Source organism: Cherax quadricarinatus, chromosome 5 (assembly GCF_038502225.1).
Source record: "Cherax quadricarinatus isolate ZL_2023a chromosome 5, ASM3850222v1, whole genome shotgun sequence".
Taxonomy (NCBI): Eukaryota; Metazoa; Arthropoda; class Malacostraca; order Decapoda; family Parastacidae; genus Cherax; species Cherax quadricarinatus.
Window position 1 is genome coordinate 66,117,023 of NC_091296.1, and position 72,089 is coordinate 66,189,111.

Consider the following 72,089-nt stretch of genomic DNA (forward strand, 5'->3'; position numbering starts at 1 on the left):
ACAGTTGCAACAGCAGCGGTAGTAGAATTTGTTTTACTGCTTGCACAGTATAAGGGGCTCTGGATCCAAGAAAGTGGAGCTTCCCCCCCCTTCTCTCTCGGATCACACCTGATTACCTCCCACTGCCCCTACGGGCTTAGCGCTTCCTTGCGATTGCTTTGAACAAGAGAGAGATAGAAAGAGAGACAGGGAGAGAGAGACAGAGAGAGAGACAGAGAGAGAGAATGGCTTCTACTCCTCTTTCTTTCGTTCATTTAGCTTATGAAGTCCCACGAAGAAGACCGTGGAAAGTGTTGGACACAGACAGAAGGTGTGATAAACAAAGGTCTAACAGGCGGATACAACAGGCTGTTTGGTCGGACTTAGCGTGAACGTTGTTTAACACCTCTCACTTAGCGTGCCTTGAGAAAGTGTTAAAAACTCCCAGGCTAAACTGATCTATATATCAGAGCTAATGTGGCGATCAAATCTCCATTAAGGGGATTCTCTTTACACTTGCGTAAGTGACTAAGTGAAGTTAGCCCATTCTCTTTACACTTGTGTGACTTTAATTAATCTTTGCAGTAAGAGTATTGTGTTTACGTAAATGCTGAATTAAAGAAATTTTGGCGAGTGAGTGTAAATGGCCTTAAGTAGACTATGTATTTTAGGGGAGACTGAATAACATTGTGGAAATTTCTGAGTAAACTCTTTTTTGACGCTCTATGGTTTATATGAATTTGAAATTTATTCAGATTCATCTACTTGCATGTGGTCGTGTGATAATTAATAGATTAAATAGATTTTATGAACGGGTTTATTTAAACCAGTTAGCCGGACTTGAGTCCTGGAGGTGAAAAAGGTGTCGCTATGTCACAGCTCAGAGGGTCATCTGAACTGTGACAGCCATTGAGGGAGTGATGGTGAATGTGTTTTTTTTTAGTCACCTTGCCTGGGTGGGAGACAGTCAGAGATGAGAGTTAATAATTTATCTCTTACTTACACATAAATACTGACGAAAGCTGTGAGTGAACCCTAGGCCTAGCTAATTTGGAGTATGCAAGGTGAAGTCACAATACCGTAAGTGGAACAGTTCACAGCCAACACACAGTACCGTAACTGGAACAATTCACAGCCAACACACAATACCGGGACTGTAATAAATCACAGCCAACACACAATACCGGGACTGAGTAGCTTTAGGTAGATGTCGTTTTGATAAGGACCTGCCTCGTATGGGCCAGTAGGCCTTCTGCAGTGTTCCTACATTCTTATGTTCTTATGACTGTAACAATTCACAGTCAACACACAATACCGGGACTGTAACAATTCACAGTCAACACATGTTGCAACCCCTGAATGGGTTGCAATGTATATTATGTATATATATATTACATGTATATTACCTTTTCATATAATTTTATATTGCTTATATTTGCGATAATAGCTAAATCGTGAATATATTGCTTTATATTATTATTTGACTTAGTTAAATTTTGTTAGGTAGGATGTAACATATTATGTGCTCAGTTCAAGTCTTGATTGTCTAACTAATGTAATTATCACTCCTTGCTCGTTACTCTGCCGGTTTCTGTTTGTGCTACAGTTGTCCACGGAGCTATCACGTGATCGAGGGGGGGGGGTGTTCACACCTTGCCTGAAGTATTCAGTCTGGTCTAGACTCTCTTGGTGGTTGGACGTATTCCTGACAAGTGCCTAAATCTCCCTTATTGGCCCTTGTTGGAAGATCGTCTGTCTCATTATTGTTGTAGGTTCTGGAGACTCTGTTCACAGTGGGACTTGCACATCAGAGTCTGTCTCATTATTCTTGTTAGTTCTGTAGAACTCTGTTCACAGAACATTGGATAGACTTAGTGATTTTCGACGTTGTATTGAGGTTGTGTGTCTCAAAGACACTCTGAGTAACTCCGGACCTGAGCTGTAGCTTCTGACTTAACTTGTACTGGTATCTGTGTATTATCACAGTCGGGGATTTTCTTATGCTGAACTTAGATTCAGTAGTATGGGAGGTTGGTGACTTGTGGAGGATCTGCTGATGGTCCCTACTTAGTGTCGTTATATTATCTCCTTGTTCCTGATTCCGTGTCGCAGTTGCTTGTTATATTGCTATTGGGCTTAGCATTCTTTTTATTGTTCAAGCAGACTGTTCTGACTGCCAGTTGGTTAAGAAGTTAGTTTATTTGAGGACTTTGTCAGTCACTTGTTTAAGTCTAGTCGAGTCTTGAGACATAGCGAACTACTTAGAGCACTTACACACATACACAAACTTACTTGTACATATTTGTAATATCTTATTAAATGTTAATGTACCAGACGGTACTTAAGAATTATAAATGTGATATGTGCTTTCAGCACAATAATATTGTACTCGAGAGAAGTGATATTATTTTGATTACTGTGATTAATTTAATTTAATTTAATTTGATAATGTACCTCTAGACTTAATAAATTTATTAAATTTTAATTTCTTTAGTTAGTAGCCTACCAGTTGTAATCCTGAAGCACTATTGAATCATACTGAATTCTAATGGATAATTGGACAAGGATACTGACTACTTGTTACGAAAACCCGGTAACAGGCTGGATGCTAGAAGGGCAGTCCTTTCTAGTGTTCACTGGAGATCTCTAAGCTTTTAGAATCGCGTTTTTTGTAACAACACACAATACCGGGACTGTAACAATTCACAGCCAACATGCAATACCGGGACTGTAATTCACAGCCAACACACAATACCGGGACTGTAACAATTCACAGCCAACACACAATACCGGGTAACAATTGTACCGGGACTGTAACAATTCACAGCCAACACACAATACCGGGACTGTAACAATTCACAGCCAACACACAATACCGGGACTGTAACAATTCACAGCCAACACACAATACCGGGACTGTAACAATTCACAGCCAACACACAATACCGGGACTGTAACAATTCACAGCTTATAAATTGTAGATAAATTCTCAGGCTGATGTTTCGATCTCTCTAGAATTATTATCTAGTGAGGACTGAGAGAAGTGGAGTAAACGAAGTGTCTCGTCAGGGGAAGAGATGAGGAGACAACCCAAGTGTACACCGAAACCCCCTTCCCACCACAACCCCAGCACCATAACCCCCCACTACCACCACCATAACAACCCCCTCCACCACCACCATAACTACCACCACCACCATAACTACCATCATCACCCCCATCACAACGAACACAACCACCACCCCCACCACCACCATAGCCACCACCACCATAACTACCAATAACATAACCGTCCCCACCAACACCACCATAACCACCGCCATAACTACCACCACAGCCACCACCACCCCCACCCACCTCATCACCACCACCACCCCCACCACCCTAACCACCACCACCACCACAACCCCCATCCCCATCACCCTCCCCCACCACATCCACCACAAACACCACCATCCCCCACCACAACCACCACCCCCACCACCATCCCCCCACCACAACCAACACCCCCCACCACCATCACCACCACCACCACCACAACTACCTCCATCACCACCACCACCATAACTGCCACCAACATCATAACTACCACCTCCACCACCACCACCACCACCAGCATAACTACCACCACCACCACAACTACCTCCATCACCACCACCACCACCAGCATAACTACCACCACCACCACAACTACCTCCATCACCACCACCACCATAACTGCCACCAACAACAAAACTACCACCACCATCACCACCACCACCACCAGCAAGACTACCACCACCACCACAACTACCTCCATCACCACCACCACCACCAGCATAACTACCACCACCACCACAACTACCTCCATCACCACCACCACCATAACTGCCACCACCACCACCATAACTACCAACACCATTACCATAACCACCATCATACAGAAATGCGCAAGGAATCCCTTAGTTCGACACCGGGAATGTGTCGAATATAAGCATATCTCTCTATAAAAGGATTACAGACATAGGCATGAAACAAGGTGGTAGTATTTTGGGACGGGCGATATTAATTCACTCACAGTTTAAATCCCAATACCAATGATATTCTCTCTCTCTCTCTCTCTCTCTCTCTCTCTCTCTCTCTCTCTCTCTCTCTCTCTCTCTCTCTCTCTCTCTCTCTCTCTCTCTCTCTCTCTCTCTCTCTCTCTCTCTCTCTCCCACAACTCCAAACATCGTAAACAACCAAAAGACGGCATTTATACTCCAAGACGGGCAGCCGTAAGCAACTTCACCCTGGTTGCACAGTGCTCTTTTAGCAGCCTTGTAGTGTGGACACAATATTGTTGTCTCTTCCTCCTGCAAACGCAGGGACTGGAAGCATGTACCTCGTTAGTCAGGCACTTAGTGCAGATATGTTCCTGATGGATGGTTATATACAAACAGTCGATCCCAGAAGAGGTATATATACACAGCTGATCACAAAGGAATTGCAAGCCAAAGTAACTGATCCTGGAGGTATACACAAATAAATGACCATAGAGGTATACACAAGCAGTTGATCCCAAAGATATAGACATAATCAGCTGTTCCTGAATTTGCTAAACAAACAGCTGATCTTAGAAGAGGTAAACACCATCAGCTGATCCGAGAAAGCATTTAAAAAAATTGAACGAGGGATTTGGAGCATTATATTTTGCATCCAATTAGAGAGCTTTGCAACCTGCTTCCTTCCTACATGTCCCCAAAAAACTTTTTACTGCAATATTTGTTGCAAGCTTACGAGGACAATTTCAAGTTGCGCAGTCAATATTCAACACTGAGTGAGAGCAAGACAGTCGGTCCCTAGACACTGCAAGTAATTACGTTTCGTATCGTGTACATGAAAGCAGAATTGTTTATACTGCATTCCCTTGGGAGGCTGTGGATGTAATATTCAGGTGAAAAGAGACTCTGAATATCGGACTATCCTGTGTCGTACATGTACTGATCACTTATGTTAATGATATACAATAACGAGAAGTTGATGCGTAACACGCAATTTCAACGCCTGGGTTTCTTCAGTTGAGGAAGCTTCGCCAACCAGTGGCTTTTTAAGTTCAATATAGTGATATACGAAGGCAGTTATGAGGTAAGCAGTCCCTCAGCCATGCAGAACTATGTACTGAAGACAGCCTTGTGTATGAAGAAGAGGCTGTGGGACTGATAACCTAAATTTCTATTGTCTTCGAACATCATCTCTTTTTTTGAACTGAAAAAAAAGGTCACTGGTTGGCGAAACCTTTTCAAATAAAGTTAACCAGATGTTGCACATCTGGATAATTTCTCATCTTGTTGGTACTGTTTACCAGTATAGCAATGTTAACCGGGTATCTTGTCGAGATGTTTCACCAACCTGTTGTTGGCGAAACATCTTCATCGTAATAACACGATTGCAAACAAACCATAAAGTAGGTGGGGATAGAACCCGCGATCAGAGAGTCATAAACACTCCACAAAACTCCCAGTGGCTAACGCATCGGTCTGGAGTTTTATGATTGATCGCGGGTTCAATCCCCGCCCGTGGTATGGTTTATCTCTATAATAAACCTGGTGTTGCAAATGTGTGTCATTAATCATGAATTAATTTTATGTCAACCTGGAGAACATTGAAGCAAATAGATGTTCAAATTCCTGATGATTTTTTAAGAGAAGAGTAATTTATTGTGCATAAAATAGCGCATTGGCGACATACATGACGACGAAGAGACAAGCTGAAGGAAAAGGTTTCGTTGGGACAACGTTTCGCTCAGTGTAGATCTACAAAGAGCGAAAAAATTATCTCATTTAGAGCTTGTTGTGTCCCTTGCAGTGATATTCTTCTCACGACAGAGAAAGTATAACAGAGGTTAAAGGAGATTAAAGAGGTGAAGAGATTTTTAAAAGAGGTTAAAGAGGATAAATGATGTTAAAATGTTATCCCTGAAGGAGACGTCTTAATGACCTGAAGTCACGACGTCAGTGAATGACCACTTCCAAGAACTTGCGTCATCATTCCTCGTAGAATGACAATGAAGCCTCGAATGCTTCGGAGACGTATAAGCTTCCTTCATTGAAAAGAATAATGAAAAACGTTAGGAAGCAAAAATATAATTCATTTGGGAAATGAAAATAGGCACCAAAAAACATTATAAAAAAAACACAAACGAGAAATATTACAACTTAAATCAATGGAAAAGTTGATCAAATATGATAAGTAAATCATATAACTAAGACATAAGCAACAATACACAGCTTCCTCCAGCAAGAGGCACGACACGACCCTTGGTACTGTGTCTGGATTCAATTCATTGTGACCCGAAGTGACGTAGATAGAATATCCACTGAAGATAGAAGCAGAAGATTCTTACATCTCAAGAAGGAATATCTTGATACAAGATGCAGAAATAGAAATTAATAACTGTAACAAAGCGCGAGTGTCAAGACAAGATATAGCGTGTATAGTGTGTAGTACAGTGAACAGTTCATGACATAGTGAACTTAGTAGTTGTCTGGGCATTTTTGAGATACAAAGATGAACTGCTACATCCAGAACGGCAGTTTATCAGACAAGTAGAGTTAACTTCTAATCTTATTTACGATACAGCTGAGCAGCGTAAGTCAGTCTTTTCTGTCCAAGGCTGGGCAGCTCTTCCAAAAAAAAATCTCAAAGTTCTTCAAAGCCGCTCAAAAAATCTCGGGTTTTTATCTCATGTGGTTCATTCACTCGACAAACCGAAGGTCTTAAAGACAAGGGAGAGTGATAAAATATTAAGAAAACGCAGAATCAAGACAGGTAACAGCTGCGAGGGTAAAAACAGATAGATGCAATAAACACACCTAGGAATGAATTCTCAGGAATGTCAGAGAGAAGGATAGTCGAGTGACGCCTCGGATTTGTAGGAAAACGAATCAACTACTGACCCAGTATTTAGTGTGAAGTGAAGTTAATAGAGGGCTCTGGTGGCCTGGTGGCTAACGCTCTCACTTCACACGGCGAGGGCCTGGGTTCGATTCCCAGCCAGAGTAGAAACATTGGGAGTGTTTCTTTCCACCTGTTGTCTATATTCCCCATCATTAAAATGAGTACCTGGGTGTTAGTCGACTGGTGTGGGTCGCATCCCGGGACACTGACCTAATTTGCCCGACATGCGGAGCATAACAAGGGGCTTTCTATGTAGTAGTATGTCATTGTTGTCAGCTAGGACTGAATACCTTGTACATGTACTTGTAGTAAATAAATATATTATTATGGCGCTGGAGTCTGGAACAGGCGCTTCAATACACAGACGAAGCTCACCAGTCACATACAACATGTAAGTGAGCTTTACTCTTAAATCCTTTGTTCTTCACGCCTGTTTTGTTACCCTCTTCCCTCCCATACTGCGTTCTCACTTGCTTTCTTTCCTTGTGTCCACGTCTTTTCCTGTTCTCCACACCCTTCTGTTATCTCCTTGTTATCCACCCCCTCTCCCCTTGTTCTCACAGGCCCTGTTACCCAAACTCTCACCTCACTGTGCTCCACATCCTTCCGTTTATCTCCTTGTTTTGAAGCCCATATTTTATCATATATATGCTCAACCCCCTCTATACTCTCACTTTTCTTCACCACCCGTTCTTCGCTTGTTCTCCACGCCCCCTGCTCTCTCACACCTTTACTAAGGACTTTTATCTCGTTTCCCAAACTGAACGGCAGGTTTTAGCTTCAGAAAAGGCCTGAAAATTACTTAGTAAAAGAGCAGGACTGCGGAGAAAAAAAATGTTCTTTCTGGCGTAGTAATTTTAGACACTGTTAAGTTTCCAGGTTCTGGACACGTAAGTTAAGAGTCACTCCCAAACACGGTGCGTATGCATGTGTGTGTGTGTGTGTGTGTGTGTGTGTGTGTGTGTGTGTGTGTGTGTGTGTGTGTGTGTGTGTGTGTACTCTCCTAATTGCGGATCGCTACTGGTTTCTCTCTTTCTTCTGGTTGTGTGAGCCCTATCATATCTATTCTTATAATTATGCATTGATACTGCCTTTACCACTTCGCTGTCGAAGTCGTTTTCGCTCCTAACCACTCTAAGGCTAAAGAACGATTTCGTAACAACCCTGTGATTTACCTGTGTTTTTAACGTCCAGCTGTGACCTCGTGTATCTGAGACCCGCCACTCAGACTCTCCCTGCCCATCCTGTCAATTCCTCCCAGTATTTTGTACGCCGTAATCTGATCATCTGGTCCTTCTGCCCTCTAGTGTTATCAGTGTCGTCAGGTTTAGATCCTCTAGCCTCTCCTCATTGTTCATATCTATCAGTTCTGGAACTAGTTGCGTTCCAAACCTTTGCACTTTCTTTTCAGCCAGTTAACATGCTTTATCACCATTTGATAAAAATATGCAACTGGTGGTCTCTGTCGTATTCATTCCCACTTGGAGGACTTTGAAGGCGACATTCAAATGCTTAACACTCAGTACTTCTGCAGAGAAAGATCACTTATTTTTGTACGTCCGCAGGGTTGCTGTGGCATGTCAATAATAATAATAATAATAATAATAATAATAATAATAATAATAATAATAATAATAATAATGAAATTTTAATGAAAATAAGAAAAAATTTTGGAGTGAGTTAAACAAGTTAAGAAAGCCTAGGGAAAGTATGGATTTGTCCGTTAAAAACAGAGTAGGTGAGTTAGTAGATGGGGAGAGGGAGGTATTAGGTAGATGGCGAGAATATTTTGAGGAACTTTTAAATGTTAAGGAAGAAAGGGAGGCGGTAATTTCATGCACTGGCCAGGGAGGTATACCATCTTTTAGGAGTGAAGAAGAGCAGAATGTAAGTGTGGTGGAGGTACGTGAGGCATTACGTAGAATGAAAGGGGGTAAAGCAGCTGGAACTGATGGGATCATGACAGAAATGTTAAAAGCAGGGGGGGATATAGTGTTGGAGTGGTTGGTACTTTTGTTTAATAAATGTATGAAAGAGGGGAAGGTACCTAGGGATTGGCGGAGAGCATGTATAGTCCCTTTATATAAAGGGAAAGGGGACAAAAGAGATTGTAAAAATTATAGAGGAATAAGTTTACTGAGTATACCAGGAAAAGTGCATGGTAGGGTTATAATTGAAAGAATTAGAGGTAAGACAGAATGTAGAATTGCGGACGAGCAAGGAGGCTTCAGAGTGGGTAGGGGATGTGTAGATCAAGTGTTTACATTGAAGCATATATGTGAACAGTATTTAGATAAAGGTAGGGAAGTTTTTATTGCATTTATGGATTTAGAAAAGGCATATGATAGAGTGGATAGAGGAGCAATGTGGCAGATGTTGCAAGTATATGGAATAGGTGGTAAGTTACTAAATGCTGTAAAGAGCTTTTATGAGGATAGTGAGGCTCAGGTTAGGGTGTGTAGAAGAGAGGGAGAATACTTCCCGGTAAAAGTAGATCTTAGACAGGGATGTGTAATGTCACCATGGTTGTTTAATATATTTATAGATGGGGTTGTAAAAGAAGTAAATGCTAGGGTGTTCGGGAGAGGGGTGGAATTAAATTATGGGAATCAAATTCAAAATGAGAATTGACACAGTTACTTTTTGCTGATGATACTGTGCTTATGGGAGATTCTAAAGAAAAATTGCAAAGGTTAGTGGATGAGTTTGAGAATGTGTGTAAAGGTAGAAAGTTGAAAGTGAACATAGAAAAGAGTAAGGTGATGAGGGTATCAAGTGATTTAGATAAAGAAAAATTGGATATCAAATTGGGGAGGAGGAGTATGGAAGAAGTGAATGTTTTCAGATACTTGGGAGTTGACGTGTCGGCGGATGGATTTATGAAGGATGAGGTTAATCATAGAATTGATGAGGGAAAAAAGGTGAGTGGTGCGTTGAGGTATATGTGGAGTCAAAAAACGTTATCTATGGAGACAAAGAAGGGAATGTATGAAAGTATAGTAGTACCAACACTCTTATATGGATGTGAAGCTTGGGTGGTAAATGCAGCAGCGAGGAGACGGTTGGAGGCAGTGGAGATGTCCTGTCTAAGGGCAATGTGTGGTGTAAATATTATGCAGAAAATTCGGAGTGTGGAAATTAGGAGAAGGTGTGGAGTTAATAAAAGCATTAGTCAGAGGGCAGAAGAGGGGTTGTTGAGGTGGTTTGGTCATTTAGAGAGAATGGATCAAAGTAGAATGACATGGAAAGCATATAAATCTATAGGGGGAGGAAGGCGGGGTAGGGGTCGTCCTCGAAAGCGTTGGAGAGAGGGGGTAAAGGAGGTTCTGTGGGCGAGGGGCTTGGACTTTCAGCAAGCGTGCATGAGCGTGTTAGATAGGAGTGAATGGAGACGAATGATACTTGGGACCTGACGATCTGTTGGAGTGTGAGCAGGGTAATATTTAGTGAAGGGATTCAGGGAAACCGGTTATTTTCATATAGTCGGACTTGAGTCCTGGAAATGGGAAGTACAATGCCTGCACTTTAAAGGAGGGGTTTGGGATATTGGCAGTTTGGAGGGATATGTTGTGTATCTTTATACGTATATGCTTCTAAACTGTTATATTCTGAGCACCTCTGCAAAAACAGTGATAATGTGTGAGTGTGGTGAAAGTGTTGAATGATGATGAAAGTATTTTCTTTTTGGGGATTTTCTTTCTTTTTTGGGTCACCCTGCCTCGGTGGGAGACGACCGACTTGTTGAAAAAAAAAAAAAAAAAAATTTCAGATATTCTTGTAAACCAGTGTGAGTTGCTCAGAGAAACGTGGTGGAGGCTCAGTCCACTGTCTTCTAATAGAAATAAAATCCATTCTCTCCTCGAGGTTTTCCTTGTGTGTTGAAGCAATGAATGCATAATGGTATTGCAGCACCTCGGTGCACTGACCGGAAGAGTGATGCTCCCGGCTCTGGCACTAAGCTCACACCGTACCCACCTTCCACCTCGTGTCACTCATTATTTACTCGCCAACACCTTGTGCAGTCACCCTCCGTGCATTGTTTATCTCTGACCCTTAATCTTACGAAACCGCTGTTTGCGTGCGTGCGTGAGGGGGATGAGAGGGGGTGGGGGAGAACACGAAAACAACTTCACCCACAAAACTTGTAAGGGGACAAGTTTATCAGTATATTATTAAAAAAAAAGATGCAAATATTTTAACGCATATATTTACAAATTATTAAGAAAGCTACAAATGTACAAAATATATAATATGTCTAAACGAAAAAAAAAACAATATGATATAAGTAATTACAGCCTTTCCTTTAAAGAGGAATTCTACAGAAATGTTTACCCAGTGATGCGGATTGTTGATGGTCCCCCTAAAGGGAGCCTTTTAATGCCGACGACCCCCATGAAAGGTGATTAAACGTCCCAAACCACTCAAAATAGAACGTTGTGATTACTGAATCATTTTAAAAATGTGTGTGGCATTTTTTGTGTTTAAAAGTTTTTGGTACTTATGTTGTTTGGGACTGTATGTTGTGTGCTACTGTATGTTGTGTGCTACTGATTTTGCCACGTTTTTTGTCACTTTTGTTTGTGTACTGATGTTTTGCACTGATGTTTTTTAAAAATTTTTTGGATGATGTTGTGTGCTATGGGTTGTGTGCACGATGTTGTGTGCACTTTTCGGGCACTATTTTGTGTCTACTGTATGTTTTGGGGCCCTTTTGTTGTGTGCTACGTATTTTTGGGGCACTGTATTTTGTGCACTGTATGTTGTGGCACTGATATTTGGGGATTACAAATTTTTGGGGCTACTGAGCGTGTGTACGATTTGTGTCACTGAAGGGTTTTCACCAAATTTTCACGATGTTGTTGGGACTGTATGTTGTGTGCTACTGTATACTGTGTGTCATCATGTTATAAAGCATCAGGCACAGCCACTTTATGCCAAAGCATCATATGTTGCAGGCTACTGTATGTTGTGTGCTACTGTATGTTTGGTACATCAAAATGTTATGTGCTAATGCATGTTGTGCCATCAGATGGCTGTGTGCCATCACACAAAGCACTGCATGCTGCGTGCTACCAGGCTGCTGTGTGCCACTGCACAGCCACCGTACAAAGCACTGTATAAGCAGTGCCACCAGATGTTGCCAAAAATAATGTGTCAGCATACTGTATGTTGGTGTGCTACTGCATACAGTACACTGTATACACTGTATGTTGTAAAGCACTGTATGTTGTGTACATTGTGAAGGTTGTGTGCTACTGTATGTTGTAAAGCACTGTATGTTGTGTACACTTATGCCGCCACTGTAAGGCCAGCTACCTGTATGTCAGCATTGTATACTGCGTGCTACTGTGTATGTTAGGTAGCTGACTGGGATACAAACACTGTATGTTGTAAAGCACAAACAAAGCACGTGCTGTGAGCTACTGTATGTTGTAGCTACCGTATGTTGTGCTACTGTACAATAAAAGGCTACTGTATGTTGTGTGCTACTGTATGTTGTGTGCTACTGTATGTTGTGTGCTACTGCATGTCAGTGCCACTGCATGCCAGGTGCCACTGCATGCCAGCCACTGCATGTGTGCCACTGCATGTTGTGTGCCACTGTATGTCAGGTGCCACCAGCCGTGCCACTGCATGTCAGTGCCACTGCATGTCAGCCACTGTATACAGCAGGCCACTGGCATCGGTGCGCCACTGTATGTCAGTGCCACTGCACGCCAGCCACTCAAGGTTGCGCCACTGTATGTCAGGTAACACTGCACTGGGGCCACCACACAAACAACACAACAAAGCACAGCAGGCCATCACGCTAAAGCACTGCACACGTGGTGCTATCAGGGAGGCTAGGTTATCACGCTGCAAGGTGTCACTGCATGTCAGGTGCCACTGCATGCTGTCACAACGCGACATTGGTGGCTGATCACAGCGTCACCAAGGCCGTACACCGCATGTTAAACACCAGATGTTGGTAATAACAGGGGAGGTTATGGTACATCAGGCCGCTAACGAGATAGTTATGGTGGCACCAGGGCGCTGCAAAGCAGAATGCATGTTTGGCGCCATCAGGACAGTGCCATCAAAGGTTGTGTGCCATCAGGAGGCTGCAGCCATCATACGGTGGCGCTACCAGATGTTGCAGCGCCACTGAAGGTTGTGTGCTATCACGCCAGTATGCCACCACGTTGTGCCACCAGATGTTGCGCTACCACAGGCGCCATCAGATACGTTGTGTAAGCACGTACGCCAGTGCCACCAGTAGCTAGTGCTACCGCATGCCGCGTGGCTATCAGATACAGGTAAAAGGTCACGCCAGTACACGCAGGTTGTACTACCACGCGGAAGACACTGATGTCAGGTGTCATCGGTATACAGGCAAATAACGCCATGCTGCGCCATCATGTCAGTGTCATCAGAGGTCAGTGCCACCAGATGTCAGGTACACTGTATGCCAAAGCACACGCCGTGCCACTGGAATAACAGGTGTCATCATGCCAGGCCATCAGATGGCCAAAGCGACCGCAACAGCTATCACATGCCAAAGATCACGCCAAAGATCATATGTTAGGTGGCTACCAGCCGTGTGCCATCAGGCGCTATACATCAGAGGTTATGGCACATCGCACGGTTGTAAACATCATGTCACATCAATGCTGCGCTATCATATGTCAGGGTTAACCACAACAGGCGATCAGATACGGTGCCATCAGAATGGCTGCAAAGCAACGACATGCTGCGTACAACGTATGTTGTGTGGCTATCGTGGCACTGTAAAGCACCAATGCCAGGCTACTGCAGATGCTAGAAGCATCAGTATATGCCGTACACCATACTGTACACTGTATATAGTTAAATAACACGTTGTAAAGCACCGTACGTGGTGTCATCAAACAAAGCACCGTATGCTGTGTGCTACTACGCTGTGTGGCTACTGTACGCTGTGTGCTACCGCCAGTGCCACAGTGCTGCGCTACTGTATGGCCAGGTAAGCATCATGCTGTGGTTCACCATATACAAGAACACAGGCCACCGTGGCTGTGTGCCACCGTACGCCGTGTGCCACTGCATGTCAGGTGCCATCAGGCGCTGCAAAGCACCAGGCTGTGTGCCACTGCATGTGTGTGCCACTGTGGCTGTCAGGTGCCACCGCATGTCAGGTGCCACCGTATGTGCCGTGCCACTGCATGTCAGGTGTGCCACTGCACGCTGTGTGCCACTGCATGCTGTGCCACTGCATGCTGTGCCACTGAAGGCCAGGTGGCCACCAGATGCTGCAGCCACTGCATGCGTGCTACTGTATGTTGTAAAACTACTGCAATGCCAGGTGCTACCAATGCCAAACATCCATTAAAATACTACGCCAGCTGAACAGGCCGCCGCTACTGTTGTGGGCACACCACGCCCTCTGCAAAGCATCATGCCAGCGCCACCACGTCAGTGCCACCAGGGCACGTGTGCCACTGTACGCTGTGTGCCACCGTACGCCGTGTGCCACTACGCTGTGTGCTACCAGCGCCGTGTGCCACCGTATGCTGTGTGCCACTGCAGGTTGAGGCCACCGCACGCCGTGCGCTACTGCATGCCGTGCTACTGTATGCCAGGTGCTACCGCACGCCAGCCACCGCGCGTGCGCCACCGAAGGCCGCACGTGGGCGCTGTGTGCCACCGTAGCGCGCCAGTGTCATCGGCGCTGTGTGCCACTGTACGTTGTGTGCCACTGCATGCCAGGTGCCACCGTACGCCGTGTGCCACCGTACGCCGTGCGCCACCGGCATGCCGCCACCACACGTGTGCCACTGCATGCAGCAGGCTACCGCACGCTGTGCGCCACTGCATGCCGTGTGCCACCGTACGCTGTGTGCCACCGTACGTCAGGTGGCCACCGCGCCAGGTGGCCACCGTACGCCAACAATGGCGCTGCGCGCCACTTTCGCACGCCGGCGCGATCACGCCAGCCATCGCACGCCAAAGCACCGGTATGTCAGGTGCTTACCGCATGTTTGCAGGTGGCCATCGCATGCCAGTGCCATCACGTGCGCCACCGTACGTCAGCACCGCATGTCAGCACACCAGCGCTGTGCGCCATCAGACACGTGGTGCTACCACTGTCCATCAGTACGCCGCGCACCAGATGCGCCACTGAACAGGCTAACAGGCTGCAGGCATCATGTCATCACCGTACGTCGCGCCACCAGATCGCCATCGCACGTTGGTACACCGCATCGTCGTGCCATCAGACGCCAGGTGTGGCCACTGTATCGTGTGTCACCATGTCAAAGCATCACGCCGTGCCACTGGGCACGTCAGTAAGATCACGCCAAAGACCGCACGCCGCACACCGCACATTGGTGCATCGGTACGCCGTGGCGCCAACAATGGCTGCGCTACTGAACGCGCTAACGGGATAACGCCACATACGCCACCGACAAAGCACCGTATGTCAGTGCCACTGTACGCCAGTGCTACTGCGTTGTGTGCTACCGCACGTTGTGTGTCATCGGTACGCCAAAGCACGCACAAGCCAGTGCCACCGTATTGCCAAATAACATACGCAAATACCGTACGCTGTGCGCTACCGTACGCTGTGTGCCACTGTGGCTGTCAGTGTCACTGTACGCCGTAGTGCCACCGTGCATGTCAGGTGTCATCGCAATGTTAGTGCCACCAGACGCTGTGTGCCACTGTACGCTGTAAAAGGCACCACGCTGCGCCAACACAGCTGCGCGCCATCAACACAGGTGTGCCATCAGATCGCCATGTGCCACCGCACGCAGTACACCGTATGCCAAACATCGGGCGTTGCCACCGCACGTTGCCACCACTGGCCGCCACTGCATGCCAGGTGGCCACTTCGCCGTGCCACCACGCCAAAGTACCGATGGTTGAAAGCACCAACGCCAAACACTGCACGCCACCGTATACCAGGTGCCACCAGGTTGTGTGTCACCGCATGTTAGGTACAACAGCGTTGTGTGCTACCGCATGTCAGTGTCATCAGATGTCGCGCCACCACGCCAGGGGCCATCAGAATGCTGTGCCACCATAGTTGTGCCAATTAACAGTACAACATGCTGTGAAGCACCATGCCAGGTGCCACGTTGTGTGCTGCCAACACCATGCCAGGTGGCTTCGTCAGCGCCACTGTGATGCTGTGCACACGCTGCAGCCATCAGATGTTGTGCAACCACAGGCACGCCATCAGACAAAGACGGCACACGTAACACCATGCTGCGCCACTGTCAGGTGCCATCACAGAGCCACTATTGTGTGCCACTGTATACAGGTGGCCACCAGGTCAGGGCGCCATCAGGCCAGGTTATCACAGCCACCACGCTGGTGCCACTGCATGCCGGTCCATGCTGTTTTCCCACCTTTTGTTTTGGTCCACCCCGCCCCGCTGTGTGCCAAAAATGCCATTTCAAGCCGTGGCCACCAGCCGGGGCCACGATGCCGGGGGCTACCGCATTTTGGGGCCATTAGTGTGTGCCACTGGGATGCTGTGTGCACGGATGCCAGTCATTTTATTGTGGGCCCCGAAGGGTGTGTGTTTCTGGGGCAAATTGGGGGCCGGAGGTTTTGTGCTACCAAGGGTGGTCTTTGCAAAAAACCAGGGGTGCTACCGACGTCAGGTGCCACTGATGCCCGTGCCATTTTATGCTGGGCCCCCCGCTGTGTGCCACCCCGGCTACTGATTTCCGGGGGGCCACTGATGTTTTGTGCCCCCGCCCGGTTGTGCCACGTAGCCGGGGCCACTGCATTGTGTCTACTGTAGGGTGGACGCATGTCAGTGCCACGTGGGGTTTTGTACTGTATGTTGTCCATGGGGGAATTAAAGTTGTGTGCCACTGACGACACCGAAAGTGTGTGCCATTATGCTGTGTGCCCCGCATGTTTTGTGCCAATTGCCGGTGTCTACTGTAATGCCCACCGATGCCGCCAATGTATGCCGGGCCCCCGGTGGGTGGTGTGGGCCCCCGTTTCGTGAAAACCCCCAGGGGCCGTGTGCCACTGGGGTGTGTGCCCACCGGACGCCGGTGCCCACCCCTGTTTGTGTGGGCCAAAAAGCCCCTGCTGTGTGCCACTGTGAAGGTTTTGCCAAAGCAAACTGCTGTGGGGGACTGCATTTTTGCCACCTGCAAAAAATTGTGCCAAAACCAAAAGGGGTGTGCCCCTTTTATTTTTTCAAAAAGCACTCACGTTGTGTGGTTTACTGCCCTGGCCCCAAACACGGGATGCTGTGTGGGGACTAATGCTGTGTGCACTGCAAAAAGGGTGTGGGGGCCACTGTATTTGCCAATGCCATGCATCTGTGGCCAAAAAGACGCTGTGGGGCCACTGCCTGGGTGGGCCCCCCACGCCCGGTGGCCCACGGCCCCCCTTTTGGCCACCCATGTGGGGCTAAATGGGGGCTGTGTGCCACGATCCCGTGTGCACGTATGGTGGGCAGGGGCCCGGGCATATGTGTGTGCTCAACGGTGTCCACTGCTGTGTCCCCTGCATGCTGTGTGACTGTAGCGGTGCTACTGTTGTGTGCAACTGATGGGGGCCACGGGGCTGTGCTACACATCTGGGGCCCACTACCCCGTGTGCCCCCGGGCTGTGTCCCCACGAGCGGTCCCTTGATGCTGTGGAAATGATCCCCACTGCTGTTGGCACACACTTTCCCACTACGCTGGGGGCACTGATGGGGCCACTGAGTTGGTGCAACAGCGTGTGCATTGTGTGTGCACTCCCCTGTGTGTGCACTGTTGTGTCCCCTCAGCCAAACACAGCTGTGTGCCCTACATGCTGGGGCTACTACGCTGTGTGCCCTACATGCTGTGCCTCTCCCGGTGCCCCCTTGGCACTGAGCTGTGTCCCACTACGCGTGTGACTACATGGTGCCCCAACAGCTGTGGCCAACACGGGGCCACACGGTGACTACAGCGGTGACCAGCGTGGAACAGCTGTGGGGAAAATCCCGTGCCATACAGGGGGAAGCACCACAGCTGTGTGCCATAGTTGTGGTACTACCCAACGCGGTGCTACCACCCCGGGCCACAGCGGTGCACACAGCGGGGTTAAAACAGCTGTGTCCCAACAGCTTAAGGCGCTGGTCCCACCAGCGGGCCACTACAGCTGTGTGCACACATGCTGTGGCACTGATGCTGGGCCACTGATGCGGGTTCACTGCATGCTGTGTGCCCCCTTGCCGTTGTACTTTGATGCTTTTTAAAACTGTTCGGGGCCTTACTTTTGCCAAACACGCGTCCCAAGTGGCACACAGGGGCACCATGCTGTGTCACATGCGTGGCACTATACGCATGCTGCACCTTCTTCCTCATGAAGAAATACTAAGAACTTTAATAAAAAAACAGCTCAATACTGAGAGAAGTATCTTCTGAATAACAAAAAATAAAACACACACACACACACACACACACACACACACACACACACACACACACACACACACACACACACACACACACACACACACACAAATGGAGCATGGAGAGAGAGGGGTGAACTAGCAGCGACCAACAAAGAGGCGGGGATAGGAGCTGTGACTCGACCCCTGCAACCACAAATCAGCACACACTCAGGTTCCATGAAAGTTAGGCAGGAGAGGGATGAGTCGATTATATATTTTTGGACTGCAAGAAGACGTACTATACATTACCAAACAAGAGACTGTGACAAAAGCTACATGAATAGGCAGGAATGACTGCGAAAGCACCACAGTGGATCAAGGAAAACTTTACAGGAAGAAACCAGAGTTATTGTCTGGGAAGTGGTGTCGGGATGGGCGAATGTGAGGAGTAGGGATCCACAAGGGTCGGTACTTTGACAAGTAATGTTTCTTGAGTATGTAAATGACATGAGAGGAGGAATCAAGTTAGAGGTATCCCTCTTCGCAGAAGATTTAAAAGTAATGAGAATAAGTACAGGATCAGACCAGAAAAGACTGCAAGTGAATCTGGAAAAACTGCAAGATTGATCTGATAATTGGCAATTAGAATTTAACTACCATCACAAGAGTACATACATCACAACAAGAACACACTCACCACCACCACCGGAGCGCACCACCAGAGCACACTCACCACCACCACCACCGGAGCGCACCACCAGAGCACACTCACCATCACCAGAATACACTCATCACCACACGAACACACTCACCACCACACGAACACACCAGCACACGAACACACCACCACACGACCACATTCACCACCACATGAACACACTCAACACTACACGAACACACTCAACACTACACGAACACACTCATCACTACACGAACACACTCATCACCACACAAACGCATTCACCACCACACGAACACACTCACCACCACACGAACACACTCATCACTACACGAACACACTCATCAGCACACAAACGCACTCACCACCACACGAACACACTCACCACCACACGAACACATTCATCACTACAAGAACACACTCGCCACTACACGAACACACTCATCACCACACGAACACACAACCACACGAACACTCACCAACACACGAACACACTCACCACCACAAGAACACACCACCATACGAACACACTCACCACCACACAAAGACACTCACCACGAAACAAACAAACTCACCAACACACAAACATACTCACCACGAAACAAACACACTCACCAACACACGAACACACTCACCACGAAACAAACACACTCACCATCACACAAACACACTCACCACGAAACAAACACACTCACCAACACACGAACACACTCACCACGAAACAAACACACTCACCAACACACGAACACACTCACCACGAAACAAACACACTCACCATCACACAAACACACTCACCACGAAACAAACACACTCTCCACGAAACAAACACACTCACCACGAAACAAACACACTCACCACGAAGCAAACACACTCACCACCACACAAACACACTCACCACGAAACAAACAAACTCACCATCACACAAACACACTCACCACGAAACAAACACACTCACCAACACACGAACACACTCACCACGAAACAAACACACTCACCACCACACAAACACACTCACCACGAAACAAACACACTCACCACGAAACAGACACACTCACCAACACACGAACACACTCACCACGAAACAAACACTCACCACCACACGAACACACTCACCACGAAACAAACACACTCACCAACACACGAACACACTCACCACGAAACAAACACACTCACCACCACACGAACACACTCACCACGAAACAAACACACTCACCACGAAACAAACACACTCACCAACACACGAACACATTCACCACGAAACAAACACACTCACCACCACACAAACACACTCACCACCACACAAACACACTCACCACGAAACAAACACACTCACCACCACACGAACACACTCACCACGAAACAAACACACTCACCACGAAACAAACACACTCACCACCACACAAACACACTCACCACGAAACAAACACACTCACCACCACACAAACACACTCACCACGAAACAAACACACTCACCACGAAACAAACACACTCACCACGAAACAAACACACTCACCACCACACAAACACACTCACCACAACTGCTAAACGTCTCACTGAAGACATTGGGATTTAGACGCACTCCTGACTTACTGATGTTGTCTAAGATTTCGAGCTGGTGTTGTCTTAACCAGAGTACCAAGGTCCCCTAGCTCCCTCCCTCTCCCTCTCTCTCTCTCTCTCTCTCTCTCTCTCTCTCTCTCTCTCTCTCTCTCTCTCTCTCTCTCTCTCTCTCTCTCTCTCTCTCTCTCTCTCTCTCTCTCTCTCTCTTTCTCTCTTCCAATCAGCTGGCGCTTTCTCTCCCCTCCAAAAGACGTCTCCTCCCCAAGCAATGTTTTTTCTGCTCAGTGAAATATGTTTCCCCCCCCCCCCGAAGGAATTTTCCCCAGCACAAGTGTTTTAACCCCAGCATGATAAATTATCCCCTACACCCCATAGGGAGACTCCCCCACCTACTCCAGTGGGGGACGTTATCCCCCAACATAAGATTTTTACCCTCCTTCATGAGGTTCTTTCCCTCCTCCTCCCTCCTGTGTTATATATATATATATATATATATATATATATATATATATATATATATATATATATATATATATATATATATATATATATATATATGTATATATATATATATATATATATATACATATATATATATATATATATATATATATATAAAACAGGTTGACTACCTAACAACTTGACTGTTGATGCAACAATCTGTGACAGGAAGGTAAAATCAATCCATCATACCTCAAAGCTGTACCAATTTTCATCCAGTAAAGAACATAGCTGAGCCAATACTTCACAACTTCCCATTTTAGTTCCTCTTTTTATTCGCACATTTTTCTTTTTTTTTTATATCCCTTTTCTTTTGTTGCTTCATGTTTGGACGAGCTACGGGACGTGAGCCGAACATTCTCATCGCTTGAGCTTGAGTGGGCTCACTGAGCCCGACAACTCTTGCAACACGCATCGCGAAAGTCCGATTTTTTTTGGAGGGGATGAAAGATTCCCAAAACATCACCGGGTCGACGAGTGTCGGATTTGACGTATATCACCGATGCACTGGCAGAGTAAACATCTCTCGTGCGCAGGGAGACCTACGTATATCTCTTTCCTACACGGAGACACCTAAGAGTTTCTCTGCCAATCACAGGGGGACCTAAATGCATAGATCAAGTGGACAGGCGGACCTAAATATATCTCGTTCAAAGAGACCTCACACAGGAGCAATCATTATAAGGACGGAAGGGAGGGGAGAATGGTGAGTGCCTTGGTACTGAAGGGCTCTTAATCCAAGGAGTGGGAGTTATCTTTAACGGTTTACTGTTGATATTTAAAACTTAATAATAATACTAATAATAATTATTATTATTACTATTGTTATTATTATTAAACATTTCGAAAGCTGCGTTAATATGCGTGTGTACTCACCTAGTTGTGGTTCCAGGGGTCGGGTTACAGTGTGTCGAGTCACACTGTGTGTGTGTGTTGCTATGTAAGTCAAATTTACAAGTTTTACTTATTCGGCACGCACGATATATTACATTTATATATATATATATATATATATATATATATATATATATATATATATATATATATATATATATATATATATATATATATATATATATATATATATATATATATATATATATATATATATATACATAATATATATTCTTTCTTTCAACACACCGGCCGTATCCCACCGAGGCGGGGTGGCCCAAAAGGAAAAACGAAAGTTTCTCCTTTTACATTTAGTAATATATACAGGAGAAGAGGTTACTAGCCCCTTGCTCCCGGCATTTTAGTCGCCTCTTACAACACGCATGGCTTACGGAGGAAGAATTCTGTTCCACTTCCCCATGGAGATAAGAGGAAATAAACAAGAATAAGAACTAGAAAGAAAATAGAAGAAAACCCAGAGGGGTGTGTATATATGTGCTTGTACATGTATGTGTAGTGTGACCTAAGAGTAAGTAGAAGTAGCAAGACATACCTGAAATCTTGCATGTTCATGAGACAGAAAAAAGGACACCAGCAATCCTACCATCATGTAAACCAATTACAGGCTTTCGTTTTACACTCACTTGGCAGGACGGTATATATATACCTAGGAATAAATATATATAAAATATATATATATATATATATATATAATGTATATATATATATATATATATATATATATATATATATATATATATATATATATATGTGTGTGTGTGTTTGTGTGTGTGTGTTTGTGTGTGTGTGTTTGTGTGTGTGTGTGTGTGTGTGTGTCGTGCCGAATATGTAAAACTGGTCAATTAGCAAGAACTCATTTAAAATTAAGTTCTTTCTAAAATTTTCTCTTATACGTTTAAAGATATATTTTTTTTCCTTAATGTTGATGTAAAAATTTATAATTTTGAACCAAAAGGAACTTAGAAAACTTACCTAACCTTATTATAACAGGCGCAATTTGTTTTAGCCTAACCCAACTAAATATATTTTAGATTTGTTTACAATAATTTAATACTAAACAAACACAGTGAAATATATTGTTTTTAGTTAGGTTCAGAATGATTTTGGCGAAATTATTGCATACACAAATTTTCGCTTGTCCTATATGGCAAGATGAGTGTTGCTATTTAAGCCAAGATCGCAAGTTCTGCCTATTCGGCACGACATATATATATATATATATATATATATATATATATATATATATATATATATATATATATATATATATATATATATATATATATATATATATATATATATATATATATATATATATATATATATATATATATATATATATGTGTGTGTGTGTGTGTGTGTGTGTGTGTGTGTGTGTGTGTGTGTGTGTGTGTGTGTGTGTGTGTGTGTGTGTGTGTGTGTGTGTTATAATGAACTGATATGATATAAGTCCTAGAAGAGAGAGTAGGTATAGTAACGGAGGAGTGGTAACTGAGGTGTTATAGTAACGGCGGTGATGCAACGGAGTAACGGAAGTGTTGTAGCAACGGAGGAGGTATCACTCCACATACCCTTCTCCTACAAGCACAAGTCACCGCGTGGAGAGGAGAAAGTTTTAATGGAATGTCAGAGTTGCTCACCAGAAAGGTCGTCGACTTTCAACTTTCATCATTTCTTTTTCTTTCCCTTTATCGGCTTTCATAAAGTAATTTTTTTTTTCATCTTCGATTTCTGAGATGCTCAAAGTTTAGTTCCGGTCAGCTGACCAGTAGACCCACTGCCGCCACTTTGTCATGTGACCCCAACAGCCTGTATTCCGCCTGCCTTTCGACCGTCAAAGGTACGACATCGCTAGTACCATCCTGGATGTGTTAGGTAAGACACATATGCAACAGTTAGGTATCTTTATTTCGAAACGTTTCGCCTACACAGTAGGCTTCTTCAGTCGAGTACAGAAAAGTTGATAGAAGCAGAAGATACTTGAAGACAATGTAATCAGTCCATCACCCTTAAAGTTTTGAGGTGGTCAGTCCCTCAGTCTGGAGAAGAGCATTGTTCCATAGTCTGAAACAATATTGTTTCATACTATCAACTTTCATACTATCTGCTTCTATCAACTTTTCTGTACTCGACTGAAGAAGCCTACTGTGTAGGCGAAACGTTTCGAAATAAAGATACCTAACTGTTGCATATGTGTCTTACCTAACAACCTGTCGGTATTTTATACCATTTTAATGTTCAATCTGTCAGACACTGCAACACAAGGGTATCTTGGTACAGACCTGCAATCAACTTCGACGAGATAGATATTGAAAAGCCAGGGACCTTGGGTGATAAGGACAGTAATAGGTTTAGTAGAAAAATAGAAATGAGCAGGAAGGGTAAAGAGAAATGAGAGTCTTTCAATGTTTATTATGCTAATTGCCGTAGTGCTAGGAATAAGATGGACGAGTTGAGATTAGTTGCTAGTGTAAGTAACATTGATGTATTTGCCTTAACTGAGACGTGGTTTAATTCAAAAAGTCGGGACATGCCTGCGGAATGTCATATTCAGGGTTTTAAATTGTTCCAAGAAGATAGAAGTATTGGGAGGGGGGTGGGGTGGCATTGTATGTCCGAGATCGCTTGAACTGTTGCATAAAAACGGGTATTAAGTCTGAAGTAACACATACAGAGTCTGTTTGGATAGAATTTTCAGAGGGGCATGAAAAACTGATTTTAGGAGTGATATACCGTTCCCCAAACTTAGATAGGGACCAAGGGAAACTACTATGGGAGGAAATTGTTAAGGCCACAAGGCACGATAATGTAGTAATTCTAGGAGACTTTAACTTTAGTCATATTGATTGGAATTTCTTGACTGGGAATTTAGAATCATACGACTTCTTAGAAGTAGTTCAGGATTGTTTTTTGAAGCAGTTTGTGACAGAACCTACAAGGGGAAATAACCTGCTTGACTTAGTTATGGCAAACAATGAATCCCTTGTTAATAATTTAGAAATTTCAGAGGAACTGGGTGCTAGCGACCACAAATCAATTACATTTAGCATTGAATGGAAGTACGATAGTAGCGATAACTCAGTAACAGTCCCAGATTTTCGCTTAGCAGATTACGATGGGCTTAGAGAACACTTATCATCTGTTGACTGGGGTAACGAGGAGAGCTATCAATATGACAGTTTTCTGAACACTATACATGCTGCTCAAAGAGCGTTTATCCCATATAAAGAAATTAGATCAAATAGAAATGACCCAAAATGGATGAATAATAGGCTCAAATATCTACTAGGGCATAAGAAAGGAATTTATAGGCGTATCAAAAGAGATGAGGGTCATCTTATGAATCAGTATATTGACATTAAGAGGGACATTAAAAAGGGGATAAGAAAAGCTAAAAGGGACTATGAAATTAAAGTTGCTAGGGATTCTAAAACTAACCCAAAAAGTTTTTTCCAGGTCTATAGAACAAAAGTTAGAGATAAGATAGGTCCCCTTAAAAATAACTATGGGCATCTTACTGACAAAGAGAATGAAATGTGCTTGATTTTAAATAATTATTTTCTCTCAGTTTTTACACAGGAAGACACTAACAATATTCCAGTAATTAATTTTTACAGTGGGCTAGAAGAAGATAAATTATGTAACATCACAGTCACTAGTGAGATGGTTGTGAAGCAGATAGACAGACTGAAACAAAATAAGTCGCCGGGTCCTGATGAGGTTTTTTCAAGGGTTCTTAAGGAATGCAAAATGGAACTCTGTGAACCATTAACTAATATTTTTAATTTATCTCTTCAAACAGGTGTAGTGTCTGATATGTGGAAGATGGCTAATGTAACTCCTATTTTTAAAACAGGGGACAAGTCGTTACCGTCAAATTACCGCCCAATAAGCCTGACCTCAATTGTAGGCAAATTACTAGAGTCAATTATAGCTGAGATTATAAGAAGCCATCTCGATAAGCATAGCTTGATTAATGATACTCAGCATGGATTCACAAGAGGCCGGTCTTGTCTAACTAATTTATTAACTTTCTTCAGTAAAGCTTTTGAGGCTGTTGACCATGATAAAGAATTTGATATTATTTACTTAGATTTTAGTAAGGCTTTTGATAGAGTTCCGCACCATAGACTGTTAAAGAAAGTGGCAGCTCATGTCATTGGGGGAAAAGTGCTCTCGTGGATCGAGTCATGGCTCACTGACAAGAAGCAGAGAGTGTCCATAAATGGGGTTAAATCCGAGTGGGGATCTGTAACAAGTGGCGTTCCACAGGGATCAGTCTTGGGCCCGTTGTTGTTTATAATATATATCAATGATCTTGATGAGGGAATTACTAGTGATATGAGCAAATTCGCCGATGACACAAAGATAGGTAGGATAATTGATTCAAACGTAGATGTTATGGAACTTCAGGAGGATTTAAACAAACTCTATTCTTGGTCAGAAAAGTGGCAGATGCAGTTCAATGTAGATAAATGCAAGGTTCTGAAGCTTGGGAGTGCCCATAACCCTAGTACTTATAAGTTAAATGATGTAGAACTTAGCCATACAGATTGCGAAAAGGACTTGGGGGTTATGGTGAGCAGCAACCTTAAACCAAGACAGCAATGCCTAAGCGTACGTAATAAGGCAAATAGATTACTGGGATTTATATCAAGAAGTGTAAGCAACAGAAGTCCAGAGGTCATACTGCAGCTTTATACATCATTAGTAAGGCCTCACCTAGATTATGCAGCTCAGTTCTCCTCTCCGTATTACAAAATGGACATAAATTCGTTAGAAAACATTCAGCGTAGGATGACTAAATTAATACATAGCATTAGAAATCTTCCTTATGAAGAAAGATTGAAGACTCTTAAGTTACATTCACTTGTTAGACGAAGAATGAGGGGAGACCTGATCGAAGTGTATAAGTGGAAGATAGGTATTAATAAAGGGGATATTAATAAGGTCTTGAGGATGTCTCTCCAAGAGAGAACCCGCAGTAATGGATTTAAATTAGATAAGTTTAGATTTAGAAAGGACATAGGAAAGTATTGGTTTGGAAATAGGGTAGTTGATGAGTGGAACAGTCTACCTAGTTGGGTTATTGAGGCTGGGACTTTGGGTAGTTTCAAATCTAGGTTGGATAAGTACATGAGTGGGAGGGGTTGGATTTGAGTGGGACTTTCACTTCAGAGCTTATTTCTTGGGTGGCATTGAAAATTGGGTTGGGCAAATGTTTTGTTAGTGGGATGAATTGTAAAGGACCTGCCTAGTATGGGCCAGCAGGCCTCCTGCAGTGTTCCTCCATTCTTATGTTCTTATGTTCTTATGACAACCTCTACTAGTGAGAACGGCTGGATTTGAGAGGGACCTGACCTCCCAACATCTGCGTTCTTACCTCTTCTAGTGACCTACGTCTCACCTCCTGGCGCTATATAAGGCTCCATCCTGTCACTTCATCTCCATATTGTTTCATTCTATGGAACAATGCTCTTCTCCAGACTGAGGGACTGACCACCTCAAAACTTTAAGGGTGATGGACTGATTACATCGTCTTCAAGTATCTTCTGCTTCTATCAACTTTTCTGTACTCGACTGAAGAAGCCTACTGTGTAGGCGAAACGTTTCGAAATAAAGATACCTAACTGTTGCATATGTGTCTTACCTAACAACCTGTCGGTATTTTATACCATTTTAATGTTCACCATCCTGGATCCACCGTTTCGATCATAACACCACAACGTTTCACTCTGGACAATCCAAACCGACAAGTTACTTGAAAATGGAATAAAATCCCGAAAAGATGCGGGACTGACCACCTCAAATACAGTTTCTCTAAGGTGTCCAGTTGTTGTATGTGTCTTAATCATCATTTAGACGTGAAAACAATAATTTATTTTCTTAGAATAACAAAATTGATAGGACTATTTATGTTTCCAGGTAACCGAGTGACAAAAGTGACCTGGTGTGGCTTTTCCATAAAATAAAAGAGGAATATTAAAATGATTTATGGTTTTTGGGGATTGTAGACAATACTTCATGAAGAGATATGTCACCTCAACGTTGGCTCTTCGTGACCTGAATTATTCCACATGTTTTCCCAGAGCTTGAAGAGAGCTGCGTTGAGTCACCAACGCTCAAACTAATTCACGAGGAAGGCAGATCTTTCCAACAGGTGTATTGATGTTTTATACGAAGTATTCAGCTGGTGCTGGTCATCGAGCACAAGACTTGGTGGACGCTCGATCTTCTCTCTGCTGGTAGGTATAGAAACGTGTTACTAAGAGTACATATTTTTGCTCCATAAAACACCTGCTGTTCCTGTTCACCCATCAGTATAAAATGGGTACCTGGGTGTTAGTCGACTGGTGTGGGTTGCATCCTGGGACAAAACTGAACTAATTTGCCCGAAATGCTCTGCATAACAAGCGGTTTTCTATATAGTAGTATGTCATTGATGTTAGCTAGACTTGTATACCTTGTACGTGTACTGGTAGAAATAATGATATTGTTATTATTATTATTAGTAGTAGAAATATTAAAGAAATGGTTTAGGAAACTTACAAGTTAAAGAATGAGACATTTATGCAACATATGGGAATCTTTATTGAGGAAACGTTCCGCCACACAGTGGCTTCATCAGTCCAATACAAAGAAGAAGAACGATTTAAAGAGAGAAGGAGTTTATGGTAATTAGTCCCTCAGACTGGAATCGATGTGTTCAGTTCATCAGTCTTGAAGAAAGTACAGCATATGGCCAGAGAAGTGGCTTATATACTGTAGTCAGGAGAGTGGAAGCAGGAGGAGGCGGGATGACAGTGGAGCCATCCACTAGTGTAAGTAGGTGAGATTAAGACACATGTGCAACATCTGGGTATCTTTATTGTAGACGTTTCGCCATCCAGTGGCTTTATCAATACAAATTCTAGGACATAACTTGAAGACAGTAGAACTATGTACAGAAGATGAGGTAATCAGTCCCTGTACATAGTTCTACTGTCTTCAAGTTATGTCCTAGAATTTGTATTGATAAAGCCACTGGATGGCGAAACGTCTACAATAAAGATACCCAGATGTTGCACATGTGTCTTAATCTCATTTTGTCGGTATTGTATACCATTCGTACACAGTGTAAGTAGGTCTTCGTCCACAGGTTGGACAAGTGGTGAAGAATTCCTTGTATCGAGATCCCATGTGCAATGAAGACAACATTGTAAGTACTGCTTTTATAGGCAACACTATTTCTTCTGTAACACTGATGATGGGTTAGGCGAATATTTTTGTTAATGGGTTTCGATTTGACAGGGACTTGCCAAGTATGGGCCAGTAGGCCTGCTACAGTGTTCCACCTCTCTTATGTTCTTAAGTAATGGTTTTCAGAGTTATCGATGTGTGGATTAATCTCCCGAGAAGGGCAATAGAGGCTAAACCCTTCAGTATCTTTAAAAAGAGACTGAGCAAAATATATGAGTGAGAAGGTCTGAGTTTGATTAGTATTAGTATCCGGGAAGTACGATAATCTACTATAAATTTGGAGGCGAGAATTTAAAAACACAAAAGAATATAACGTAGACACAGACACCTGCATCATATATGTTGCCTCTAAACACAATACTAACAATAACAACGCTTGCATTATATCTAGAAGTATAGTTCCGGTATGTAGATGAATGGTTCAGAGAACCGACATGTTGATAAATTAGACACATATGCAACTCTTGGGTATCTTTATTGAGGAAACGTTTCGCCACACAGTGGCTTCATCAGTCCATACGTAGGTGAAACTTGATTACCTCATTCTCCTCCTGTTCTTCAAGTTTCTCCTACGTATGGACTGATGAAGCCACTGTGTGGCGAAACGTTTCCTCAATAAAGATACCCAAGAGTTGCATATGTGTCTAATTTATCATAGTTCCGGTAGACACAATGATAACAATAACAACGCTTGCATCTACCTAGAAGTATAGTTCCTGTAAATGAATGGTATACAAAACCGACAAGATGGAAATTAGACATGTACAACATCTGGGTACCTTTATTGTAGACGCATCGCCATCCAGTGGCTTTATCAATACAGATTCCAGGACATAATTGAAAGACAGTAGAACTATATACAAAAGATGAGATAATCAGTCCCTCAGAGTCTCAGACTCTTCACCAATTCCAAGGCTGAGGAGGGACTGATTACCTCATCTTCTGTACATAGTTCTCCTGTCTTCCAATTATGTCCTTGAATTTATATTGATAAAGCCACTGGATGGCGAAGCGTCTACAATAAAAATACCCAGATGTTGCACATGTGTCTAATTTTCAACAAGTATAGTTCCTGTAGACACAATGCTGGTATAAACCTTGTGGCTAACGCGTCGGTCTGGAGTTTTATGACTCTCTGATCGCGGGTTCTAACCCCGCCCCTGGTATGGTTTGTTTGCAATCGTGTCATTACGATTTCGTGAGTCATAAACCTTGGTAACAAACACCGACAAATTTCTTTAGAAAGACAAGTGAGTTAACACCAGAGAATACTGGAAAATAATAACAACGCTTGTATCATATCTAGAAGTACAGTTCCTGTAGCCATAATTAAACATAAGAATGGAGGAACACTGCAGAAGGCCTACTGGTCTATACAAGGCATCACACATGGGAATATACTACCTCTTGGCAATGCTAGCAACGCTTTCATTACACATCGACAAATACTTCTCGTTGTCACAAAACTAATAACATTTGAAACATGCGTAGGTTATGCTTCCTATAGATAGCGATAACAACGTTTGTATCATACACCACTTATATTTCATGTAGAGATAACGCTAACAACTTCTACATAATTTATAGAAGTATGCTTCTTATAGACAGCGTTAACATCGCCTGCATCATACATAGACGTATACTTCCTGCAGACACAGCGTTACTAACCCCTGCATCATACATAAACGTATACTTCCTGCAGACGCTAACAACGCCTGCATCATACATAGATGTATACTTCCTGATGAAATTAAGACACATGTGCAACATCTGGGTATCTTTATTGTAGACGTTTCGCCATCCAGTGGCTTTATCAATACAAATTCCAGGATATAACTTGAAGATAGTAGGACTATATACAGAAGATGAGGTAATCAGTCCCTCAACCTTGGAGTAGGTGCGAAGAGCACCGTAGTCGTGGAGATTCTGAAGCAGAAGCAAGGAGCCTGGAGCTTATATACTAACGTCAGGTGTAGCAGACGAAGGCATAGTCACTGGTAGGCGGGATTCCCCAGTGGAAGTAGGTCCTTCCCAAAGAGATGGGTTAGTTGTAGTAGTAGTTGTCGTAGTCGTGAAGGTTATGTACATGTCCTCAGAATCAAGATTCCATGATGTTGCAGTGTCTGACAAGTTGTGTAAGAATGGTATATAATACCGACAAGATGAAATTAAGACACATGTGCATGTACATAACCTTCACGACTACGACAACTACTACTACAACTAACCCATCTCTTTGGGAAGGACCTACTTCCACTGGGGAATCCCGCCTACCAGTGACTATGCCTTCGTCTGCTACACCTGACGTTAGTATATAAGCGCCAGGCTCCTTGCTTCTGCTTCAGAATCTCCACGACTACGGTGCTCCAAGGTTGAGGGACTGATTACCTCATCTTCTGTATATAGTCCTACTATCTTCAAGTTATGTCCTGGAATTTGTATTGATAAAGCCACTGGATGGCGAAACGTCTACAATAAAGATACCCAGATGTTGCACATGTCTTAATTTCATCTTGTCGATATTATATATCATTCTTGCACCACATGTATACTTCGTGCAGACGCTAACAACGCCAGCATCATACATAAGCGTATACTTCGTGCAGACGCTAACAACGCCAGCATCATACATAAACGTATACTTCCTGCAGACGCTAACAACGCCAGCATCATACAATGATGTATACTTCGTGCAGACGCTAACAACGCCAGCATCATACATAGACGTATACTTCGTGCAGACGCTAACAACGCCAGCATCATACAATGATGTATACTTCGTGCAGACGCTAACAACGCCAGCATCACACAGTGAGGGAACGCGGGTAATGAGTTAGAAGGACACAATACATCATCACAGAGAACCACCAGAGTTTATAAAAGCTGCAGCCATTCATCGCCTGAACACTATCGAACAAATTCGCAAAGTTCGAACATTGTGACGCTCACTTTGTAAACTACAGTTTGATAGACAAAATTTGTACCATGCCAGGCCATTGTGCATGTCACCTGACCTCACTGTGTACGTGATCTGACCATGTACATTTATGACACACTTTTCCATCTATCTATATAAAGGTACCAAAAGAACCTTAGAAAACTTACCTAACCTTATTATAACAAGCGCAGTTTAATTTAGCCTAATCCAACTAAACATATTTTAGACACGTTTACAGTAACTTAATAATCAACAAACAAAGGTTTTAAGCGTATCAAAAAATGTTTACTCCAGATTCTGTTCAGAATCTAACGATTCCAAATTCATGAACAAAGTTAGAAAGTTGCCTAACTTGTATCTACACAATCTAAGCATATAAAGCTTGATTTTTCTTACCGAATGTCTAAATAATATGAAGCGGATCAGACGCGGCTTCTTCGGTCATATAAGAGAAAACACTGTCACAGTTCATTAAATATAATTAGTACATTGGATCCCAGGGAGGCCAATGACGTGAATCTTGCGTTCAGGAATATACACTAGTGCTGAAAGTTTGAAGTCCATCAGATAAGGACCTGCCTTGCATGGACCAGTAGGCCTTCTGCAGTGCTCCTCCATTCTTATGTTCTTATGTTCTTAGAAGAGGCACTGCCCTGTTATCGCTCGGATTTCAAAACATCCGAAGGATTTTTAGATATATAAGTACGCTAACAAATTAGCCGACACATAAACTAAACTTACAGACTGCTGTCATATTAAAATACGTCAGACGTTGAAGACTAGAGACGTAACAATGAAAAATTACTCAAAATTTTAACGTAGCTTAACGGAATAAAATTTGCAGACTGGTTTACACATATTAATGCCAAAGATGCATCTACCCACTTCAATTTCACTCTCCGTCGCGGTCGAAGTAAGATACACCTCTCTTTCAACTTCGAAAACTGAGTGGAAACTCTCTTGAAAGTTACTGGACCATTCCAGGATTCTTGGACAGGATTATATTACACTGAAGACGACCACAAGACTCAGTCTCACGTTACACTGAATAAAAGCGAAATTTTGGCTTAAAAAATCAGGTATCCCCTTCGGGGATACCTAATAATCAAAATAGAGTTGTTTGGGTCGCTGTGGGATCCGAGCAAGGTATCCCCTGTATCCCATTATTATACCCAACCCCTTCCCCTGTACTTCCATGCACGTAAAAGGAATAGTAGAATTTAAGCTGATCAAAAGAGACCTTCAGTATTCAGTAAAAATTATTGGAAGAATACATCTCCATTTAGATGAAAATTGATCTGACTCTAAAATGACATATATACTTTATATGTATATCCAAAGGTATACCACCTACCGCGAAATTCGCTCGGATAAGATGCGTGGGGCGAGTTCCGAAGGAAGAGTGGAGGGTAGGGAAATGCAGTGCCTGAAACACCAGGGTAAGGGTTAGTTATAGGGTAAAACCGATTCCTGTTTACTTACCCAGTGTAAAATATAAGCACAAACACGAAGAGCTGCAAAAATCATCTCATTTACCTGGAAAGGTAAACAAAAAATAGTAAGTTAGTTTTATGTCGAAGACAGACGTAAGGCAGGTCAAGGCAGGTAAGAAATAACTAAAAGAATATCCGTAACAAGTAAATATTTACACCATAACCTCTGTTATTCTCGAGACTGTTCAGTTACCTCTCACAGCATCTTCATTTCCTCCAGATATTGGACTGACACTTTCAATATATAACTTTCGCACACCTCATTTCAGGTTGGTTGGGTAATGACGTTTAAATTCTATCGACTACACTTAAAATTTTTATTGTCAGACAAGAATACTGCAATCCCTAAAATGGTAAGAGAAATACACCTCTCGGTGTATATATATTCTTTCTAATAATCGCGAACAAGCGATACAAGATGCAAAAAACCATGGGAGAAGCTGAATGATAGCTCTAGGCCATTCGTGTTGCAATAAACACACCAAGAGTTTGCAATGTTGCAGAAATGAGCAGGAAGTCCAGGTAGATCCCTTCCACTGAGCGGACCTACCTGGACTTCCTACTTATTTCTGCAATATTGCCAGTTCCTGATGTGTTAATTGCAACACGAAACGCCGAGAGATATCATTCAGATCCCCCCCCCCATCCGTGATTGTTTTGCATATTTTGTTTATTATCTCCTTAATACACGTAATGACACTGCAACACACGTCTACACTGAGTTGTTTGACATGACTAATATAAAGGTGTAAGCATTTCAGTTTTTTTCGTGTGAATAACGGATCAGTTTAGTAACATATTTGCAATGTTGTTGCAACAGATTGTCTGCAATGTTCAGACGCTTCTGGCAGCTCAGCTGCTTCGTACCCAGGCTTCACAACAGTGAAGTCTCGTACCCAGGCTTCACACCAGTGAAGTCTCGTACCCAGGCTTCACAACAGTGAAGTCTCGTACCCAGGCTTCACACCAGTGAAGTCTCGTACCCAGGCTTCACAACAGTGAAGTCTCGTACCCAGGTTTCACACCAGTGAAGCCTCGTACCCAGGCTTCACACCAGTGAAGCCTCGTACCCAGGCTTCACAACAGTGAAGCCTCGTACCCAGGCTTCACAACAGTGAAGCCTCGTACCCAGGCATCACAACAGTGAAGCCTCGTACCCAGGCTTCACAACAGTGAAGCCTCGTACCCAGGCTTCACAACAGTGAAGCCTCGTACCCAGGCTTCACAACAGTGAAGCCTCGTACCCAGGCTTCACAACAGCGAAGCCTCGTACCCAGGTTTCACACCAGTGAAGCCTCGTACCCAGGCTTCACAACAGTGAAGCCTCGTACCCAGGTTTCACACCAGTGAAGCCTCGTAGGCTTCACCAGTGAAGTACCCACTTCACACCAGTGAAGTCACACCAGTGAAGCCTCGTACCCAGGCTTCACACCAGTGAAGCCTCGTACCCAGGCTTCACACCAGTGAAGCCTCGTACCCAGGCTTCACACCAGTGAAGCCTCGTACCCAGGCTTCACACCAGTGAAGCCTCGTACCCAGGCTTCACAACAGTGAAGCCTCGTACCCAGGCTTCACAACAGTGAAGCCTCGTACCCAGGCTTCACAACAGTGAAGCCTCGTACCCAGGCTTCACAACAGTGAAGCCTCGTACCCAGGCTTCACAACAGTGAAGCCTCGTACCCAGGCTTCACACCAGTGAAGCCTCGTACCCAGGCTTCACAACAGTGAAGCCTCGTACCCAGGCTTCACAACAGTGAAGCCTCGTACCCAGGCTTCACAACAGTGAAACAAGATTTGATTATCTTCAAATTATTTTTGTAATAACACATGTTCAAGAACTTTGCATTACATTAGGAGAAACGTTCATTGCACGTTTCGATCCTTGTTCTTCGCATACAGACCCTTGGGGAGTAAACAATGAGGTTTGATCCAAAAGCTCTTGATCCAGGGAGATGGATCTGCCACCCTATGCATCCTTGAGTCAAACCTGAATACCTGTCATGCCCAGGGGCTGTATGCTCCCCCCGTCCTAGTATGTCTCTTACGAGTTTAGCGCTTACCCGCTGAAAAGATAACGCCATCCTCTGTGATCGGGGACAGGTATCCCTCGATCCCATAAGATCAGCGCTTTCTGTCTTAGTGATCAGGAATAGGTATCCCTCCCAAATCTCATAAGATCAGCGCTCTCTATCTTCGTAATCGGGACTAGGTATCCCCCGGATCCCATACGATCAGCACTCCCTGCCTTAGTGACCGGAGAGAGGTATCCCTTGTGTTTCATAAGCCCAGCTCCCTCTAAATCAGTGATAAAGGAATTTGACCGTAATTAAGAGACAAGGCAATAACTATGTTAGCAAGAGAGACACGAGACAAGGCAATAACTATGTTAGCAAGAGAGACACGAGACAAGGCAATAACTATGTTAGCAAGAGAGACACGAGACAAGGCAATAACTATGTTAGCAAGAGAGACACGAGACAAGGCAATAACTATGTTAGCAAGAGAGACACGAGACAAGGCAATAACTATGTTAGCAAGAGAGACACGAGACAAGGCAATAACTATGTTAGCAAGAGAGACACAACGATGCCTAGAACTGTAAATAATTGACTAAATATGACTAAATACAAGATACGCAGCTATAAATACGACAGCAAATTAGAAAAACAATTATTATTACGATTATAAATACGAGAGACACGATTAATGTATATAGGAGAGATACAGCAATAAATACGACTGTAAATGGGAGAGATACAACAATAAATGCGACTGTAAATTGGAGAGATACTGCAATAAATACGACTGTAAATAGGAGAGATACTACAATAAATGTAATAGTAAATAGGAGAGATACAGCAATAAATACGACTGTAAATGAGAGAGATACAACAATAAATACGACTGTAAAACAAATCGACTCAACTACATATAAAGGAAATTAGTGGGAAGGTGATGACCTTAAATGAAATATTCATTATAACTTGCTAGTGAAAGTAATAATGATGAAGGGGTAAAATACTGCAGCGTTGCTGAATAATGAATGCTAACACAGGAGACGGTGCTTGCAGTCCCTGGCTGTTGAGAGATAATTAAAACTATGCATAGTTATGACGGGAGATTTGCATGGTAATTACTTATAAAAATCACACTAGAGTATTCACAGCAAAATTTTCTTGTCAAATTTCGCTGTGAATGTTCCACACACACAGTGGTGGAGCACCTGGAGAGGAACGGGTTCATACATGACAACCAGCACGGTTGCAGGGAAGGGAAATCTTGCATCACAAACCTATTGGAGTTCTACGACAAGGTAACAGAAGTAAGAGAGGAGAGAGAGGGATGGAAGACTTTCTCTTCTTGGAATGTAAGAAGGCTTTAGACACAGTATCACACAAGAGATTGGTTGAAAGCTAGAGGAGCAGGCAGGAATAGAAGGGAAAGTACTGCAATGGATCAGGGAATACATGACAGAAAGGAAACAACATGTGTTGGTTCGATAGAAGGTGTCAGAGTGGCGCATATGTCGGGTGCGGTTCCACAAGGGTCAGTCTTAGGTCCGGTGCTGTATCTTTTATATGTGAATGACATGACAGAAGGGGTAGATTCAAAGGTGTCCCTATTCGCAGAGGTTGTGAAGCGAATCAGGAGAATACAAGCGGATGAGGATCATGTAAGCCTACAAGGCTTACATATGTCAGAGTCATTTATCGGATCAGGTCCGACAAATGGCTCCTGGAGTTTAACCCCGTCAAGTACGAAGTTATGAAGCTTGGGGAAGGACAAAGAAGGCTACAAAACTCACTCAAGGAAAAGGATCTTGGGGTGAGGATCATACCGAGCACATCCAACGCGCACATCAACCAAATAACTGCTGTACCATATGGGTGCCTGGGAAACCTGAAAATAGCGTTTCGACATCTAAGTAAAGAGTCATTCACGGCACTGTACACCGTGTACGTCATATTGGAGTATGCAGCACCAGTACGGAACCCACACCTCGTCAGACACGTCAAGGAATTAGAGAGTGTGCGAAGGTTTTCATCAAGAATGGTTCCGAAGTTGAGAGGCATGTCCTACGAGGAGAGGTTAGAGGAACTGAACCTAACGACAGTGGAGGACACGACGGATGGGGACACATGATAACGACATATAAATTACTGAGAGGAATTGACAAGGTGGATAGGGACAGAATGTTTCAGAGATGGAATACAGCAACAAGGGTCACAGCTGCATATGAAAATTCAGATGAGTCACATGGATGTTAGAAAGTACTTCTTTGGTCATAGAGTTGTAAAGAAGTGGAATAGTCTAGAGAGTGATGTAGTAGAGACAGGATTCATGCATGGCTTTAAGAAGAGGTACAATAAAGCTCATGGAGCAGGGAGAGGACCTGGTAGCGATCAGTGAAGAAGCGGGGCCAAGAGCTATGAATCGACCCCTGCAACCACAAATAAGCAAGAACACACAAACACACACACACACACACACACACTCTCTCTCTCTCTCTCTCTCTCTCTCTCTCTCTCTCTCTCTCTCTCTCTCTCTAATTGGTATCATATCCTAACCAAATATACAATGACTGCCAGTTCAGTAACTGACAGTCTATCACTGACAGTCTCCATCAACTATATAATCTGAAATCACTGGTAGAACTTCTACAAGTGACTAGAAATTTCAGGAAAAAATGGTAAATCCAAACAAAAGCAATAAAAAAGGAGGAGAAAAAGATTTGACGAAGAAAAAGGTGGATAACAGTAATGAATGAGTTGAAATCAGTTAAACACTTCCAAGGAAAAAACAGTATAAATGTGTGAATAAGTTATGAAAGATAACTTGGAACATTGGCAAAGGACCAGTATTGCTGAAAGTGGGGGAAGTAGCATGCCCTACTTTCCCCACAATAACAATAACCCCACAACTTCCATATTCCTCCCCTCTACCCTCATCCACAATCCTGAGCCTTTTCTCTGTAACAGTGCACGTACCAACCCCAGCCTCGCCTCTCCTCTTCCTTATATGTGACCAATAAACAGGCAACTTTTACACTACGAGCCACAACATAGTAAAGAAACAGAAAGTTTAGAGAATAGCAAACAAGAGCAGACGGATTCTTGAACAAGAGTGCTGAACTGAAACAGGTAACAGAGGCACTCCCAGACATAGTTATCACAGAAGCACATTTTGCTGAAATAACAGCTTTTGTTTTCTCACCAGGATATCAATTAATGAGGAAAGATTAGAGAAGTGGGAGGAGCTGCACTTATCAGAAATCAGTGGAGTTCTTAAGAGACGAGAGGGATTACAGGAATTAAATGACAGCATAGAGGGCGCTATCAAAATTGAAGGAAGCAAAATAGCTGTAGCAGTGATCTACAACAGACTACCTAACAGTAGGATATCAAGGCAGGTATAGGAAGGCAAGAAGAAAGCAGTGGTTGATGCCACAGAGAAAGCGGCAGGGCGAGCCTCTGTAGCCAAAGCAAAGTTCCTAATCATGGAAGATACCAGCCACATGGAATGACCTGGGAGAACTGGAACCCAGAAAGAAACTTGGAGGGCTAAGATGATGGAGATGGTGATAGAAAACTTTATGTGTCAGCATGTCAGGGATACAAGAGAGGTATGTTGAGCCAGCAAGACCGGATGTAGCTTATACCATAAGTGCATCTGACGTTGTGAAAAATAGAACGTGAGCGGCCTCTTGGTGCTGGAGACTATTCAGTGCTGAATTTCAAAGAAAGCGTGGAAGTAAACACTGAAGAAATGATAGCAGGCGAGGGAAGGGAGAAACTAGATTTCAGGAGGGTTAACGTTACAAGAATGTGAAACCCCCAGTATACAGTAAAAAGAAAAGGGAGCCGGAAGAAAAGTCAGTGAAGAAGATGATGGCATCTCCTTTATTGATTTTCCCTCCAGTTCCCTTTCCCACTGTGGTACTTAGCCAGAAATTGGTGACAGGCAGAGGAGAACTTCATACCCAGAAGGCGAGGAAAGGGAGAAGACAGGAGCCCGTGGTTCAGCCTAAGAAACAGAGGCAAATAAGAAAAACTTCAAGAGAAAAGAAACTCAGTAACAATTTGAGAATGACATAGCAATAAAAGCCAGATAAGGACGGAAACTGCTTCACCTCCACATCAGAGGAAGATGATATGATAGTAAGAGACCAAGGTAAAAAAAAAAAACTGAAGAAGGGAGAGAGAGTTCATGATTAACGATTCGGAAGCCGGTGAGGAATTGGGTAAATGATTTCAAGAGGTGCTCTCAGTGGAGAAACGAGCAACTCCATAGGACCAAAGAGAGCTAGTACACAAGCGGGTACTGGACACCATGCACACACCATGGCTGAGCTGGATACATCAAGTGCAATATGATCTGTCAAGGTGGGAGCAACAGCACTGTCTGAACCTCTAGCTCAGATCAAGCAAAAGTCAATGGGCACTTTACTGTGACCAGCGGTCAGCAAATGTCCCAATATTTAAGAAAAGAGAGAATCTGGAAGTATTCAGCTACCTACCAGTATATCTGACACACTATGCAACTCAGTGAAGAAGATTATGAAAAGAAGAGTTGATAGAACACCCGGAGAGAAGTGATTTTTCTTTTTGCAAACACAGGTTTAAAGATGACATATCATGTCACATAGCCTGTTGGAGTTCAATGAAAATTAATAAAAGTGAGATACTCAATCTAAGAACATTAAAGGAGAACCAAGGAAGGGGGATATATAAAACACAGAGGAACAGAGTGGATGAAGACTATGGATGGATGCAATTGAAGATGACAGGAGATGGAACCAGGGGACATACAAAGCAACTAAACGCAGAGATGACCAATTAGGACGTTAGGAAGTACTTTTTCAGTCTTAGTGTGGTACGTGGAGAATACACTAGCTAGATAAAGAAGGGACTGAGGTAAACACTGAACATTATATCAAGAGTGAAGCTGCAACTCGAACCCAGGCAAACACGGGAAGGTTAGTACACACTCGACCCCTTCAACCACAATTAGGTGAGTACACACACACACACACACACACACACACACACACACACACACACACACGTTGACATTTACCCCAGGGAAAATCAGATCACCGATTTCACCGGTAATATGCGCACTCTTATAATTGAATTTCGGCAGTGTTATATTTTGGGAAAAAATAACGAGAGCGATATTAACAATGGTGCCGCGAGTTTGCAACAAACAAGGGTATATTTTTTTTTAATCCACGCGACTTTAGCGTCGTTACTCAATCTCAGTACCACCACTGTTGCTTGACCGGTCTCGTCAGTGTACACACACACACACACGGTGCCAGGAGCTATGACTCGATCACAATTAGATGAGTACACACACACACACATACACACGCACACACACGTGTATAGTATGCAAAGTCATGGAGAAGATTATCAGGAAAATAGCGGAGCACCTGGAACGAAACAAGATTATAAACGACAACCAGCACGGATTCTTGGAAGGAAAATTCTGTGTCACAAACCTTATGGAGTTCTATGACAAGGTAACAGAAGTAAGACACAAGAGAGAGGGGTGGGTTGATTACATTTTCCTGGACTGCAGGAAGGCCTTCGACACTAGCACGTTGAGAGACCATACAATAAGTGTCAGGGGCCCGAGACTGTTCAACTGCCTCCCAGCATACATAAGGGGGATTACCAACAGACCCCTGGCAGTCTTCAAGCTGGCACTGGACAAGCACCTAAAGTCGGTAACTGACCAGCCGGGCTGTGGCTCGTACGTGGATTGCGTGTAGCCAGAAGTAACAGCCTGGTTGATCAGGCTCTGATCCACCATGAGGCCTGGTCACAGACCGGGCAGCGGGGGCTTTGACCCCCGGAACTCTCTCCAGGTAAACTCCAGGTAAGTTCCTCACAGGAGATTAGTGCAGAAGCTGGAGGACCAGGCACGTATAACAGGAAGGGCACTGCAGTGAATCAGAGAATACCTGACAGGAAGGCAACAACGAGTCATGGTACGTGATGAGGTATCACAGTGGGCACCTGTGACGAGCGGGTTCCCACAGGGGTCAGTCCTATTTTTAATATATGTGAATGACATGATGGAAGGGATAGACTCTGAAGTGTCCCTGTTCGCAGATGATATGAAGTTAATGAGAAGAATTAAATCAGATGAGAATCAGGCAGGACTACAAAGAGACCTGGACAGGCAACTGGCTTCTCGAATTCAACCCTGCCAAATGCAGAGTCATAAAAATTGGGGAAGGGCAAAGAAGACCACAGACAGAGTATAGGCTAGGTGGACAAAGACTGCAAACTTCACTCAAGGAGAAAGATCTTGGGGTGACCATAAAACCGAGCACGTCTCCGGAAGCACACATCAACCAGACAACTGCTGCAGCATACGGGCGCCTGACAAACCTAAGAATAGCGTTCCGATACCTTAGCAAAGAATCGTTCAAGACACTGTAGACTGTGTACGTCAGGCCCATACTTGAGTATGCAACACCAGTTTGGAACCCACACCTGGTCAAGCACGTCAAGAAATTAGAGAAAGTACAAAGGTTTGCAACAAGGCTAGTTCCGGAGCTCAGGGAAATGTCCTACGAAGAAAGGCTGAGGAAAATAGGACTGACGACACTGGAGGACAGGAGGGTCAGGGAAGACATTATAACGACATACAAAATACTGCGTGGAATAGATAAGGTGGACAGAGACAGGATGTTTCAGAGATGGGACACAGAAACAAGGGGTCACATTTGAAAGCTGAAGACTCAGACGAGTCACAGGGATGTTAGGAAGTATTTCTTCAGTCATATCATAGAGTAGTCAGGAAGTAGAATAGCCTAGCAAGTGATGTAGTGGAGGCAGGAACCATACATTGCTATAAGACCAGGTATGACAAAGCTCAGGAAGTAGAGAGAGGACCTAGTAGCAATCAGTGAAGAGGCGGGGGCCAGGACCTGAGTATCGACCCCCCGCAACCACAATTAGGTGAGTACATCGCCACTACCTCCGCCCTCATCTTTACTACAACTTTCAAAAACCAATGTTTCACGCCTTTGTAAAAAGAGTGGTACCATTATACTTCGGTACATTCCATCTTTTATCTTCACAGATAAACACATCGACACATCATGCACTTTTTTTCCCTTCATCTATACTATGGTTCACTCTGTGTTAAACTTCTCCCCATCTGCTGACTCGTCCACTCCAAGTTATCCAAATGCTGCAGTGCTTCTTTATGCTCATATGTTTATTCCTCCAGTCAGTTATCCAGTTTTTCATTACTGGATAACTGACTGGAGGAACGAACATAAGAGCATAAACAAGCACTGCAGCGAAGATGATCCAGAGACTTGGCGACTATATCAGTCGCCAAGTCTCTGGATCATCTTCGCTGTATAGCCCTTGTGGCTTAGCGCTTCTTTTTGATTATAATTATAATAATTCATTACTATATACATATTGTTACTCTCAACATATTACTGTGCTCTGTGTTCACTTTTAGTTTCCATCTTTTACATACACTACCCAACTCCACCTCCAACATTTGCCATTTCTTTTCAGAATCTGCCGAAGTAACTTCATCATATGCAAAGAGAAACGGTGGCATCTTTCAATTCGTATCAGATTTATTATCTTTTATTCCCACACCTCTCCTCAATACCACTAGCGTTCAACTCTTTTACAAAGCCATCTGTGTCAAATCAACAATGACGGCCTCACATTTCCCTAAGTCTTATTATTCTTTGGAATAGCCTCCTTCTCATACCATAACCTGACCTTCACTCCAGACATAAAACCCCTTTGCTGCTTTTAATAAGGTACCACGAACCCCCATACATTTGGAGTATCTACCACACTGCTTGAAAAAACTTATAATGCAAATGAAGGTCCTCATTAATGTGATGTTTCGCCTCTATGAGACGTTATCAAGTACCAATGTTGGTGAAACGTCGTACTTGTGTCTATTTTATGTGTGATTTTTTTAACCAACATGTCAGATGTTGCAAATGTATGGATTAGGTAATACGTTATGTATTATCTGTTACAATGCTTTTCTATTATTACACGTCATAATAAACACCATAACAAACACCATGACAAACACCATAACAAACACCATGACAAACACCATAACAAACACCATGACAAACACCATGACAAACACCATAACAAACACCATGACAAACACCATAACAAACACCATGACAAACACCATAACAAACACCATGACAAACACCATAACAAACACCATGACAAACACCATAACAAACACCATGACAAACACCATGACAAACACCATAACAAACACCATGACAAACACCATAACAAACACCATGACAAACACCATAACAAAACATCATATGACAAACACAATAACAAACACCATGACAAACACCATAACAAACACCATGACAAACACCATAACAAACGCCATGACAAACACCATAACAAACACCATGACAAACACCATACAAACACCATGACGAACACCATAACAAACACCATGACAAACACCATAACAAACATCATAACAAACACCATAACAAACACCATGACGAACACCATAACAAACACCATGACAAACACCATAACAAACATCATAACAAACACCATAACAAACACCATGACTCAGGAAATCGTAATGACACGATTGCAAACAAACCATACCACGGGCGGGATTGAACCCGCGGTCAGAGAGTCTCAAAACTCCAGACCGTCGCGTTAGCCACTGGACCAGCTAGCCACAATACACTATGACAAACACCATGACAAACATCATGGCAAATACCATAACAAACACTGACAAACACCATAACAAACACCTAACACCATAAACATCATAACAAAACACCATGACAAACACCATGACAAACACCATGACAAACACCACAAACACCATAACACACACCATGACAAACAACATTGTATCAATAAATTATTATGATCATAACATTAAAAACACCGTAACAAACACCACTACACCACTATAAACACCATGACAGCACCATAACAAGCACAATTATAGCACCACAACAAGTACCATTACAGAACCATAAACACCATTACAACACCACAACAAGCACCATTACAGCACCATAACAAACACCGTTACAATACAATGAACACCATTACAGAACTATTACAAATACCATTACAGCACTATCACAAACAATATTACAGCACCATAACAAGCGCCATTACAGCACCATAAACACCATTACAACACCATAGACACCATTACAGCACCATAAAAGCAACTCTCAGGAGTGTTATGAATTACTGGTGAATACTAATGGATGAGAGTGAGATCTGTCAGTTGGTATTTTCACTTTTTACTTTACGATTAGTTCTCCCTGGCAAGCATTAGTGAGGCGCACTTTACAATAGTTCTGCCTGGCAAACAATAGTTCTTGCTGGCAAGCACTAGTGATGGTACACTTTACATCAGTTCTCCCTGACAAACACTAGTGATGGTACACTTTACATCAGTTCTCCCTGACAAACACTAGTGATGGTACACTTTACATCAGTTCTCCCTGACAACACTAGTGATGGTACACTTTACATCAGTTCTCCCTGATAACACTAGTGATGGTACACTTTACACTAGTTCTCCCTGACGAACACTAGTGATCGTCCACTTTACATCATTTCTCCCTGACAACACTAGTGATGGTACACTTTCCACTTGTTCTCCCAGACAACACTAGTGATGGTACACTTTCCACTAGTTCTCCCTGACGAACACTAGTGATCGTCCACTTTACATCAGTTCTCCCTGGCAACACTAGTGATGGTACACTTTACATCAGTTCTCCCTGAAAAACACTAGTGATGGTACACTTTCCACTAGTTCTCCCTGACGAACACTAGTGATCGTCCACTTTACATCAGTTCTCCCTGACAATAGTAATTATTCCTCTTTACGACATTAAACTTCCAGTTTTCTTTCCGTCACACACTGAAACACGTATTCCTGGTAACGTGAAACAGAGAAAAATATGGACACCTGAACACTAACATTTTCCACCTAAGAGAAGCATCATTTCTGAGAGCAGCTGAATATAATTCTGCTAGGCAAGAGCCTGGGATAATATTCTTTGTTTTTGACGTTGAAAAGGCCAATACTAGTGATGACTTCAAGTGGGTTAACATTGATGCTGATAAAGGTCTCTTGATCCAGTCGATTGGAGCTACCCCCTTACCTGCCTAGGATCAAACGTCATTATCCAGACCATTTTTTTTACTTAGATGTTGTATGACCTTCAAGTGTAATAATAGCAGTAATAATTATAACAATAATAATAAACTTTAAAAATAATAATCATCACAATAATAATATTTAATAATGTGAAGTGACTCCAGGGAAAGAAAGAGAATTTTATGAAGGAAGTGTAATATTAATGTTACATTATGCTACACTTGGCATAATAAATGTGACACGTGGTATAGTGTGACACGTGGTATAGTGTGACACGTGGTATAGTGTGACACGTGGTATAGTGTGACACGTGGTATAGTGTGACACGTGGTATAGTGTGACACGTGGTATAGTGTGACACGTGGTATAGTGTGACACGTGGTATAATGTGACACGTGGTATAGTGTGACACGTGGTATAGTGAGCCACGTGGTATAGTGTGACACGTGGTATAGTGTGACACGTGGTATAGTGTGACACGTGGTATAGTGTGACACGTGGTATAGTGTGACACGTGGTATAGTGTGACACGTGGTATAGTGTGACACGTGGTATAGTGTGACACGTGGTATAGTGTGACACGTGATATAGTGTGATACGTGGTATAGTGTGACACGTGGTATAGTGTGACACGTGGTATAATGTGACACGTGGTATAGTGTGACACGTGGTATAGTGTGACACGTGATATAGTGTGATACGTGGTATAGTGTGATACGTGGTATAGTGTGACACGTGGTATAGTGTGATACGTGGTATAGTGTGACACGTGGTATAGTGTGATACGTGGTATAGTGTGACACGTGGTATAGTGTGATACGTGGTATAGTGTGACACGTGGTATAGTGTGACACGTGGTATAGTGTGATACGTGGTATAGTGTGACACGTGGTATAGTGTGACACGTGGTATAGTGTGATACGTGGTATAGTGTGACACGTGGTATAGTGTGATACGTGGTATAGTGTGACACGTGATATAGTGTGATACGTGGTATAGTGTGATACGTGGTATAGTGTGACACGTGGTATAATGTGACACGTGGTATAGTGTGACACGTGGTATAGTGTGACACGTGGTATAGTGTGACACGTGGTATAGTGTGACACGTGGTATAATGTGACACGTGGTATAGTGTGATACGTGGTATAGTGTGACACGTGGTATAGTGTGACACGTGGTATAGTGTGACACGTGGTATAGTGTGACACGTGGTATAGTGTGACACGTGGTATAGTGTGATACGTGGTATAGTGTGACACGTGGTATAGTGTGACACGTGGTATAGTGTGACACGTTGTATAGTGTGACACGTGGTATAGTGTGACACGTTGTATAGTGTGACACGTGGTATAGTGTGACACGTGGTATAGTGTGACACGTGGTATAGTGTGATACGTGGTATAGTGTGACACGTGGTATAGTGTGACACGTGGTATAGTGTGACACGTGGTATAGTGTGACACGTTGTATAGTGTGACACGTGGTATAGTGTGGTACATGGTATAGTGTGACACGTGGTATAGTGTGACACGTGGTATAGTGTGACACGTGGTATAGTGTGACACGTGGTATAGTGTGACACGTGGTATAGTGTGACACGTGGTATAGTGTGACACGTGGTATAGTGTGATACGTGGTATAGTGTGACACGTTGTATAGTGTGACGCGTGGTATAGTGTGACACGTGGTATAGTGTGATACGTGGTATAGTGTGACACGTGGTATAGTGTGATACGTGGTATAGTGTGACACGTGGTATAGTGTGATACGTGGTATAGTGTGACACGTGGTATAGTGTGATACGTGGTATAGTGTGACACGTAGTATAGTGTGACACGTGGTATAGTGTGACACGTGGTATAGTGTGACACGTGGTATAGTGTGATACGTGGTATAGTGTGACACGTGGTATAGTGTGACACGTTGTATAGTGTGACACGTGGTATAGTGTGACACGTGGTATAGTGTGACACGTGGTATAGTGTGACACGTGGTATAGTGTGATACGTGGTATAGTGTGATACGTGGTATAGTGTGATACGTGGTATAGTGTGAAACGTGGTATAGTGTGATACGTTGTATAGTGTGACGCGTGGTATAGTGTCATACGTGGTATAGTGTGACACGTGGTATAGTGTGATACGTGGTATAGTGTGATACGTGGTATAGTGTGACACGTTGTATAGTGTGATACGTGGTATAGTGTGACACGTGGTATAGTGTGATACGTGGTATAGTGTGATACGTGGTATAGTGTGATACGTGGTATAGTGTGATAAGTGGTATAGTGTGATACGTTGTATAGTGTGACGCGTGGTATAGTGTCATACGTGGTATAGTGTGACACGTGGTATAGTGTGACACGTGGTATAGTGTGATACGTGGTATAGTGTGACACGTGGTATAGTGTGATACGTGGTATAGTGTGACACGTGGTATAGTGTGATACGTGGTATAGTGTGATACGTGGTATAGTGTGACACGTGGTATAGTGTGATACGTGGTATAGTTTGACACGTGGTATAGTGTGATACGTGGTATAGTGTGACACGTGGTATAGTGTGACACGTGGTATAGTGTGACACGTGGTATAGTGTGACACGTGGTATAGTGTGATACGTGGTATAGTGTGACACGTGGTATAGTGTGATACGTGGTATAGTGTGACACGTGGTATAGTGTGACACGTGGTATAGTGTGATACGTGGTATAGTGTGACACGTGGTATAGTGTGACACGTGGTATAGTGTGATACGTGGTATAGTGTGACACGTGGTATAGTGTGACACGTGGTATAGTGTGATACGTGGTATAGTGTGACACGTGGTATAGTGTGACACGTGGTATAGTGTGATACGTGGTATAATGTGACACGTGCTATAATAAATGTGACACATGGTATTAGTGTGACACATGGTATTATTTATCTGATACATTATATACTGACACATGGTACTTTATATCCGACACATGGAATAAAAAACGTGACACATGGTAAAATATATGATACATTGTTTAATGTGACACATGAATCAATAAGTGTGACATATGGCATAATAAATGTGTCACATGATTTAGTATGACACATGATTTGACACATGGCATAATAAACGAGGCACATTATGTAATAAATACGACACATGGCATAATAAACGAGGCACATTATATAATAAATACGACACATGGCATAATAAACGAGGCACATTATATAATAAATACGACACATGGCATAATAAACGAGGCACATTATATAATAAATACGACACATGGCATAATAAACGAGGCACATTATATAATAAATACGACACATGACATAATAATTCTTGCCATCTGTGTCCTTCATCATTAAGGAATATCAGAGACAAAATTCGCAGTTCCTGTGCTATTTATTCCTTTCTCCTCTCTGTCTTCTTCCTCCCACTTTTCCCTCCTTATTACTTCTCTCTTCCTCCTTCATGTCCTCTCGCATCCTCTCTCCCTTCCTTCCTTCCTAATTATTAATAACTATTTCAATTTTTAAAGGGGTGGAGGGGTAAGCCAGTGGAAGGCCTCGGTCAGATGACCAAAAGCTCCAGCGGCGGGTCATCATATAACTAAAACCCTCGTCAGGAAACACTTGCCCAGTTTTCAGATGATTATTATTTAACCTAACCTCCTCCCTTTCTCTCTCTCTCTCTCTCTCTCTCTCTCTCTCTCTCTCTCTCTCTCTCTCTCTCTCTCTCTCTCTCTCTCTCTCTCTCTCTCTCTCTCTCTCTCTCTCTTTCTCTCTCCTCCCACTCCCATCCCCCCTCTCTTCTCCCACTCCTCCATCCCTTTCTCTCTCTCCACCCACTTTCCCTTCCGCCTCTCTTCCGTCTACCAGCATACACTTGACGTCAGGCACTGCAGCTACGATGCCTCCACCATTCTGACAACATAACTTGCCCTGTAAGGAGAATATAATTAACGCAGGATTTCGGCGGCACTAATATCAGGCCGAATAAGAGAGAATATTTAATTACTGGCGTTCTCCAACCTCTCTCTCTCTCTCTCTCTCTCTCTCTCTCTCTCTCTCTCTCTGTGGCAATTCCTGGTGTGGTATGTGTGTGTATGTATGTGTGTGTGTGTGTGTGTGTGTGTGTGTGTGTGTGTGTGTGTGTGTGTGTGTGTGTGTGTGTGTTGTAAAACATAGCTTACTTAGGGTAATGTAAGTGATAAGTAGAAATTCTATTTATGTTATTCGTCAGATGTTAAGGTAATGGATTTCCGTGTGAGTCTGGTGGAGCAGTTCTGTGAAGCCTCACTGTTTGAGTGCCAGTGAATTCACGCTTAATATTTAATATTTATTACGAATCGTAATTGACGAATGTTTACCTGATAGATAACCATATTTATTGTATTTAAATAAATTAACAATAACAATAATATGTATGTAAGTAATCACAGAAAGAATAGTCTCTCTCTCGAGATATATATATATATATATATATATATATATATATATATATATATATATATATATATATATATATATATATATATAGATATATTTTAAATTAATAAAATTAAATTTTAAATACAACCCACTTCCTTAGACAAGTGAAAATTTTGTATCCAAAATTCCCCAAAAACTTCTGTCTAACGAAAAATATATTCCTGTGTTTGTTTAGAAATAAATTATGAAAAATCAAAATAATTTAGTTGGGAAAGTAAAAAAATTTTTCTTTTTTTATTTAAGTAATTTTAATTCTTTCTAAAAAATTAAAATTTTAAAACTTAATAAAAAAATTTTTTTAAAGTATAAGAAAAATTTTAAAAGGACAAATTTTAAAATGAGTTCTTCAAACTGACCAGTTTTAAATAGGCACATATTTATTAAAATATAATAAAATTTTATAAAATAATTTATTTTTATATTTTACCCAACACAAAGAAGGTCAGGTGTCAGCAAAAGAAACAGTAATTTCCATTTTCCCTAATTACCAGCCCCCTTTCTCGTTAGGACAAAAAATTGAAAAGCCAAAAAATGCCTTGTAAAATCCTTTTTAAAAGCCGTAATTAAAATTAATGAAAATGAAGGCAAAATTTTTGCCCTTGGGACATGAAAAGAAATTTTCCCATTTTGTTTCGAAATAAAATTCAACTCTACCCATTCTTCTTCCCTAAATAAATGTCCATAAGTCCAATAACCTTTTTATTATTATATTTTGTTTACTTAAATTAATTAAATTTTATTATTATTTTTATAATCAAAACCTAAAACCGAGGTTTAAAATAAGGCCTGGGGTGGAATACGGTTTAATTCGGGGAACTGGAGCCAGTCCAAAACCCCAAACAAGAGTCCCAAAACATCGGGAACCCTTTCCTTTTGAAACGAAAAATCAAAATTGTTGACTGAAAAAATAAGTTTCATTGCTTGCTGGGTTTTTAAATTCCAACATGGCTCATTTTTGTACGGTTCTTTGAATGTCCTAGTTCATTAACTGATGAGGGGGACTGTGAGCAGGCCTACTGAATTCTTCCTGAACTATGCAGTTTCTATTTCGCTAGTGCTGATTTTGTTGAAAAAAAGAATGTTCTCCATGTGTTTAGATAGAGCCCCTTTTTTGCCTGTGTTTTTCAAAAGTCACGGGATGCGTTTTGGCTTGTATCTTGGCCTAGTCGGGTAGAATCCGGGCCAAAAAAACAGAGGTTTTGGGCCCCATTTCTCTTATACATCTGACAATATATTTTTAATAAAAGGTGCTACTTTCAACCCTCGATATCTCCATTTAAGAACCCCTACGATAAATGGTGCCAGCGGTGTGGGCGTAAAATTGATAATTACGCCGATGTATGGAGATTTCTTTCGACCAGCAAGAGGGCCATTTCGTGTCACCAGTAGGTCGACCTAGCCAGCCTGCTACCGCAAGTCAGCTACTCTCTGAAGCTTCTACCAGCCACTACATTATTCACTGGTCAGTCTCTTTGTATTAATGTTTATCTGCTTATTTGCATCACTCCCGAGGGGTTGACCCGAGTTTGCAAAATAAGCCAGCTTCCAGTCTGTGGTGAGGGAGCTCAGCCGAGCCTAGTCTACTCCATCCAGTTCCTTTGCCTGCCAAGCCAGCTTCCACCCCTGCTGTGCTCATCGTGTGAAGTTATCAAGCTATTCTGTGTGAAGGGTTAAGATAAGCCAGCTAGCAACTAACCCAGGTGTCTTACCCCAGTACTCAAGCAAGCCACGTGAGTAGTCTTCATCGCTTGTGATTCAAGCTCCAAGCAATTCTGAGTGCTCTTTTTCATCCTTGTGGTGTTGTGGTATTTCGTGGGTGTATTTTAAGCTAGCCAGCTTTGAATATCTTCGCGGCAGTGTGGCTGTTCGCAGTGAGGCTTACGCCGTTCAACCCATAGGCCCAACCACCCACTCACCACATGTGTCGCACCATTGCCGGTCTTAGCCCTGTTTACCCACAAACCCAACCACTATCACTGTGTTGTGGTACTCACCCAACCTCTACCAGTGTTTTGGCGCACTACTAAGGGTTGTAGCACCATATTTTAAGGACCACATAGGGGGTCAAGAGCTAGAGTGTGTCTTCGACAGTGGCGCCACCGTTAAAAGTCTCCCGTGTGAGTTCATCGTCGATGTAAGCGCAATTCTACGATCACGTGTGCAGAGGACAGCAGCAAGACGACATAAACAATCCTCCAACCTTCCACCATCAACCTCATTCTTCACCAAGTCGTTACAGCGATAATATTTTTTTTTTCATAGAGACATTTGCGAGTGTTGAGACATTTCTTTTGTGTTTCCAGTGATTTTCTTAGTGACATTCAGTGACTCTCGATCAGACTCAGTGTTTGTTTGCAATAATCTTTTTATCTCCTTAATTCAGTGTTAATTTTCGTGCTTTATCTTATGTCTGTTGTGTTGTGTGTCTTTTATACACTTGAAGTAAGTACCTTAGTGTTTTTCCTTGTTGTGTGTGCAACATATGAGCAGTATAGAACTTGTGTTTACACTTCAGAATCACCTTGTGTTCTCAGTATTCCAGTGAAGTATTTCAGTAATTTATCAGCTTTATTCTGCATCACAACTCAGTGTTGTCTCAGTTATATATATTTTTTCTTCCCAGCATTTGTGTATTCTTGTTTTGTTCCCTGTGTGTTGAACATTCTTGTGTTCATATTCTTTTCATTTAGCTAGTGTCTAATTTGTCTTATTTCCACAGACAATAGTGCTATTATTTTGTGCAAGCAAGAAATCATTTTTGCAAAAGTTTTCACACATCAAGTTTCATTGCAAGAAATTTCTAGTATTGTGTTTATGTTGATGTGTTGTGTTCTGCATCACTGTAAGTGTTCAAACTTTTTTTTGTTCTGTGTTTTAGCACCTATTATTTTTTCATGTTTCATTGAACAAATTCACTCTTAGTGCAATTTTTTAAGTTCTTCTTTTAGAGTAAATTGTTCTTTTGCTTGTTAAGTGTTGTTTAAGTTGCAGTTAAGAGTTAAAGTGTTCAATCAGTTCATTCCTTGATATATTTCTTTTCTTGTGTGTGTAATTATTTTTATTATTGCATATTGACTCATTTTGCAATAATTCTTGTGCAAATATTGTGTTGCCATTAAAGTTTTTCTTGCAGAGATTCTATGCAGTGTTGTGCAATACTTTTTAATTAGCAATTATTTGCAATATTGCTACAGTTTATTTCAGTGGAGTTTCTTATGCTCTGTTCTGTGCATAATATTTTATTCTTTGTGTGCCATTTTATTTTATTTTAGTGAATTGTTACCCAGTTTGTTTTAATTTTGCACAAGCTTTATTGAGTCCAATTTGACATTTTTTGATTGATTCGTCATTTTATTGTTGAATTTCCCTATTGCATTGAGAGTAAAGACAACTCACTGTGTCATTAATCCAATTTAAAGTAAAATTTTAGTAAATTAGATTTGAGTAAATTACAAGTTCTCTTGATTTTCGAAGTGTTGTTTATTCAGTTGAGTATTTTCTTGTGCGAGTTTCCTTGCTTTCTGTGTGACCTGTCAATTTTTAATTACTTATGCAGAATAGTTAAGCATTTTCTTCCCATTTAAGTTCACTGTGTTGTGTGTCCCTTAGTTACATTTTCCTTTATTCTTTCTATTTTTTTTTTTTGCCTTATGCCCTTGAGTAAGTTCCCTGAGAACATGTCCCAGTCTTTTTTGAATGTTCACTTAGTGTATCATGCCAGTCCAAGTCAATATGAATCAGTCCACAGTACCAATATTCCCTTACTGACTGAAAGACAATACCTAGCCCTTGAGCAATGTGTTTGTTCTCACAGCTTGTATCTGAGATTTGTTAAAGTGCTGCGAAATGTGAAGTTCAGATTAAGCTCCTATAGATTCGTTCATTACTTATTAACGTAGCCGAGCGGTCAGGCACTAGTAATACTGTCACTCCTGTCTGGACTCCAGCCACAATATCGTGCATGCAGGATAGTGCCGAGACTACTATCCTTGCGATGACGACTTGTTCAAGTACTCGTTCCTTCCCAGGGGACGCTTTGAGAAGAACTTTACTTGCAACGAGTTATGCCATCTCTTGCTGCTGCCACAAGCCGTTGCAGAAAGACGTTTCTGTGGCTAGCGTGCTCACTTGAGTGTTGTTGTTGTCCCTTGTGTTCCAGATGGTGATCCCATCCTAGTTGACAGTAATCAGTGCAATGTAAGAAGTTATTTCTCGAGTAACTTTCACATGTTGTTAACGTTTGTAAGTGAAGTTTATAGTTGATACCTCGTGTCACTGTGTGCGACTCAGATCGAATATCAGCATTGTTCACCGTGTTCATTTCTTTTCCCCTGTGCTTGCAGTTTGAGATAGTAGATTCGTTCTCCCTTGCTCATATTGCGTGTTACAGCGTTAATTTTTTCAACCGGGGGGAGTCATCCACTCCACCGAGTTTGTTCATTCCTCCAGTAAGAAAGAACCGATCCCTTGTGTTCTGGTGATACGATTCCTGCTCCAGGAAGATCTTATTAATAATAATAATAATATCTTTATTTACTACAAGTACATGGTATACAGTCCTAGCTGACAACAATGACATACTACTATATAGAAACTCCCTTGTTATGCTCCGCATTTCGGGCAAATTAGGTCAGTGTCCCGGGATGCGACCCACACCAGTCGACTAACACTCAGGTACCCATTTTACTGATGGGGAACATAGACAACAGGTGGAAAGAAACACGTCCAATGTTTCTACTCTGGCTGGGAATCGAACCCAGACCCTCGCCGTGTGAAGCGAGAGCGTTAGCCACCAGGCCACCAGAGCCACCCATTCTTCTTACTGTAAAGCCACCAGCACCCATTAGTGACTTTGTAAAGAGCCACGAATTACTGTATCGAACAGCCGAGTTGGGTACTCCAAGTAGAAGAGTTTACCAGTTAGTAATTCCACAGTCACTAGTGAACGTAGCTCTACAGCTAGTTCATGATGCACCAGGTGTTGCACACACTGGTATGGATCGTTCTGTGAAACAAGCCAGAATGAAATACTTTTGGCCACGTATGGCAACTGACATTTCCGAGTATGTTAAGAAATGTAGTGTCTGTATGCAACATAAAGGAAATGTCAATGGTCCTAATCCAATCCAAGTGTACCCAACCACTAGCGAACCGTGGGAAAGAGTTGCCCTTGACTTGTTAACCAATTTTAAATGTTCCCTCCAAGGCAACAAACATCTGTGTGTTATGGTAGACCATTTCACCAGATATTGTGAGTTAGTTCCTATTGCAGATAAGACTGCAGAGACAGTAGCTAAAGCGTTTAAAGAATGCATTATCTGCAGGCATACCACCCCTAAGTCCTTAGTAAGAGATAATAGAGGTGAATTCTGTAATGAGATTCTTGAAAATTTGTGTACTTTGTACAAGATCTCTAAATCCACCACTGTTCCTCATCATCCTGCCAGTAATGGGTTAGCTGAACAAACCAATAAGAAAGTACTTGATGTCTTGAGAGCCACTGTCATCCCCAATAGTGCAACTTGGGATGAAGTTATACCGGATGTTCAATGTGCCATAAATTCTGCTTACAATGCTTCCATAGGTGATACTCCACATTATGCATTGTATGGTGTTTACCCTATGAGTTGTTATATTCCACTCCGAAACCTAATTACAACCCTGATGATTTCGTAGCAACTCGTACCAGCATGGCTCAAAGTGTTTTTAGAAGAATCCGTGAAACACTTCATAAATCAACAGCAGAATTTACTAGAGTAACTAATAGCCGTGCTAAGCCATCAAAAGTCAAAGTAGGTTCAAGAGTAATGCTGACAAATTTCAACAAAACATCCGAAATGCCTAAGCTCGATCAAAAGTTTGTCGGACCTTATTGAGTTGTAGAACATATCTCTGGTAATAAGTATAAGGTTAGAGAAATTAGTACTGGTAAGTACAAAGAATCGCATTTAGATCATATGAAATTAGTATGCGATAATGATGATATTGCTACCCAGACTAATGTGACAGATGCTGAAAATCCTCTTGACTCTGTACCCTCTACCTCAAATACTCAGTCAGATAACCAACCTGAATGTCGTTACTCCTTGCGTACTCGACAAGTAATGAGAAACCCACAAGTATCTTTTGTAGATACTCGTTCAGATCTCCCTCTGTCAAGGCATGTGTTAGCCATTGCAGAGGAATTCGATCTTTCCAGAGATGATAACCATTCTGCATATGTAAACCTCACCCTCGCAGAATTGGGTTTAAATGTACATAGTCTGTATAACTAGATGTCCGAGATGAAGTAAATTGTCAACTGTCTGTTATTAACTGATTAGTTTTTCAGAATTTTTTTTTTTCGTATTCACGTTCCCTCCGTATTCTGAGAATGTGACAGCAATGATCTGAGTGCACACCAGATGCCTTTGCTGTTAATTTCACCTTGTATATATATATTTATTTCCTCAGAATCCGTAGAGTGCATGAATACAGATCGATCGATCAATTCCATCCATATTGTACAATGATTTGTTCTTATAGTTTGTAATGCATTACTTTAAAACTCATTACGTTAAAAGTGATTATGTTAACACCCATTACGTAAAACTCATTTTGTTAACCATTATGATACCATCCATTAATTCTAAGTTATATATGAATTTGTTATTGTATAGAATCAGCCCAGAACCGCCTGCCTGTTCAGCCTATAGATAGTAGTGTATGTTGAGACGACATACGTAACATGACCGAGCTGTCAGCATAGTTGCTGATCCCTGTGTTGTATAGCATATTAGTATCATCCATGTGCTTTAGATAGGAGATCCCTTTTAGGCCTGTGGCTTTGTGTGACGTCACAGGATGCGCATGTGTACGTTCGTACCTCTGCCTCGGCCTCAGTCGGCGTAGACATCCAGGCTAAGATAGGCAGAGGCTGGACTCCATTTCTCTCATCACAGTCTGACAATATATATCGTTACCATCCAACAAGTGTGTCTACCTTCAACCCTCGATATCTCCATTTAAGAACCCCTACGATAACTTCAGCATAGGCCTAAAACAATCCACTTGGAGCATCCCTCGACACATTCATCACAAAACATTCACCTCGACACATTCATCACAAAACATTCACCTCGACACATTCATCACAAAACATTCACCTCGACACTTCACCACGACTCATTCACCTGGGTAAAGTCACACATGACACTCTAGAACCTGCGAAGGAGGCCAAGAACGACATCAACTTGAAGCAGCATAATGTTTACGAAACGACATAGACTTAAGACAGCTAAGACTTTGCAAACGACTCAGACTTTGGGTAGCTAAAGCTTTACGAACGACACTGACCTGGGGAAGCTAAACCTTTACGAACCATGCAAGCTTTAAGCAGTGCATGGCTTAACGAATAACAGACGTCAGTTGTTTAAAAAAAAACTGAAAAGGTCAAGTGGATGCAGAAAATGAAGTGTATAATATATATATATATATATATATATATATATATATATATATATATATATATATATATATATATATAAATATATGTCGTGCCGAATAGGCAGAACTTGCGATCTTGGCTTAAATAGCAACGCTCATCTTGCCATATAGGACAAGTGAAAATTTGTGTATGCAATAATTTCGCCATAATCATTCTGAACCCAACTACAAATATATATTTCACTGTGTTTGTTTAGTATTAAATTATTGTAAACAAATCTAAAATATATTTAGTTGGGTTAAGCTAAAATAAATTGTTCTTGTTATAATAAGGTTAGGTAAGTTTTCTAAGTTCCTTTTGGTGCAAAATTATAAATTTTTACATCAACATTAATGAAAAAAAATATATCTTTAAACGTATAAGAGAAATTTTTAGAAATTTCTCTTATACATTTAATGACATTTTTCCATTTATGTTAATATAAAAATTAATGATTTTGTACCAAAAGAACCTTAGGAAACTTGCCTAACTTATTACAAAAAGCACAATATTATTTAGCCTAATCCAACTAAATATAGTTTATATAAGTTTATAATAATTTAATAATAAATAAACACAATGAAATATATTTTTGTTCGTTAAGTTCAGAATGAATTTTGCGAAATTATTGCATACACAAATTTTTGCTTGCCCTATTCGGTAAGAAGAGCATAGTTATTTAAGCCAAAATCGCAAGTTTTACCTATTCGGAACGATATTAATTAAAACAACTGAAGCTAAATCATGTTTATAAAATTGCTCACAGTGTCCAGAATATCTTGCTGTCAATTTTGTCAAGGTTGGGAACCAAAACAATCATAGTACTAGGGGGAGAGAACACAACTTTGTAGTACCCACAGTCAGTGGCCAGGCTTCAAACACCTTTTATTGTACAGCAATAAAGGAATGGAACAGACTGCCTGCACATGTCAAAGCCAGTCATAGCATGAACCAGTTCAAGAAGAGTGCCAAAAGATGTCTGATGAATGTAGCTACAGAAAGGGAGGGGAATGATTTTCTATTTTTTAGCTAACATACATGTAAATTTTACCTTATTCCTAGTAATGACCCTCGTATTGTAGATAGTCTTAATGACCCTCGTGTAGTAGATAGTCTTTTTAGTATGATAATAAGATGTTATCTTCATTGTAGAATAATAAGAAAATATTATAACCTTTATATTATAATAATAAGGTAAAAGGACCCCAATGGAAATAAGTCACTCTGACTTTTTTGGGTTATCCCAGGTTCTCTACACATATGCTGCTATGTATGATAATTCTATGTAACTGTATTTGTGTATACCTGAATAAACTTACTTAACTTACTTACTTAATATATATAATTTCCAGCACGGATGAGAGGTAGAGAGAGAAATCTCCCTTACCTGGGTGTTGCAACACACAGAAGAGTGTGGATCAATAGCAAGGTATTGCAACAATCACATGAGTCTGGATCACCACTATGAGGCCGCAGCTGTCTGTTGTAACAGGTGGATGGATCAGCATGGATCAGCAAGTGGTTGGAGAAGACGAGTGGTATTGTCTAAGGGTTATTCAAGGGATGTGCCTCGACGCAGGTGTGCCTTTGATGCAGGTGTGTCCTTGATGCACGTGTGTCCTTGATGCACGTGTGCCCATGATGCAGGCGTGCCCATGATGCAGGTATGCCCTTGATGTATGCGTGCACATGACGCAGGTGTGCCCTTGATGCAGGTGTGCCCTCGATGCACGTATGCACTTTATGCAAATGTAGGTTTCCTGATCCAAAATTAATATTTTGACATAAAAGTTATTCATTCGCGTCTCTTGTAAACCGAGAAAAGAGTGGAAAAAAATGTCAGAGTGGCTAAAAGAAAGAATTAATGGGAATAAGTGCCACTGTTTCAGGAAAGAAATCAGGGGATATATAAAAAAAACACGACGTGCATTAATTCTAGAATAATCCTGAGATATACGAAAGGAAAGTTGAAAGTGGGTTCTGTGTAAAAGAAAAAAAAATGAAGCGGCAGTGTTTGAAAAAATGGATAGTTCCAGCGAGTGAAATATGGTAGGACGACGAGAGGTCGGGACAAGAGGGATGGGAGGAGGGGGGGGAACATATTCGAATTTTGCAATTTCTCGTAAGGATTTTAGCGAAGATGGATGAAAGGATTCTGGTGTATCGGAGAGGCGAAAGGTAGGCAAGTTGGTGGTAGTGTCAGGAAGAGCGTGTGTGCTCTCAAGGAGAGTGTCAAGGATGAAAGTGCCTTCAGGGTCAGGACTTGTGTAAGGTTGAGTGTGTGTTTGCCCTTGGTAAGTGTGTAAGGAGGAGAGTGATCTTTATACGAAGGGTGAGAGGAGAGAGACACCTCTTAATAAAAGTGCAGAGATTCCTAGTAAGCGTGGAAGAGCGGAGTTTGTTCTTACGAAAGGTGTGACAAGGGAGTGTATTTGTTGGAAAGGTTTAAGAATGGTGGACCATTGTTAACAAAGGTGTAAGCAGTGGTGACTCACAAGAACAGTGTGCGGAGTGCGTTTGTATTACGAGTTTGTTCCATGGAAGGTTGTAAGACTATCAGGTAAGAACATGAAATCAAATTTTTAGTGGATTGCAGAAAATTTTAAATGCAACAGAACTGCAAAAAAACGATTAAAATTACTGACAAAAAGCATTTACAAAGCATTTTATTTTTAAATTTAATGAGTTGAGTGAACCCTTAAACACTGCACGGCATGACACCAGAACCATCCCATTGTTAGTTGTAATTTTCTCCCCTCATCTAAGGTTTTTCTTCATAATCTCAGAATGCTTTATCCGATCGGCTTCAAATTCTAAACCCTGGTCATTTATTACAAAGGTGAAGGTGAGTGGAATTGACAATTGCAGGTGTCCTCTTCTCAATTTTGAATCAACCATTCCAAAAATTGCTCTCCACAAGGTACTTTTAAAGAGTCTCTTCTGAACGGTTCCACAATTCCAGCCTAGAAGAATATTGTTTACAAAGTGCGTTGGCCTCATTTTTAATTTTAAAATTATATAGCAATATTTTATATTGCATAACTAGATTGTGCCTTGATGCTAGTGAGGGGCTCTTGATCCAAGGAAACGAACTAATTCTCCAATTTCACGAATCAAACCTCAGCGCTGCGCATCTAACGGGGGCTGTGACCCCCTACAAATTCAGCTTTTTTTTTTAAATAAAACACTTGTGAATGGCGTCAGTCTTTAATGACTGATGCATCAGATCAACTCACAAACTTTTTTTTTTAAGTATAGGCTGTGTAGGTGCAAATTTTCTTGGATTCTGTGTAATGACTCGTCCGGTAACCTATAAACTTTTAGTGCTGACGAGTTTTCCTCAGAAGAAACTTTACCTTAACATTAAGCTGTGCACTTCTGAATGTAACAATTTTACTAATCAAAGGTGAAGGGCTCTTGATCTTGGGAATTGGATCTGTGCTCCAGTTCCCTGCATTGAGCCTGAATATCTTCCAACCCCCCCTCACAGGGGCTGTATAATCCTACGGGTTTAACGCTCCCCATGATAATTTACTAATCAAAGTGGTTTATGTGAAATAACTGAAGAATGTCTCTTCTGATCAGAAAAAAAGGTCAGTGTAAGACTTTATTGGTTAAATTTACGGTTAAATTTACTCCAGGAGGCCTGGTCACAGACCGGGCCGCGGGGGCGTTGACCCCCGGAACTCTCTCCAGGTAAACTCCAGGTAAACTGTGCCGTCATGTGTTTTACAAACCATTGTAAAAAAATTATCTATCCTAAGCTTAAATAAAACTTAATTAAATGCAGGTTAATCGTATATATAAAAAGTTAGTTGATTTTGGAGTTACGGGTCCCAATTATTTTTTTTTCCCAAATGGAACAAAATTTAGATAATTGAAATTTTGCTTTACATGAGGCAATTTACGAGAGTCGCATCCTGTTATTTACGAGAGTCGCATCCTGTTATTTGCGAGAGTCGCATCCTGTTATTTGCGAGAGTCGCATCCTGTTATTTGTGAGAGTCGCATCCTGTTATTTACGAGAGTCGCATCCTGTTATTTGTGAGAGTCGCATCCTGTTATTTTGAGAGTCGCATCCTGTTATTTTGAGAGTCGCATCCTGTTATTTGCAAGAGTCGCATCCTGTTATCTACGAGAGTCGCATCCTGTTATCTACGCGAGTCGCATCCTGCTATCTACGCGAGTCGCATCCTGTTATCTACGAGAGTCGCATCCTGTTATCTACGAGAGTCGCATCCTGCTATCTACGCGAGTCGCATCCTGTTATCTACGCGAGTCGCATCCTGCTATCTACGAGAGTCGCATCCTGTTATCTACGAAAGTCGCATCCTGTTATCTACGAGAGTCGCATCCTGTTATCTACGAGAGTCGCATCCTGTTATCTACGAGAGTCGCATCCTGTTATCTACGAAAGTCGCATCCTGTTATCTACGAGAGTCGCATCCTGCTATCTACGAGAGTCGCATCCTGTTATCTACGAAAGTCGCATCCTGTTATCTACGAGAGTCGCATCCTGTTATCTACGAGAGTCGCATCCTGTTATCTACGAGAGTCGCATCCTGTTATCTACGAGAGTCGCATCCTGTTATCTACGAGAGTCGCATCCTGTTATCTACAAGAGTCGCATCCTGTTATCTACGAGAGTCGCATCCTGTTATCTACGAGAGTCGCATCCTGTTATCTACGAGAGTCGCATCCTGCTGAGCTGCTTCCAACTTAATATTTTTGTACATCATATAGTGTTGGTCTCTTTGGAAGTTATGAATTAGATTCCAGCTGTGAATGTCCTAATTTACTAGTTTTACTCGAGAAATTTGGATATAAGTTTCCATATGACTAGTGAATGTCTCTACTGATTAGCTTCCAACCTTCAAGGCTAACATTTAGCTTCATTACAAGCTTATGCACTATTCTAGTCGCGTGTATTGAGGTACAGGGGGGCTGGGTTCAGAGAGGTCTCAATGAAGAGTTTGGCACAGGAGTGTTTGCTAACCATACAACAGTTCCTCTAAATTCCCCCTCTCTCCTCCAGTTCTCTCCCCTCTAACCCTTTCATTCCTCCAACGTTCACTCCCACGTCGAGACAGGTCGCCCACGGCTTCACCGAGGTGAGTACAAAACCAAAGAGCTCACGGTGTCAAGAAACTTAACTGACCAGCGTTTCCAAAAGAAACTTCCCAGCTTTCTTGTTCCCGAGAAAGACTGTAACTGACGTTCTTGGATATTGTCCGTCGTCGGGAAGGTCTTGAATTATAAACAGTGATTCAATTTAACTTTCTCCGGGTACTGTAAAAGCTGATACACTGTGCTTGAGTCAGCGCTGAAACATGTCACTCCTGGGAGCTCTTCACCACGGCAGGGGTGTCAAATTTAACATTTATGGCAACAAACTTGAGTGAGAATTATAGCAATATGTGATAATGTTCTGCTTACAGTTTTGAATAGAATTTAGGCTTTGTTGGAACGATTTATTTTTCACACCAAGAAAATTCTTTATAGTAGGCGATCAATAGCAAGTTTGTTGCAAGTAATGTACTGTGTCAAAGCACATTACGTTCCGCAAAATAACTACATAAGGATTTACTGGAGATTTTTTATAAGCACTGCGAATACGAACAGGCTAATGTGTACACGCAGACGAAAACGTTCACGTGCACACACAGCCACACGTAAACACACACGAAGGAAGGCGAATGTGCATAAATACATTAGGCTTCAATCAGGCTTCGTTATGTTTCAAAGACTTTGTAAGTAAACACCAGCATAAAGTCCAAAATGGAAAGCCATGATTTACTTAAATAACAGTGATTTACCACAGACTGACAGAGGCAAGAAAGAAACGGATGAGTGAGTTGAATATTCTACAACGTTCCGGCCTACCTGGAAGCAGGAATGATAACGTAAATAACATTACGAAGGCCCGCGATAACTTCCAGACGACTATACCAAACTAGAGAAGCTTGCTGTAATAACAGGAGAGGTACTGGAATGTTTAATGAATTCCCTGAAAGATGGAAGAGTCATGGAGAGAGGCGAAGCGTCAGGACTGCAACGAGTAACAGGAAGTCTAGTATCAGGGCACGGGGCAATGGCCCCCTGGAATTAATAGCATCTAGACGACAGGTGAGTAGATTTCCATCAAGACTCTGCTCGAGGCACTATGCTCTTCCTGGTGTATTTTAAAGACTTCCCATGAATGAACGATTGATACATATCAGTGTTGAGGATGATGCAAAGCTAGTGAGAAGTATGAAAGCTTAAATATCTATATGAAACTCCAAGATAATCAAGACAGATGGCAAGAACGATAAATGTTGGGAAAATGGATGCATCAGAGGGGAGACCAGAAGCAACATACCCCACATATGGGGAGAGCAACTCAGAGAGGGGGCTAACGATTAAATTTTTTTTTTTATTTTTATTATCACACTGGCCGATTCCCACCAAGGCAGGGTGGCCCGAAAAAGAAAAACTTTCACCATCATTCACTCCATCACTGTCTTGCCAGAAGGGTGCTTTACACTACAGTTTTTAAACTGCAACATTAACACCCCATTAATATATATATATATATAGATATAGATATATATATATATATATATATATATATATATATATATATATATTAACCACTAGCAAGTGGTATTTAATCAATAACACTGCAACTAGCCGGAAACGGGGAGTAGAATGAAATTAGCTCCGAGGTAACCACACCATCGTATGTTCTCGCAACTTAAAGCAAGCCTAGTTCGCTAAGCTCAAGTTGTTTGTAGGATTGTATGGTCCAGTGGTTCAGAGCGTCGTGAACTTTCGCTCACCATGAGGCGGGTTAAAACAACACGGGTTCGATCCTCCGTCTAGTCGCAGTATTGTATATAAATATCAATAACAACACTGACTTATATATATTTGCGTGTGTGTGTGTGTGTGTGTGTGTGTGTGTGTGTGTTTAATTATATTTAAGCCTATCTGGTTTTTGGATAATTTATAAGAATTAACAAGGAGAGGAATAACTTTTGTGGTAACTACAATATATCTAATAACTAACTGTATTATATAATGGAATTATAACTGGGATTATAAGTGAACAACTGTGGGTGTGGATTTTTATTTCCCCAACTTTATTTATGTGGATTATTAATGGGAAGCGCACGTTTGATAATTCATTCAATATAATTATATTACTGATGAATGATGGGAGTATTAAATGATCATTTTTGTGCAGTGATTGATATTAATTTATGCCTGATTAATTATTAACGCCATCATTATAATATTGATCTTTTGGTGGTCAGGCAATCAGCTGATTGATGACAGGATTATTATTGATTACTGATAATTTATTTATTACTATACATAATATTTGCGATTATTAACAACCAGCTAGCATTCTTCCATTTCTCTTTCCCCACTTTGGTCACGACAAACAGTGAACACGACCACCGGCCAGGTCAACACGACCAATGGTCAAGCTGACACGACCACTATCCTGTCCACTGTCCTCTCATCCTGGAAGCACTGCATAAAGAGAGAAGCATCCAGGGAGAATTCATGGACTCCCTGGAAAGACTGGAATCCTGCCGCAGCAGCAGTAGCAACAGCAGAAGCAGAAACAGCAATAACAGCATCAGGGGAATAAATCACAGTAGCAGTAGCAACATTAACAACGGCAGCAGCAGAAGAATACAGAAACAGCAGAGTACAACAGCAGAAGGCAGCTGTAGGCAACACATGGAAAGCAATAAACCTTATCTATGTTATTAGTTCTGAGATCCCTCCTTTTTTCAGCATCCACTTTCCTCACCTGCTACGACATCCACTTCCCTCACCTGCTACGACATCCACTTCCCTCACCTGCTACGACATCCACTTCCCTCACCTGCTACGACACCCACTTCCCTCACCTGCTACGACATCCACTTCCTTCACCTGCTACGACATCCACTTCCCTCACCTGCCATGACATCCACTTCCCTCACCTGCTACGACATCCACTTCCCTCACCTGCTACGACATCCACTTCCTTCACCTCCTACGACATCCACTTCCCTATATTCTTACTGACCACGTCAATACCTCTTCTAATTTCTCCAGAGTTATATTCGCCTATATTCGACTGAAGAAGGCTGTAGCTCAGGCGAGAGGTTTCGGGATTAAAGATGACCCGGTGTTACCCATGTGTCTTGTTTATCGTTAAAATCAGATATCGTTATTTCTCATTCTTCATTAGATTTGATTCGTATTACTTCATAACCGACTTGCAATTAATTAGAAAGTCGAATTTGTTTCATCTCGTAAATAAACCGTACACGAGAGAGGGTCAAACCCACTGTTCAGCCTTGGAATTCAATCCCTTTACTCGTCAAACTTTAATGAGGGGTTTAATGAGCTCTGACGGTGTATCAGGACAGTGAAGCTAGACACAAAGTGAAATATTCACATCGGATCAATATACCTCGCCGCGAGAAACCTTACACACTAGAGAGATTCCAGGCATAAGTCCGCGGGATAAATCCCTGTGTTTAATCCCTGGGATTAGCAAGAAAACATGAAACATCACGAAGGCAGAAATATGAAGATTTTTTAAGGAAACGACCAGTGTGGTTTGGCACAACCTACGTTCAAACAATAGAAACGTACCGTAAAACTGGAGAAAACCCACCTATAGCTTCCCTATTACTTTGTCGGGATGTTTTGGAGGTCAGGCACAGGAATTTGTGTTGAGAAATGCTGGAGGTCAGGTGCAGGTCTCAGATTTGGAGATACTAGAGTTCAGGTGCCAAAGATCTTGTGCTGAGAAATACTAGAGGTCAGTAGGTAATGTCTAAAGAGATACTGGAGGTCATATAGAGTTGACAAATACTGGAGGTCATATAGAGTTGACAGATACTGGAGGTCATATACAGTTGACAGATACTGGAGGTCATATACAGTTGACAGATACTGGAGGTCATATACAGTTGACAGATACTGGAGGTCATATACAGTTGACAGATACTGGAGGTCATATAGAGTTGACAGATACTGGAGGTCATATAGAGTTGACAGATACTGGAGGTCATATAGAGTTGACAGATACTGGAGGTCATATACAGTTGACAGATACTGGAGGTCATATACAGTTGACAGATACTGGAGGTCATGTACAGTTGACAGATACTGGAGGTCATGTACAGTTGACAGATACTGGAGGTCATATACAGTTGACAGATACTGGAGGTCAAGCCCAGCAGTAAATAAGTTAAGCTTAATAGAGGTAAACAGAGTCGTACTCCTAGCTAGTGTTTATTTCCAACCTGAAAGTTAAATGCTTCACGCCACAACCATATACTGCAAAGATTAACAAGTATAATTTATATCTTTCGCAGTTCGCAGTTCTTAGAGAACAGTCAGTGAATTATGTACCTTGCAAGCGTGTACTCACCTATTTGTGGTTGCAGGGGTGGATTCATAGCTCCTGGCCCCGCCTCTTCGCTAGTCGCTACTAGGTCCACTCTCTCCCTGCGTACTCCCTAGGTCCACTCTTTCCGTGCGTACTTTCCTATTCACCTATTTGTGGTTGCAGGGGTCGATTCACAGTTCCTGGCCCAGCGTGCGTGCGTGTGTGTGTGTGTACTCACCTATTTGTACTCACCTATTTGAGGTTGCAGGGGTCGAGTCACAGCTCCTGGCGCCGCCTCTTCGCTGATTGCTACTAGGTCCTCTCTCTCCCTGCCCCATGAGCTCTATCATACCTCGCCTTAAAACTATGTATGGTTCCTGCCTCCACTACATCACTTTCTAGGCTATTCCAAGGCCTGACTACTCTATGACTGAAGAAATACTTCCTAACATCCCTTTGATTCATCTTCAACTTCCAATTGTGACCTCTTGTGTCTGTGTCCCATCTCTGGAACATCCCGTCTTTGTCCACCTCGTCTATTCCGCGCAGTATTTTATATGTCGTTATCATGTCTCCCCTGACCCTCCTGTCCTCCAGTGTCGTCAGGCCGATTTCCCTCAACCTTTCTTCATAGGACAATCCCCGTAGCTCTGGGACTAGTCTTGTTGCAAACCTTTGCACTTTCTCTAATTTCTTGACGTGCTTGACTAGGTGTGGATTCCAAACTGGTGCTGCATACTCCAGTATGGGCCTGACGTAGATGGTATACAGAGTCTTAAACGAATCCTTACTGAAGTATCGGAACGCTATCCGTAGGTTTGCCAGGCGCCCGTATGCTGCAGCAGTTATCTAATTGATGTGCGCCTCAGGAGATATGCTCGGTGTTATACTCACCCCCAGATCTTTTTCCTTGAGCGAGGTTTGCAGTCTTTGGCCATCTAAACTATATTGTGTCTGCGGTCTTCTTTGCCCTTCCCCAATCTTCATGACTTTGCATTTGGCAGGGTTAAATTCAAGGAGCCAGTTGCTGGACCAGGCTTGTAGCCTGTCCAGGTCACTTTGTAGTCCTGCCTGATCCTCGTCCGATTTGATTCTTCTCATTAACTTCACATCATCTGCAAACAAGGACACTTCTGAGTCTATCCCTTCCGTTATGTCGTTCACATATACCAAGAACAGCACAGGTCCTAGGACTGACCCCTGTGGAACCCCGCTTGTCACAGGCGCCCACTCTGACACTTCGTCACGTACCATGACTCGTTGTTGCCTCCCTGTCAGATATTCTCTGATCCATTGCAGTGTGTGTGTGTGTGTGTGTGTGTGTGTGTGTGTCGTTATTAACCCTGCAGACCAGGTTGTAAAAAAAATCAACCCTAAAAATTAACCCTAAAAATTAACCCTAAAAATTAACCTTAAAAATTAGTGCACAAATGAACGATTTAGCAAGAAAACCACTGAAGAGATAGGAATAAAAATTAAAGAAACGAAGATTAGGAATAATATGTAATAACATTATTCATCACTTGAAGTATCTGCCCAGGTAATTAGAGATTAATATACAAGGTGAATATAGCAATGAAAATTAATCAGTTAACCTCTGCACTGAGATGCTGGCGCAAAAGAGTAAGAAGGAAAGAGAGAGAGAGAGAGAGAAAGAGAACACCGTGAAGCTGAAACATCAGAATGAAGAGTTACATACTGTCAAAGGTGAGGCGGAGAAAAACTTGAAAACAATGTAAGAGACGGGGCCCACTAGTAGAAGAACGCAATAACTGAGAGACAATGTAGCAAGCTTACTGAGAAGGTCCCTTTCAAATCCAACATTACCCATTTTGTACTAGTGGCCAGGTAATAAAGTTGTCGAAATCCTCTGTACCAAGATACCATTGTTTTGCCGTATCTGACAGTGTAACTAGAATAATGGTATACAATACTGACACAGTCATATATTCCCTAATTCCAGGTCTGTCCAGAGAATGTAGAGTCAGTGCCCTCTGTCCTAGAAGGGAAAATTTTTCGTCAATTTTGTCATCCTTTCTATGTTTTCTAGCCCATTTATTGTCAGTTCTATATTGCGGTGACCAGAACAGCAACACCATAATCTTAATGAGACTTTACCGACCATGTAAAAGTTGACGTCTAAACTTAGGATTATTTATACGTCAAGACATGAATTCAGGAAATTTGCCAGCTATACTGAAGACATTTATTGTTGATAAATTAGACACATGTGCAACTCTTGGGTATCTTTATTAAGAAAACGTTTCGCCACACAGTGGCTTCATCAGTCCATACAAAGGAGAATCTCCTTCGAACATTAAAATGGTATAAAATACCGACAGATTGTTAGGTAAGACACATATGCAACAGTTAGGTATCTTTATTTCGAAACGTTTCGCCTACACAGTAGGCTTCAGTCGAGTACAGAAAAGTTGATAGAAGCAGAAGAGACTTGACGATGTAATCAGTCCATCACCCTTAAAGTTTTGAGGTGGTCAGTCCCTCAGTCTGGAGAAGAGTATTGTTCCATAGTCTGAAACAATATGAATCTCCTTTGTATGGACTGATGAAGCCACTGTGTGGCGAAACGTTTCCTCAATAAAGATACCCAAGAGTTGCACATGTGTCTAATTTATCAACATGTCGGTTCTCTGAACCATTCATCTACAAACCTGTCAGACACTGCAACTTCTTGGGATCTTAATACTTGGGAATTCTTCGCTTGCCTAATTCTTGGGCACGACCTACTTCAACATTGAACAAATGTTACCCGACCTATGACTGCTGCACCTCTCCTGCCAACGGTTTATAAGCTCCTTCTCAGCACGTATGCCGTATTCTATTCAAGATTGATGGACTGACCACATCGACTCAAGGTTGAGGGACTGATTACCTCATTCTCCTCCTGTTCTTCAAGATTCTCCTTTGTATGGACTGATGAAGCCACTGTGTGGCGAAACGTTTCCTCAATAAAGATACCCAAGAGTTGCACATGTGTCTAATTTATCAACATGTCGGTTCTCTGAACCATTCATCTACAAACATTGTTGTCTTAGCTTTAGTTAACCGCTAACCAAAACTCATTAAAGTTTTACCTTTGAAAGCAAGAGAAATGTGGAAGCATAGATTTAAAACTTATCCCGATTTGAAATTAAAAATATCGTCCTTTCTCACGATAATAAGTCGAATTTAAACCAGAAGTCATATTTTATTTTTCTTATTAACTCGTATAATGATAATTATAACATGAAAATTAAAAAAAAAAAATTTCAAATGTACGATATTCGTGTTGGTATATTGTTTGTTGATGAATGTGTGTGTGAGCGGTGACCGTATTGATGGTCGCCTTGATGGTCGCCTTGATGGTCGCCTTGATGGTCGCCTTGATGGTCGCCTTGACGGCCGCCTTGATGGTCGCCTTGATGGTCGCCTTGACGGCCGCCTTGATGGTCGCCTTGATGGTCGCCTTGATGGTCGCCTTGACGGCCGCATTGATGGTCGCCTTGACGGCCGCATTGATGGTCGCCTTGACGGCCGCATTGATGGTCGCCTTGACGGCCGCATTGATGGTCGCCTTGACGGCCGCATTGATGGTCGCCTTGACGGCCGCATTGATGGTCGCCTTGACGGCCGCCTTGATGGTCGCCTTGATGGCCGCCTTGACAGCCGCCTTGATGGTCGCCTTGACGGCCGCCTTGATGGCCGCCTTGACGGCCGCCTTGATGGTCGCCTTGATGGTCGCCTTGACGGTCGCCTTGATGGTCGATTTGACGGTCGCAATGCCAGCAACTTTGACAGCTGCCACCACCATCACCACCACTAACACCACCACTAACACCACCACCAACACACCACCACCAACACACCAACACACCACCAACACACCACCACCAACACACCACCACACCACCACCAACACACTACCACCAACACACCACCACCAACACACCACCACACCACCACCAACACACTACCACCAACACACTACCACCAACACACTACCACCAACACACTACCACCAACACACCACCACCAGCACACCACCACACCACCACCAACACACTACCACCAACACACCACCACCAACACACTACCACCAACACACCACCACCAACACACTACCACCAACACACCATCACCAACACACCAACACACCACCAACACACCATCAACACACCAACACACCATCACCAACACACCATCACCAACACACCACCAACACACCATCACCAACACACCACCAACAACACACCACCACCAACACACTACCACCAACACACCATCACCAACACACCACCAACACACCATCACCAACACACCAACACACCACCAACACACCACCACCAACACACCATCACCAACACACCACCACCAACACACCATCACCAACACACCACCAACACACCATCACCAACACACCATCAACACACCACCAACACATCACCAACACACCACCAACACACCACCACCAGGAGACACACACACCACTGCTGAATGCGTAATAAATAAAATTTGCGAACATTCAGACGGACATGTCAGTTCAATCATTCAGAAGTTGACAAGAATAACTCTTTTAAACTTTTACCAATTAACCCTTAACCCTTCCTGTATCCACACTACTAGCCCACACTACTAGCCCACACTACTAGCCCACACTACTAGCCCACACTACTAGCCCACACTACTAGCCCACACTACTAGACCACACTACTAGCCCACACTACTAGCCCACACCACTAGCCCACACTACTAGCCCACACTACTAGCCCACACTACTAGCCCACACCACTAGCCCACACTACTAGCCCACACCACTAGCCCACACCACTAGCCCACACCACTAGCCCACACTACTAGCCCACACCACTAGCCCACACTACTAGCCCACACCACTAGCCCACACCACTAGCCCACACCACTAGCCCACACCACTAACCCACACTACTAGCTCACACCACTAGCCCACACTACTAGCCCACACTACTAGCCCACACTACT